Here is a 72,089-nt window from a genome sequence, read left to right as displayed (position 1 = left end):
ATCGGCCGCTCCTTCGACAACTCCAATGACCGCTCCTTCGGCCACTCCATCGGCCGCTCCTTCGGCCACCCCAATGACCGCTCCTTCGGCCACTCCATCGGCCGCTCCTTCGGCCACTCCAATGACCGCTCCTTCGGCCACTCCAATGACCGCTCCTTCGGCCGCTCCTTCGGCTGCTCCTTCGGCCGCTCCTTCGGCCACTCCATCGGCCGCTCCTTCGGCCACTCCAATGACCACTCCATCGGCCACTCCAATGACCGCTCCTTCGGCCACTCCAATGACCGCTCCATCTGCTGCTCCTTCGGCCTCTCCTTTGGCCACTCCAATGACCGCTTCATCGGTCACTCCTTCGGTCTCTCCTTCCGCCGCTCCATCGGCCACTCCATCGGCCACTCCAATGACCGCTCCTTTGGCCACTCCTTCGGCCGCTCCATCGGCCAATCCTTCGGCCACTCCTTCGGCACTCCAATGACCGCTCCATCGGCCACTCCATCGGCCGCTCCTTCGGCCACTCCAATGACCGCTCCTTCGGCCACTCCATCGGCCGCTCCTTCGGCCACTCCAATGAGCACTCCATCAGCCGCTCTTTCGGCCGCTCCATCGGCTACTCCATCGGCCACTCCTTCGGTCGCTCCTTCGGCCACTCCTTCGGCCGCTCCTTCGGCCGCTCCTTCGGCCAATCCTTCGGCCACTCCAATGACCACTCCATCGGCCGCTCCATCGGCCGCTCCATCGGCCACTCCTTCAGCCGCTCCTTCGGCCACTCCTTCGGCCGCTCCTTCGGCCACTCCTACGGCCACTCCTTCGGTCACTCCATCGGCCGCTCCTTCGGCCACTCCAATGACCGCTCCTTCGGCCACTCCAATGACCGCTCCATCAGCTGCTCCTTTGGCCACTCCAATGACCGCTCCTTCGGCCACTCCAATGACCGCTCCATCAGCTGCTCCTTCAGCCACTCCAATGACCTCTCCTTCGGCCACTCCAATGACCGCTCCATCAGCTGCTCCTTTGGCCACTCCAATGACCGCTCCTTCGGCCACTCCAATGACCGCTCCATCGGCCACTCCTTTGGCCACTCCAATGACCGCTCCATTGGCCACTCCTTCAGCCGCTCCATCGGCCGCTCCTTCAGCCACTCCTCCGGCCGCTCCATCGGCTGCTCCTCCGGCCGCTCCTTCGGCCGCTCCTTCGGCCTCTCCTTCGGCCACTCCAATGACCGCTCCTTCGGCCACTCCAATGACCGCTCCTTTGGCCGCTCCATCGGCCACTCCATCGGCCGCTCCATCGGCCGCTCCTCCGGCCACTCCTTCGGCCGCTCCTTCGGCCGCTCCATCGGCCGCTCCTTCGGCCACTCCTTCAGCCGCTCCATCAGCCGCTCTTTCGGCCGCTCCTTCGGCCGCTCCTTCGGCCGCTCCTTCGGCCACTCCATCGGCCGCTCCTTTGGACACTCCAATGACCGCTCCATCAGCCGCTCCTTCGGCCGCTCCAATTACCACTCCATCGGCCGCTCCTTCGGCCACTCCATCGGCCGCTCCTTCGGCCACTCCAATGACCGCTCCTTCGGCCACTCCATCGGCCGCTCCTTTGGCCACTCCAATGACCGCTCCTTTGGCCACTCCTTCGGCCGCTCCTTCGGCCACTCCTTCGGCCGCTCCTTCGGCCACTCCAATGACCGATCCATCTGCTGCTCCTTCGGCCACTCCAATGACCGCTCCATCGGCCACTCCTTTGGCCACTCCAATGACCGCTCCATCGGCCACTTCTTCGGCCGCTCCATCGGCCGCTCCATCGGCCGCTCCTTCGGCCACTCCTTCGGCATCTTCTTCGGCCGCTCCTTCGGCCGCTCCTTCGGCCACTCCTTCGGCCACTCCAATGACCGCTCCTTCGGCCGCTCCTTCGGCCACTCCATCGGCCGCTCCTTCGGCCACTCCAATGACCGCTCCTTCGGCCACTCCATCGGCCGCTCCTTCGACAACTCCAATGACCGCTCCTTCGGCCACTCCATCGGCCGCTCCTTCGGCCACCCCAATGACCGCTCCATCAGCCGCTCCTTCGGCCGCTCCTTCGGCCGCTCCTTCGGCCACTCCATCGGCCGCTCCTTCGGCCACTCCAATGACCGCTCCTTCGGCCACTCCATCGGCCGCTCCTTCGGCCACTCCAATGACCGCTCCTTCGGCCGCTCCTTCGGCCGCTCCTTCGGCCACTCCAATGACCACTCCATCGGCCACTCCAATGACCGCTCCTTCGGCCACTCCAATGACCGCTCCATCTGCTGCTCCTTCGGCCTCTCCTTTGGCCACTCCAATGACTGCTTCATCGGTCACTCCTTCGGCCACTCCTTCGGTCTCTCCTTCCGCCGCTCCATCGGCCACTCCATCGGCCACTCCATCGGCCACTCCAATGACCGCTCCTTCGGCCACTCCTTTGGCCGCTCCTTCGGCCAATCCTTCGGCCACTCCTTCGGCCACTCCAATGACCGCTCCATCGGCCACTCCATCGGCCGCTCCTTCGGCCACTCCAATGACCGCTCCTTCGGCCACTCCATCGGCCGCTCCTTCGGCCACTCCAATGAGCACTCCATCAGCCGCTCTTTCGGCCGCTCCATCGGCTAGTCCATCGGCCACTCCTTCGGCCGCTCCTTCGGCCACTCCTTCGGCCGCTCCTTCGGCCGCTCCTTCGGCGGCTCCTTCGGCCACTCCAATGACCGCTCCTTCGGCTACTCCATCGGCCGCTCCAATGACCACTCCTTCGGCCGCTCCTTTGGCCACTCCTTCGGTCGCTCCTTCCGCCGCTCCATCGGCCACTCCTTCAGCCGCTCCTTCGGCCGCTCCTTCGGCCGCTCCTTCGGCCACTCCTACGGCCACTCCTTCGACCACTCCTTCGGTCACTCCATCGGCCGCTCCTTCGGCCACTCCAATGACCGCTCCTTCGGCCACTCCAATGACCGCTCCATCAGCTGCTCCTTTGGCCACTCCAATGACCGCTCCTTCGGCCACTCCAATGACCGCTCCATCAGCTGCTCCTTCAGCCACTCCAATGACCTCTCCTTCGGCCACTCCAATGACCGCTCCATCAGCTGCTCCTTTGGCCACTCCAATGACCGCTCCTTCGGCCACTCCAATGACCGCTCCATCGGCCACTCCTTTGGCCACTCTTTCAGCCGCTCCATTGGCCACTCCTTCAGCCGCTCCATCGGCCGCTCCTTCGGCCACTCCTCCGGCCGCTCCATCGGCCGCTCCTTCGGCCACTCCTTCGGCCGCTCCTTCGGCCACTCCTTCGGCCACTCCAATGACCGCTCCTTCGGCCACTCCAATGACCGCTCCTTCGGCCGCTCCATCGGGCCGCTCCATCGGCCACTCCATCGGCCGCTCCTCCGGCCACTCCTTCGGCCGCTCCATCGGCCGCTCCTTCGGCCGCTCCTTCGGCCACTCCTTCGGCCGCTCCATCGGCCACTCTTTCGGCCGCTCTTTCGGCCGCTCCTTCGGCCGCTCCTTCGGCCACTCCATCGGCCGCTCCTTTGGACACTCCAATGACCGCTCCATCAGCCGCTCCTTCGGCCACTCCATCGGCCGCTCCTTCGGCCACTCCAATGACCGCTCCTTCGGCCACTCCATCGGCCGCTCCTTCGGCCACTCCAATGACCGCTCCTTCGGCCACTCCAATGACCGCTCCTTTGGCCACTCCTTCGGCCGCTCCTTCGGCCGCTCCTTCGGCCACTCCAATGACCACTCCATCTGCTGCTCCTTCGGCCACTCCAATGACCGCTCCATCGGCCACTCCTTTGACCGCTCCATCGGCCACTTCTTCGGCCGCTCCATCGGCTGCTCCTTCGGCCACTCATTCGGCCACTTCTTCGGCCACTCCTTCGGCCGCTCCATCGGCCGCTCCTTCGGCCGCTCCTTCGGCCACTCCTTCGGCCGCTCCATCGGCCACTCTTTCGGCCGCTCTTTCGGCCGCTCCTTCGGCCGCTCCTTCGGCCACTCCACCGGCCGCTCCTTTGGACACTCCAATGACCGCTCCATCAGCCGCTCCTTCGGCCACTCCATCGGCCGCTCCTTCGGCCACTCCAATGACCGCTCCTTTGGCCACTCCTTCGGCCGCTCCTTCGGCCGCTCCTTCGGCCACTCCAATGACCACTCCATCTGCTGCTCCTTCGGCCACTCCAATGACCGCTCCATCGGCCACTCCTTTGACCGCTCCATCGGCCACTTCTTCGGCCGCTCCATCGGCTGCTCCTTCGGCCACTTCTTCGGCCACTCCTTCGGCTGCTCCTTCGGCCGCTCCATCGGCCACTCCATCGGCCACTCCTTCAGCCGCTCCTTCGGCCACTCCTTCGGCTTCTCCTTCGGCCACTCATTCGGCCACTCCGGCCACTCAAATAACCGCTCCTTCGGCCACTCCAATGACCGCTCCTTCGGCCACTCCATTGGCCGCTCCTCCGGCCACTCCATCGGCCGCTCCTTCGGCCGCTCCTTCGGCTGCTCCTTCGGCCGCTCCTTCCGCCACTCCGGCCGCTCAAATTACCACTCCTTCGGCCGCTCCTTCGGCCACTCCAATGACCGCTCCCTCGGCCACACCATCGGCCGCGCCTTCGGCCACTCCAATGACCGCTCCTTCGGCCACTCCAATGACCGCTCCTTCGGCCACTCCAATGACCGCTCCTTTGGCCACTCCTTCGGCCGCTCCTTCGGCCGCTCCTTCGGCCACTCCAATGACCGCTCCATCTGCTGCTCCTTCGGCCACTCCAATGACCGCTCCATCGGCCACTCCTTTGGCCACTCCAATGACCGCTCCATCGGCCACTTCGGCCGCTCCATCGGCTGCTCCTTCGGCCACTCCTTCGGCCACTTCTTCGGCCACTCCTTCGGCCGCTCCTTCGGCCACTCCAATGACCACTCCATCTGCTGCTCCTTCGGCCACTCCAATGACCACTCCATCGGCCACTCCTTTGACCGCTCCATCGGCCACTTCTTCGGCCGCTCCATCGGCTGCTCCTTCGGCCACTCATTCGGCCACTTCTTCGGCCACTCCTTCGGCCGCTCCATCGGCCGCTCCTTCGGCCGCTCCTTCGGCCACTCCTTCGGCCGCTCCATCGGCCACTCTTTCGGCCGCTCTTTCGGCCGCTCCTTCGGCCGCTCCTTCGGCCACTGCATCGGCCGCTCCTTTGGACACTCCAATGACCGCTCCATCAGCCGCTCCTTCGGCCACTCCATCGGCCGCTCCTTCGGCCACTCCAATGACCGCTCCTTTGGCCACTCCTTCGGCCGCTCCTTCGGCCGCTCCTTCGGCCACTCCAATGACCACTCCATCTGCTGCTCCTTCGGCCACTCCAATGACCGCTCCATCGGCCACTCCTTTGACCGCTCCATCGGCCACTTCTTCGGCCGCTCCATCGGCTGCTCCTTCGGCCACTTCTTCGGCCACTCCTTCGGCTGCTCCTTCGGCCGCTCCATCGGCCACTCCATCGGCCACTCCTTCAGCCGCTCCTTCGGCCACTCCTTCGGCTTCTCCTTCGGCCACTCATTCGGCCACTCCGGCCACTCAAATAACCGCTCCTTCGGCCACTCCAATGACCGCTCCTTCGGCCACTCCATTGGCCGCTCCTCCGGCCACTCCATCGGCCGCTCCTTCGGCCGCTCCTTCGGCTGCTCCTTCGGCCGCTCCTTCCGCCACTCCGGCCGCTCAAATTACCACTCCTTCGGCCGCTCCTTCGGTCACTCCAATGACCGCTCCCTCGGCCACACCATCGGCCGCGCCTTCGGCCACTCCAATGACCGCTCCTTCGGCCACTCCAATGACCGCTCCTTCGGCCACTCCAATGACCGCTCCTTTGGCCACTCCTTCGGCCGCTCCTTCGGCCGCTCCTTCGGCCACTCCAATGACCGCTCCATCTGCTGCTCCTTCGGCCACTCCAATGACCGCTCCATCGGCCACTCCTTTGGCCACTCCAATGACCGCTCCATCGGCCACTTCGGCCGCTCCATCGGCTGCTCCTTCGGCCACTCCTTCGGCCACTTCTTCGGCCACTCCTTCGGCCGCTCCTTCGGCCGCTCCATCGGCCGCTCCTTCGGCCACTCCTTCAGCCGCTCCTTCGGCCACTCCTTCGGCTGCTCCTTCGGCCACTCCGGCCACTCAAATGACCGCTCCTTCGGCCACTCCAATGACCGCTCCTTCGGCCACTCCATTGGCCGCTCCTCCGGCCACTCCATCGGCTGCTCATTCGGCCGCTCCTTCGGACACTCCGGCCGCTCAAATGACCGCTCCTTCGGCCGCTCCAATTACCACTCCTTCGGCCGCTCCTTCGGCCACTCCAATGACTGCTCCTTCGGCAACACCATCGGCCGCGCCTTCGGCCACTCCAATGACCGCTCATTCCTCCGCTCCTTCGGCCGCTCCAATGAACACTCCTTCGGCCGCTCCTTCGGCCGCTCCTTCGGCCACTCCAATGACCGCTCCATTGGCCGCTCCAATTACCACTCCTTCGCCTGCTCCTTCGGCCACTCCATCGGCCGCTCCTTCGGCCACTCCAATGACCGCTCCTTCGGCCACTCCATCGGCCGCTCCTTCGGCCACTCCAATGACCACTCCATCTGCTGCTCCTTCGGCCACTCCAATGACCGCTCCATCGGCCACTCCTTTGACCGCTCCATCGGCCACTTCTTCGGCCGCTCCATCGGCTGCTCCTTCGGCCACTCATTCGGCCACTTCTTCGGCCACTCCTTCGGCTGCTCCTTCGGCCGCTCCATCGGCCACTCCATCGGCCACTCCTTCAGCCGCTCCTTCGGCCACTCCTTCGGCTTCTCCTTCGGCCACTCATTCGGCCACTCCGGCCACTCAAATAACCGCTCCTTCGGCCACTCCAATGACCGCTCCTTCGGCCACTCCATTGGCCGCTCCTCCGGCCACTCCATCGGCCGCTCCTTCGGCCGCTCCTTCGGCTGCTCCTTCGGCCGCTCCTTCCGCCACTCTGGCCGCTCAAATGACCGCTCCTTCGGCCGCTCCAATTACCACTCCTTCGGCCGCTCCTTCGGCCACTCCATCGGCCGCTCCTTCGGCCACTCCAATGACCGCTCCATCTGCTGCTCCTTCGGCCACTCCAATGACCGCTCCATCGGCCACTCCTTTGGCCACTCCAATGACCGCTCCATCGGCCACTTCTTCGGCCACTCCTTCGGCCACTTCTTCGGCCACTCCTTCGGCCGCTCCTTCGGCCGCTCCATCGGCCACTCCATCGGCCGCTCCTTCAGCCGCTCCTTCGGCCACTCCTTCGGCTGCTCCTTCAGCCACTCCTTCGGCCACTCCGGCCGCTCAAATGACCGCTCCTTCGGCCACTCCAATGACCGCTCCTTCGGCCACTCCATCGGCCGCTCCTCCGGCCACTCCATCGGCCGCTCCTTCGGCCGCTTCTTCGGCCGCTCCATCGGCCACTCCGGCCGCTCAAATGACCGCTCCTTCGGCCGCTCCAATTACCACTCCTTCGGCCGCTCCTTCGGCCACTCCATCGGCCGCTCCTTCGGCCACTCCAATGACCGCTCCTTCGGCCACACCATCGGCCGCGCCTTCGGCCACTCCAATGACCGCTCCTTCGGCCACTCCAATGACCACTCCTTCGGCCGCTCCTTCAGCCGCTCCTTCGGCCACTCCAATGACCGCTCCATTGGCCACTCCAATGACCGCTCCTTCAGCCGCTCCTTCGGCTGCTCCATCGGCCGTTCCTGCGGCCACTCCAATGACCGCTCCATTGGCCACTCCAATGACCGCTCCTTCGGCCGCTCCTTCGGCCACTCCAATGACCGCTCCATTGGCCACTCCAATGACCGCTCCTTCGGCCGCTCCAATGACCACTCCTTCGGCCGCTCCTTCAGCCGCTCCTTCGGCCACTCCAATGACCGCTCCATTGGCCACTCCAATGACCGCTCCTTCGGCCACTCCATCGGCCGCTCCTTCGGCCACTCCACTGACCGCTCCTTCGGCCACACCATCGGCCGCGCCTTCGGCCACTCCAATGACCGCTCCTTTGGCCGCTCCTTCGGCCGCTCCTTTGGCCACTCCAATGACCACTCCTTCGGCCGCTCCTTCGGCCACTCCAATGACCGCTCCATTGGCCACTCCAATGACCGCTCCTTCGGCCGCTCCAATGACCGCTCCATCAGCCACTCCTTCGGCCGCTCCTTCGGCCACTCCAATGACCGCTCTATTGGCCACTCCAATGACCGCTCCTTCGGCCACTCCAATGACCGCTCCTTCGGCCACTCCAATGACCGCTCCATCGGCTGCTCCTTCGGCCACTCCAATGACCGCTCCATCGGCTGCTCCTTCGGCCACTCCAATGACCGCTCCATCGGCTGCTCCTTCGGCCACTCACTGAACGGGAGCAGTCTCAGTGTCCTCCTGACAGCCCACATTCCCCACCCCACCCCACCCCACCCCCAACATCCCCCGGCTTTGCATCACCATCACATTACTCTCTGATAAAATAAATTACAAATAAATCTGCTCCAAAGGTCAGCTCTGACAAAAGCAACCTCATCTTCTCGGGTGTCTCCTCAGAGCTGAACCTCTGCCTCTGGGTATCATTCGATAACATTATCTCCACACCCAGGACTTGGAGCCTGGTGTCTGGGTCAGGGGTCGGTCTCTGGGTCAGGGGTCGGTCTCTGGGTCAGGGGTCGGTCTCTGGGTCGGGGGTCGGTCTCTGGGTCGGGGGTCGGTCTCTGGGTCAGGGGTCCGTCTCTGGGTCGGGGGTCGGTCTCTGGGTCAGGGGTCGGTCTCTGGGTCCGGGGTCGGTGTCTGGGTCAGGGGTCGGTGTCTGGGTCAGGTGTCGGTGTCTGGGACGGGGTCGGTCTGTGGGTCAGGGGTCGATCTGTGGGTCAGGGGTCGGTCTGTGGGTCAGGGGTCAGTGTCTGGGTCAGGAATCGTTGTCTGGGTCAGGAATCGTCTGGGTCAGGGGTCAGTGTCTGGGTCAGGGGTCAGTGTCTGGGTTAGGGGTCGGTGTCTGGGTCGGTGGTTCAGTGTCTGGGTCAGGGGTTGGTCTCTAGGTCAGTGGTCGGTCTCTGGGTCAGGGATCAATGTCTGGGTCAGGGGTCGGTGTCTGGGTCAGGGGTCGTTGTCTGGGTCAGGGGTCGTTGTCTGGGTCAGGGGTCGTTGTCTGGGACATGGGTCGGTGTCTGGGTCGGGGTCGACGTCAGGGACGGGGTCGACCTCTGGGTCAGGGGTCGGCCTCTGGGACAGGGGTCGGTCTCTGGGATGGGGTCTGTCTCTGGGTCATGGGTCGGTTTCTGAGACAGGGGGCGGTGTCTGGGTCGGGGGTCGGTGTCTGGGTAGGGGGTCGGTGTCTGGGACGGGAGGTCGATCTCTGGGACGGGGGTCGGTCTCTGGGACGGGGTCGGGGGTCGGTGTCTGGGACGGGGGTCGGTGTCTGGGACGGGGGTCGGTGTCTGGGACGGGGGTCGGTCTCTGGGACGGGGGTCGGTGTCTGGGACGGGGGTCGGTCTCTAGGACGGGGGTCGGTGTCTGGGACGGGGGGTCGGTGTCTGGGACGGGGGTCGGGGGTCGGTGTCTGGGACGGGGGTTCGGTGTCTGGGACGGGGGTCGGTGTCTGGGACGGGGGTCGGTCTCTAGGACGGGGGTCGGTGTCTGGGACGGGGGTCGGTGTCTGGGACGGGGGGTCGGTGTCTGGGACGGGGGTCGGTGTCTGGGACGGGGGGTCGGTGTCTGGGACGGGGGTCGGTGTCTGGGACGGGGGTCGGTGTCTGGGTCGGGGGTCGGTCTCTGGGACGGGGGTCGGGGGTCGGTCTCTGGGACGGGGGTCGGTGTCTGGGACGGGGGGTCTCACTAATACTGACACTCTTTGTTCCTATCACCAGTGATCTGGAAACATTTAATTGAGGAACACAGTGGAGTTATCAGCAGTGCCCTGGACCTGACCTCGTTGGCGAAGATCTCTGACGGGTACACCCCTGGGCATCTCGTTGAGGTGGTGAAGTCTGTACTCACTGAGCACCGGATCGAGCAACAGGCAAAGGTGCCCCTGACTGCCAACAACTTCATCAGAGCCCTCAGTAAAATCGAACCTGTCTACCAACAGGAAGAGACTGCTTTCATGGTAAGGAAATTGGAGAGGAGAGACAGACCGAGACAGAGCAGAGGGGGAGAGAAATGGAGAGAGAGAGAGAGTGAAGGACTGACCAAGAGTGAGATGGAGAGACAGAGGGACAGACAAAGTGATGGAAAGAAGGCAAGAAAGAGAGAGAGAGAGACAGTGACAGACAGAAAGATGGCGAAAAAGACACAGATGGAGAGAGAGAGGGTGAGAGATGGAGATGGAGAGAAAGAGAAATACAGAGAGCAAGAGACAGACCAAGAGAAAGCAAACAAGTCAGAGAGAGAGACACGCACACACACACTCTCTCACACACACCCACACACACTCTCTCTCTCTCACACACTCACCACACACGCACACACCACACACGTGCACACACACAGACACACACCCACACACCCACACCCACCCACACACTCACACCCACCCATACACTCACTCACACCCACACACACACACACCACACACACGTGCACACACACACACCACACACACAGACACACACCCACCCACACACACCCACCCACACCCACACACCCACCCACCCACACCCACACACCCACCCACACACCCACCCACACACCCACCCATCCACACACCCACCCACACACCCACCCACACTCACACACACACACTCACACACACACACTCACACACACACACAGACACACACACACCCACACACACACACACACACACACACACGCGCGCGCACACACACACCGACACACACCCACCCACACCCACACCCTCTCACACACTGACACACACGCCACACGGATGGAGAAAGGGAGGCAGACAGACAGAATCATACTGACAGGAAGAATGAATGATAGAAAGAGAGAAGCAGAGAGATTGACAGAGATATAATGAGTGAGGAAGAGAAAGAAAGGAAGAGAGATGTGGATTGGACAGAGAGAGCTATGGGTGAGGGAGGAATAAGAGTGAATGTAAGGGACTGGAATTCCCCATCTTTGTCCCTCACTCTCTAAATCAACGTTACAGAGCCTGTGTGTGAAAGCATGGAGTGTATTTCCTAAGGCAATTCTTGTGACCTGGGTCAAGGAAGGGCAGCACTGGATGCTAAATATTCTTGGTAACAAGTGTTAAGAAGAGATAGGAAATGAAAAAGAGGAGGAAAGGTGCTGTTTTTGATTAAGCAGAGGATTGCAGTACTGGAGAAAGAGAATGTTTGAGCAGGTTCAAGAACAGAATCAGTTTGTCTGGAGCTAAGGAATGAGAAGAGTACAGTTGAATTGCTCTGTGGATAATACAGACCAGCAGCTAGTGGGAAGGATGGAGAGCCATTGGGTTTTTACAGCACGAGAAAGGCCCTTCAGGCCATCCTGAGCACGGACAGCCATCTGTTTGAAACCCATTTCCCAGCTCTTGGCCTGTAGCCTCGTGTGCTCTGATGTTTCAAGTGCACATCTAAATACTTGTTCCATGTGGTGAGGGTTCCTCCATGTTCCCAGGCAGTGAGTGTCAGGTTCCTATCACCCTCTGAGTGAAATCCCTCTAAACCTCCCACCCCTTCCCTTAAACCTATGCCTCCTGGATATTGAACCCTGTACTAAAGGGAAACATATTTCCCAATCTACCCTGACAGTGCCAGGATGAGGGTAACGCTGTGGATGTGGCTTATATGGATTTCCAGAAGGTGTTTGAGACAGTGTCACACTGCAGACATAGAACATAGAAGAATACAGCGCAGTACAGGCCCTTTGGCCCTCGATGTTGCGCCGATCCAAGCCCACCTAACCTATACTAACCCACTATCTTCCATATACCTATCCAATGCCCGCTTAAATGCCCATAAAGAGGGAGAGTCCACCACTGCTACTGGCAGGGCATTCCATGAACTTACGACTCGCTGAGTGAAGAACCTACCCCTAACTTCAGTCCTATATCTACCCCCCCTTAATTTAAAGCTATGCCCCCTTGTAATACCCGACTCCATACGCGGGAAAAGGTTCACACTGTCAACCCTATCTAACCCCCTAATCATCTTGTACACCCCAATCAAGTCACCCCTAAACCTTCTTTTCTCTAATGAAAACAGCCCCAAGTGCTTCAGCCTTTCCTCATACGATCTTCCTTCCATACCAGGCAACATCCTGGTAAACCTCCTCTGCACCCGTTCCAGTGCCTCCACATCCTTCCTATAGTATGGCGACCAAAACTGCACACAATACTCCAGATGCGGCCGCACCAAGTTTTATACAACTGCATCATGATCTCAGGACTCCGGAACTCAATTCCTCTACCAATAAAAGCCAGTACGCCATATGCCTTCCTCACCGCACTATTTACCTGGGTGGCAATGAGAAAGGTTATGGGTCACAGTATAAAAGGGACAGCAGTGACATTGGCAACAATCCTACCACCTATACTAACATGTGCACTCAGGTGTCTATACTCCTGTACACTCTTCAGAATAGTATCCTTCTCTTTTATCCTGTCTCTCCATACTCTATCAGCCACCAACCTGCCCATTGCACCAACTACACTCTCCCTCTCCCAATTTACAACTTTGTCACTTTTTTTGCGTCACAGGTTTTGACAAATCTCATCAGAAGATCCATAAAGATCAGCAGCAGCAAGGGTCCTGGTGCCATCACTCCCCCTTCCCTTCCTCCGGTCTGAAAGCTATCTCTTAACCCTGACTCCCTGGTCCCCAGCACTGAGTCAGTGCTGGATCGACACTGCAGCTCTCCCTCTCCATACATGGTCTTTGCTCACAAGGGTTGCTGTGTGTCAGGTCAGTGTATCAAACAGCTGCTGAAATCCACAGACAGCACATCGACAGTGCAATCTTCACCAATCTTCTCTGAGAGCTCTTCCAAAAATACAAATCTGTCCCCTGGACTAATCTATATTTCTCCAAGTGATTGTTACGTCAGCCCTGAAGTTGTTGTATAAGTGTCACCATATTCCAGAGAGCACCGTGTGGTCCTGACAAACCTCCCAATCCGAGTGACAATGGATCAGCTGTTTGCTGGGGTTCTGCTCTGTATTGTACTGGAACGGTCAGCCTCATGTTAATCCCCCCAGCAGGTCCCAACCCTCTGGCCGGGATTACATGTGATAAAACAGAGCTGCACTGCCTTTTAGCCCACAATGTTGTGCTGAACGTGACACCAAATTAAACTAATCCTTTCTGCCTGCCCTTGGTCCATATCCCTCCATTCCTTGTACGTTGATGTGTTTGGCTTACAAGCCTCTATTATATTCACCAGCACCCCCCAGCAACACATTCCAGACTCCTCCCACTCTCTGTGTAAAATACTTATCCCTCACATCTACTTAGAACTTGCCCCTCTCACTTTAAATGCGCACACCCCTGTATTTGATTTCCATTTGTCTTCTTTCAATATCATTTAAGAGTTTGCTCATTCTTCCAGACACATTTAGTCCCCCGTTATTCATTGCTTTCTCCCCTTGGCTCCTTCTTAAGGCCCCCATGATTACCACGCATCCAAACTATTCGTTTCCGTCCTCTCTCCCAGTGCTCAAAGTTTCACATCTGTAACTCCAACCTGACCAGACACATTGTCATTGCCAGACCGAAAGCTGAAGACTTAGGTGGGCATTTCTTGCTAACTTTGGGAAATTTATTTTGGATTTTTGTTTGGATTTCTGCACCGCTTTTGACATTGGATGGGGCAGTGTTACTGAAATAGTTGAATTGTTTGGCCTAATTCAATCTGTTTCCAGTCACTGTCCTGTAATATTATTTTTATTTGACAATATTGTCGTGAAGGATTAATTTGACTGGGGCCATACACACCCCTTCCCTTCCCTTTACGACTGTATCAGTTCAGTTTTGCAAGTTAGTGTTTGTTGCTGTGAGTACTGCGTGATTGGCAGAATGATTGCTGTTGATGACTCTCTTTGTCTGTCTCTGAGCTTTTACACCATCATCCCATTAATCCTCAGAGGATGCACTCACTGTCGAGTAAATGAAGATCTCACACAAGGGTCTCAGCCTTGTCTAATCCTCTTTCTCAATTGCTTTCCAAGTTCATTCTCAGATCTGATCATCACTGTCTGATTCCAATAAGGATTCCTAATCAATCAGAGGCCCTTTCCCATTGGCAGTGATCTCTGACAGCGTTTTCACACGATGGTTGGATTTTTTAAGAATCAGATCTTTTGTTCTAATCAATACCAGAAAGTTGAAGCTGTTTTGTATTTGAATAGTTTGCTCTGACAAGGGCTTTTAAAGGCAAGATAGCATTTTGTGTTTCCTTAGCTTCCATAATACCACAGTGAGAACCTGAAACCTGTGATGTAATTTCTCTCAAACTCTAACTATTAGAATTCAAGCAGAAACAGCAGGGATAGGCTATTCGGCCCATTGAGTCTGCCCTGCTAATCGATGAGACCATAGCTGATCTGATCATCCTCAATTCCATCTTCTTGTCTTTTCCCCTTGATACCCCTTTCTGATTAAAAATCTACTCTCAGCCTTGAACTTACTCAACAGCTCAGCCTTCTGTGGGAAAGCATTCCACGGATTCACTCCTGTCAGTGACAAGGAATTCCACCTCATCTCTATCCTAACTGTGTGAGCCTTTCCTGTGAGATTATGCCTTCTCACAGGGAAGCAACATCTCCTCACCTACCCTGCCAAATCCACCAGGAATCTTGTATGTTTCAATAAGGATTGCAGTCTGACCAGAGCCTTATACAGCCTCAGCAGTACATCCCTGCTCTTGTCTTATGACCCTCTTGAAACGAATGCTAGCATTGCATTGCCTTCCTAACTGCCAACTGAATCTACATGCTGACCTTCAGAGAATCCTGAACCTGGACTCCCAAGTCACATTTTGCTTCAGATCTTTGAAGCCTTTCCCTGTTTAGAAAACAGGATGCAACGCTGTTTTTCCAAGCAAAGTGGGTTGGCAACCTGGGCGGCACGGTGGCATAGTAGTTAGCACTGCTGCCTCACAGCGCCTGAGACCCGGGTTCAATTCCCGCCTCAGGCGACTGACTGTGTGGAGTTTGCACGTTCTCCCCGTGTCTGCGTGGGTTTCCTCCGGGTGCTCCGGTTTCCTCCCACAGTCCAAAGATGTGCAGGGTCAGGTGAATTGGCCATGCTAAATTTCCCGTAGTGTTGGGTAAGGGGTAAATGTAGGGGAATGGTTCTGGGTGGGTTGCACTTCGGCGGGTCGGTGTGGACTTGTTGGGCCGAAGGGCCTGTTTCCACACTGTAGGGAATCTATCTATCTAACCTCACAGTTTCCCACACTGTATTCCATCTGCTGCTTCTTTGCTCACTCTCCCGGTCTGTCCATGTCCTTCTGCAGCTTCCCCACTTCTACCTGTCCCTCCGCCTGTCCTGATGTCACCTGCAGACTTAGGAACAATGTTCCTCCGTCCAGGTTGTTAATGTGAACAGTAGTGGTCCCAACACTGACCCCCTGCGGAACTCCACTAGTCATTGGCTGCCATCCTGACAAACAGCTAGCCTACTTGCTGGACTACAAGTCCGGATCCCATCCTTAACAGTGGAGTCTAAAATCTTACCAATGACCGAGGTCAGGCTAACTGGCCTATCGTTTCCGAGAGGAGAAATTTCAGTTATGAGGAGAAATTGGAAAGGAGTAGGATAAAAAGAAATAGAATTGAAGATTTCAAAATCATGAGGATCTGGACAGAGTAAATAAGGTGAAAAATATTCCAACTCATGAAAGGATCAAGAATAAGAAGGGACAGCTTTAAAGTAATTAGCAAAAAGGCAAAAGTGATCTGAGAAAAGACCTTGTACACAGTGAGTGATTAGGGTGTGGAATGAACTGTCTGACAGTGTGGTTTCCAAAAGGAGATTAGCTGATCACTTGAAGATGAAGCCTGTACAGGATTACAGTGAGATTATAACAGAATGACAGTTTAAGTGAAATACTAATTTCGAGAGTCATCACAACCTGATGGGCTGAACAGTCTCTTTCTCTGCTCTGGCTTCCTCCGTTTTTTGACGGCACTTGGATATTCACCACTTTGAAGAAGGCTGCCCATTGCTTCCAAACATTGATTCCACTTTATCAGAAACCAATTCTTTCCCACCCTATGGAAGGTTTCCCTCCCCCCTCCCAATAAAATGTTTCCCCTCAATTGTTTCTTGATCTTTACCAGAGCCACATGTGGTACAATGATCACTGTTCCCGAAATGTTCCCCACCTGACACTTGATCCCAACTCAATCTCCAGAACCAGATCCAGCAATCTCCCCATCCTTATTGGCCCAGACACATAAACTATTCCCCTCTTTGCCTGTTACTGTAGAATTATTCCGAATGGATGGAGATTGTGAAAACCCACCATGATATGAATTCTCCATTTTTGGAGCCTGACTGTAACTGACTTGCAAATGATTTCTTCAAACCTTCTGCTACCAATCTGTGCCTGTAATCTCCACCCCGTGATTAAAAGCAGAATCAACGTTCCTGAGCTTTAACCCAATAAGCCTCGTGGAATTCCTTGCCTTCTAGCAATCTAATTAACTCCTTCATCAACACTACTTCCCACCCCCTAACCGCCAAACCTTTTCCCAAACACCATGGATCCAGGAATATTTAGCACTGATTCCTGCCCTGTCTTAGAACATAGAACATAGAAGAATACAGCGCAGTACAGGCCCTTTGGCCCTCGATGTTGCGCCGATCCAAGCCCACCTAACCTACACTAGCCCACTATCCTCCATATGCCTATCCAATGCCCATTTAAATGCCCATAAAGAGGGAGAGTCCACCACTGCTACTGGCAGGGCATTCCATGAACTCACGACTTGCTGAGTAAAGAATCTACCCCTAACATCTGTCCTATACCTACCCCCCCCTTAATTTAAAGCTATGCCCCCTCGTAATAGCTGACTCCATACGTGGAAAAAGGTTCTCATGGTCAACCCTATCTAAACCCCTAATCATCTTGTACACCTCTATCAAGTCACCCCTAAACCTTCTTTTCTCCAATGAAAACAGCCCCAAGTGCCTCAGTCTTTCCTCATACGATCTTCCTACCATACCAGGCAACATCCTGGTAAACCTCCTCTGCACCCGTTCCAGTGCCTCCACATCCTTCCTATAGTATGGCGACCAAAACTGCACACAATACTCCAGATGCGGCCGCACCAGAGTCTTATACAACTGCAACATGATCTCAGGACTCCGGAACTCAATTCCTCTACCAATAAAAGCCAGTACGCCATATGCCTTCTTCACCGCACTATTTACCTGGGTGGCAACTTTCAAAGATTTGTGTACATGGACACCAAGATCCCTCTGCTCATCCACACTACCAAGTATCCGACCATTAGCCCAGTACCCCATCTTTTTATTACTCTTACCAAAATGAATCACCTCACACTTAGCTACATTGAACTCCATTTGCCACCTTTCTGCCCAGTTCTGCAGCTTATCTATATCCCGCTGTAACCTGCCACATCCTTCCTCACTGTCAACAACTCCTCTGACTTTCGTATCATCCGCAAACTTGCTCACCCAACCTTCTAGCCCCTCCTCCAGGTCATTTATAAAAATGACAAACAGCAATGTTCCCAAAACAGATCCTTGCGGAACACCGCTAGTAACTGCACTCCAAGATGAACCTTTACCATCAACTACTACCCTCTGTCTTCTTCCAGCCAGCCAACTCCTAATCCAAACCTCCAACTCACCCTCAATGCCATACCTCCGTATTTTTTGCAGTAGTCTACCATGGGGAACCTTATCAAACGCCTTACTAAAATCCATATACACCACATCTACCGCTTTCCCCTCGCCCACCTCCTTAGTCCACTTCTCAAAGAATTCAATAAGGTTTGTGAGGCACGACCTGCCCTTCACAAAACCATGCTGACTATCCTTGATCACATTATTCCTATCCAGATGTTCATAAATCCTATCCCTTACAATTCTCTCTAAGACTTTGCCCACAACAGAAGTGAGACTTCCCGGCCTATAGTTACTAGGGTTATCCCTACTCCCCTTCTTGAACAAGGGAACCACATTTGCTATCCTCCAATCTTCTGGCACTACTCCTGTAGACAAAGAGGACATAAAAATCAAGGCCAATGGCTCTGCAATCTCCTCCCTTGCTTCCCAGAGAATCCTAGGATAAATGCCATCAGGCCCAGGGGACTTATCTATTTTCACCCTTTCCAGGATTTCCAACACCTCTTCTCTACATACCTCAAAGCCATCCATTCTACTTAATTGTGACTCAGTACTCACATTGACAACAATGTCCTGTTCCTGATTGAATACTGACGAAAAGTATTCATTCAGTGTCTCCCCAATCTCTTCAGCCCCCACACGCAACTTCCCACTACTATCCTTGACTGGACCTATTCCTAGGAGAAAGTGAGGTCTGCAGATGCTGGAGATCAAAGTTGAAACTTTATTGCTGGAACAGCACAGCAGGTCAGGCAGCATCCAGGGAACAGGAGATTCGACGTTTCGGGCCCAGACCCTTCTTCAGGAATGAGCAGAGAGTGTTCAGCAGGAGAAGATAAAAGGTAGGGAGGAGGGACTTGGAGGAGGGGCGTTGGAAATGTGATAGGTGGAAAGAGGTCAAGGTGAGGGTGATAGGTCAGAGTAGGATGGAGGCGGAGAGGTCAAGAAGAAGACTGCAGGTCAGGAAGGCGGTGCCGGGCTGGAGGGATCCGGCTGAGACAAGGTGGGGGGAGGGGGGATGAAGAAACTGGTGAAGTCCAAGTTCATCCCCTGTGGTTGGAGGGTTCCCAGTCGGAAGATAAGACGCTCCTCCTCCGACCGTCGCGTTGTTGTGGTTTGGCGGTGGATGAGTCCAATGACCTGCATATCCTCGGTGGAGTGGGAGGGGGAGTTGAAATGTTGAGCTACAGGTTGGTTGGGTTGGTTCGTCCGGGTGGCCCAGAGGTGCTCTCTGAATCGCTCCGCAAGTAGGCGGCCTGTCTCCCCAATATAGAGGAGGCCACACCGGCTGCAGCGGATGCAGTAGATGATGTGGGTGGAGGTGCAGGTGAATCTGTGGCGGATATGGAAGTTTCCTTTGGGGCCTTGGAGAGAAGTGAGGGGGGAGGTGTGGGCGCAAGTGTTGCACCTCCTGCGGTTGCAAGGGAAGGTGCCGGGAGTGGAGGTTGGGTCGGTGGGGGGTGTGGATCTGACAAGGGAGTCGCGGAGGGAGTGGTCTCTACGGAAAGCTGATAGGGGAGGGGAGGGAAATATATCCCTGGTGGTGGGGTCCGTTTGGAGGTGGCGGAAGTGACGGCGGATGATGCGCTGTACATGGAGATTGGTGGGGTGGTAGGTGAGGACCAGTGGGGTTCTGTCCTGGTGGCGGTTGGAGGGGCAGGGCTCAAGGGCGGAGGAGCGGGAAGTGGAAGAGATGCGGTGGAGGGCACCGTCGACCACGTCGGGGGGGAAATTGCAGTCCTTGAAGAAGGAGGCCATCTGTGTTGTACGTATTTTGAACTGGTCCTCCTGGGAGCAGATGCGGCGGAGACGAAGGAATTGGGAGAATGGGATGGCGTTTTTACAGGGGGCAGGATGGGAGGAGGTGTAGTCCAGGTAGCTGTGGGAGTCGGTAGGTTTGTAGTAGATGTCCGTGTTGATTCGGTCGCCTGAGATAGAAACAGAAAGGTCTAGGAAGGGGAGGGAGGAGTCCGAGACTGTCCAGGTGAATTTGAGGTTGGGGTGGAAGGTGTTAGTGTAGTGGATGAACTGTTCAACCTCCTCGTGGTAGTGGATGAACTGTTCAACCTCCACGAGGAGGTTGAACAGTTCATCCACTACACTAACACCTTCCACCCCAACCTCAAATTCACCTGGACAGTCTCGGACTCCTCCCTCCCCTTCCTAGACCTTTCTGTTTCTATCTCAGGCGACCGAATCAACACGGACATCTACTACAAACCTACCGACTCCCACAGCTACCTGGACTACACCTCCTCCCACCCTGCCCCCTGTAAAAACGCCATCCCATTCTCCCAATTCCTTCGTCTTCGCCGCATCTGCTCCCAGGAGGACCAGTTCCAAAACTGTACAACCCAGATGGCCTCCTTCTTCAAGGACCGCAATTTCCCCCCCGACGTGGTCGACGATGCCCTCCACCGCATCTCTTCCACTTCCCGCTCCTCCGCCCTTGAGCCCCGCCCCTCCAACCGCCACCAGGACAGAACCCCACTGGTCCTCACCTACCACCCCACCAACCTCCATGTACAGCGCATCATCCGCCGTCACTTCCGCCACCTCCAAACAGACCCCAGCACCAAGGATATATTACCCTCCCCTCCCCTATCAGCATTCCGTAAAGACCACTCCCTCCATGACTCCCTCGTCAGATCCACACCCCCCACCGACCCAACCTCCACTCCCGGCACCTTCCCTTGCAACTGCGGGAGGTGCAACACTTGCGCCCACACCTCCCCCCTCACTTCTCTCCAAGGCCCCAAAGGAAACTTCCATATCCGCCACAGATTCACCTGCACCTCCACCCACATCATCTACTGCATCCGCTGCAGCCGGTGTGGCCTCCTCTATATTGGGGAGACAGGCCGCCTACTTGCGGAGCGATTCAGAGAGCACCTCTGGGCCACCCGGACGAACCAACCCAACCAACCTGTAGCACAGCATTTCAACTCCCCCTCCCACTCCACCGAGGATATGCAGGTCATTGGACTCATCCACCGCCAAACCACAACAACGCGACGGTCGGAGGAGGAGCGTCTTATCTTCCGACTGGGAACTCTCCAACCACAGGGGATGAACTTGGACTTCACCAGTTTCTTCATCCCCCCTCCCCCCACCTTGTCTCAGCCGGATCCCTCCAGCCCGGCACCGCCTTCCTGACCTGCAGTCTTCTTCTTGACCTCTCCGCCTCCATCCTACTCCGACCTATCACCCTCAACTTGACCTCTTTCCACCTATCACATTTCCAACGCCCCTCCTCCAAGTCCCTCCTCCCTACCTTTTATCTTCTCCTGCTGAACACTCTCTGCTCATTCCTGAAGAAGGGCCTGTGCCCGAAACGTCGAATCTCCTGTTCCCTGGATGCTGCTGGACCTATTCCTACCCTAGTCATTCTTTTATTCCTGACATACCTATAGAAAGCCTTAGGGTTTTCCCTAATCCTACCAACTAAGGACCTTTCATGTCCCCTCCTTGCTGCTCTTAGCTCTCTCTTCAGGTCCTTCCTGGCTACCTTATAACTCTCAATCGCCCCAATTGAACCTTCACGCCTCATCTTTACATAGGCCGCCCTCTTCCATTTAACAAGGGATTCCAATTCCTTATTAAACCACGGCTCCCTCACACGACCCTTTCCTCCCTGCCTGACAGGTACATACTTATCAAGGACACTCAATAGTTGCTCCTTGAACAAGCTCCACATATCAATTACACCCTTGCCTTGAAGCTTACTTTTCCAAGCCACGCATCCTAAGTCATGCCTCACCGCATCATAATTTCCCTGCCCCCAGCTATAACACTTGCCCTGCAGTGCACACTTATCCCTCTCCATCACTAGAGTAAAAGTCACCGAATTGTGGTCACTGTCCCCAAAGTGCTCACCTACCTCTAATTCTAACACCTGGCCTGGTTCGTTACCCAGAACCAAATCCAGTATGGCCTCACCTCTTGTTGGCCTATCTCTTGTTGGAAACCATCCTGCACACATTGGACAAACACTGACCCATCTAACGAACTAGAGCTATAGCTTTCCCAATCAATATCAGGAAAGTTAAAGTCCCCCATAACAACCACCCTATTACTTTCACTCTTCTCTTGAATCATCCTCGCAATCCTTTCTTCTACGTCTCTAGGACTATTAGGAGGCCTGTAAAAAACTCCTAACAGAGTGAGCTCACCTTTCCTATTCCTAACCTCAGCCCAAACTACCTCAGATGGCGAGTCTTCATCCATCGTCCTTTCCACCGCTGTAATACTATCTTTGACAAGCAATGCCACACCTCCCCCTCTTTTACCCCCACCTCTGACCCTACTAAAACATTTAAACCCTGGAACCTGCAACAGCCAATCCTGTCCCTGTTCTACCCATGTCTCCGTAATAGCCACAACATCGAAGTCCCAGGTCCCAACCCACGCTGCAAGTTTACCTAGATTACCTAGATTACCTACCGTGTGGAAACAGGCCCTTTGGCCCAACAAGTCCACACCGACCCGCCGAAGTGCAACCCACCCATACCCCCACATTTGTCCCTTACCTAACACTAGGGGCAATTTAGCATGGCCAATTCACCTGACCTGCACATCTTTGGACTGTGGGAGGAAACCGGAGCACCCGGAAACACGCAGACACTGGGAGAATGTGCAAACTCCACACAGTCAGTCGCCTGAGGTGGGAATTGAACCCGGGTCTCGGGCGCTGTGAGGCAGCAGTGCTAACCACTGTGCCACCGTGCCGCCCACAAGTTCACCTACCTTATTTCGTATACTTCTTGCATTGAAGTATACACACTTCAAGCCACTTTCCTGTTTACAGGCACCCTCCTTGGAAATTGATGCCATGTTCCTAACCTCCCTACACTCCAGGTCCTGCACCCTAAAGCTACAATCTGGGTTCCCATGCCCCTGCAGAGTTAGTTTAAACCCCCCCCCCAAGAGCACTAGCAAACCTCCCACCAAGGATACTGGTGCCCCTCAGGTTCAGGTGCAGACCATCCTGTTTATAGAGGTCCCACCTTCCCAAGAAAGAACCCCAGTTATCCAAAAACCGGAATCCCTCCCTCCTGCACCATCCCTGTAGCCACGCATTTAATTGTTCTCTCTCCCTGTTCCTCGAATCTCTATCACGTGGCACGGGTAACAAACCAGAGACAACAACTCTGTTCGTTCTAACTCTGAGCTTCCAACCTAGCTCCCTGAAAGCCTGTCTAACATCCTCGGCACTCCTCCTACCTATGTCGTTGGTGCCAATATGGACCACGACTTCGGGCTGCTCCCCCTCCCCCTTAAGGACCCGGAAAACACGATCAGAGACATCACGTACCCTTGCACCTGGGAGGCAACATACCAAACGTGAGTCTCTCTCGCCCCCACAAAACCTCCTATCTGTGCCCCTAACTATCGAGTCCCCAATTAGTATTGCTCTGCTCTTCTCCACCCTTCCCTTCTGAGCAACGGGGACAGGTTCTGTGCCAGAGGCCTGAGCCCCATTACTTCTCCTGCGCGCTTTTATAGGGAAGAATCCTACCCGGCTGCCCCTCTGGTCTTCGTCACTTCCCCCTGCTGCTCCCGCTCTTTCTGGGTGAAGAGAAAAAAAAACACCACTGCCCGCTCCCGGTAAGTAATTTTAAAACAAACGGTCTCACCTTCGCTGTAACCTTCCGGGTTCCTTTACACTCTGCTGCTGCTCGCACTCAAAACGCAGGCTCTGTGTCCTTGCTATCCCACTTGGCTGTCTGAAGCTGCAGTAGCCAGAACCTTACTGATCACAGTCAGTGGATTCATGGGAATTGCATATCTCCCAGTTCTAGAGTCTCCAGTAGAAATCGTTGATTTTTACCTACTCTGCCTTTTCCTATTAATATAAAACATAGAATAGTACAGCACAGTCCAGGCCCATCGAACCATGATGTTGTGCCGAGGCATTTATCTTAATCTAAGGCCAACCTAACCTACACACCCCTCAATTTACTGCCGTCCATGGGCTTGCCCAACAGTTGCTTAAATGTCCCTAATGTCTCTGACTACTACCACCACTGGCAGTGCATCCACGCACCCATCACTCTCTGCAGAAGAACCTACCTCCGACATCGCCCCGAAATCTTCCTCCAATCACCTTAAAATTATGGCACCTTGTGACAGCCACTTCTGCTCTGGGGAAAGGTCTCTGGCGATCCACTCATTACCTCATACACTTCTATCAAGTCACCTCCCTTCCTTCTTCTCTCCAGTGTGAACAGCCCTGGCTCCCTGAACCTCTCTTCATAAGACAAGCCCTCCAATCCAGGGCTCTTGCCCGAAACATTGATTCTTCTGCTTCTCAGATGCTGTCTACCTTGCTGTGCTTTTCCAGCACCACACTCTCTGAAGACCTCCAATCCAGGCAGCATCCTGGTAAATCTCCTCTGCATGCTCTCTAAAGCATCTACATCTTTCCTATGATGAGGTGACCAGAACTGGACACAATATTCCAAGTGTGGTCTACCCAGGATTTTATGGAGCTGCAGCAAAATCTCGCAGCTCTTAATCTCAATCCCCCTGTTAATGAAAGCCAAAACACCATCTGCCTTCTTAACAATCCGATTGACTTGAGTGGCAACTTTGAGGGATCCATATACATGGACCCCAAGGTCCCACTGTTCCTCCACACTGCCAAGAATCCGGTCTTAAACTCTGTATTTAGCATTCAAATTCAACCTTTCAAAATGAATCACTTTGCATTTATCCAGGTTGAACTCCATCTGCCACTCCTCAGTCCAGCTCTATATCCTGTCAATGTCTTGTTGTAGCCTGCAACAACCCTCAACATTGTCTACGACACCACCAACTTTTGTGTCATCGGCAAACTTACTAACCCAACCTTCCACTTCTTCACCCAAGTCATTATAAAAACTACAAAGAGCAGAGGCCCAAGAACAGATCCCTATGGGTCACCACTGGTCACCGACCTCCAGCGGAATGCTTTCCATCCACTACCACTTGCTGTCTTCTTTCAGCCAGCCAATTCTGTATCCAGATAGGCAAATGCCCCTGTATCCCATACTTCCTTACTTTCTGAATGAGCCTATCCTGGGGAACCTTATCAAATGCCTTACTGAAATCCATGTACACCACATCCACTGCTCAACCTTCGTCAATATGTCTCGTCACATCCTTAAAGAACTCATTAAGGCTTCTGAGGCATGACCTGCCCCCTCATAAAGCCATGCTGACTATCTTTAATCAAACTATATTTTTCCTAGTCATAAATCATATCTCTCGGAATCCTTTCCTGTACTTTGCTTTCCACAAATGGAAGGCTGACTGGTCTGCAATTCCCAGGGATTTCCTTATTCCCTTTCTTGAACAGAGGAACAATATTTGCTTACCTCCAATCAGCCGGTACTATTCTCATGAACAGCGAGGATGCAAAGATCGTCGCCAGAGGCGCAGCAATCTCATTTCTTGATTCCCATAGTAACCATGGATCTATCTAGTTCAGCCCTGGGGACTTATCTATCTTGATGCTTTCCAGAATTTTCAGCTCATCTACTTTCTTAATATCAATCTGTTCAAGCCTATTAATGTGGTCCACGGTGTTCTCACTATCAACAAAGTCCCTCTCTCTACTGAATACTGAAGCAAAAAACTCATTTAGGGCCTCCCTTACATCTTCAGACTCCAGGCACAAGTCCCCTCCACTATCTCTGATCGGCCCTATGCTCTCTTTGTTATTCCTCATCTAAGTGCCTTTGGTCTTTCCCTAATCCTTCTCTCCAAGGCTTTCTCGTGCACCCTAAGCTCTCCTCAGTCCATTTTTGAGTTCTTTCCCAGCTACCCTGTAATCCTATAAAGCTATGCCAGACTCTTGCTTCCTCAACCTTAAGTATGCTTCCTTCTTCCTCTACAGGAGAAATTCCTCTGCTCTTGTTGTCCAAGACTCCTTCCACCTTACCATTCCTTGCCTGTCTCAGTGGAACAAAGTTATCCAACGCTCACAAGTGCTCCTTAAATAGTCTCACATTTCTGTCATGCATTTCCCATCGAACAACTGTTCCCAATTTATACTCCACAGTTCTGTATGTCTAATAGCAATATAATTACCCTTCCCCAATTAAATACCTTCCTATACTGTCTGCTCTGATCCCTCTCCATGGCTATGGTAAAGATGAGGCAGTTGTGGTCACTGTCACCGAAATGCTCTCCCACTGAGAGATCTGACACCTGGCCTGGCTCGTTACCAAGCTCCAAATCCAATATGGCCTCCCCCTATCCTGAAGACTTCACTAGGCTGATGGGGAAAGATGGCCTAGTGGTATTATCATTGCACTGTTAATCCCAACACCCAGGTAATGTTCAGGGGACCTGGATTCGTATCCCACTATGGCAAATGGTGGAATCTGATGGGTTAGGGTTTAGAAACCTGGAAGTCTTGTTTCAACTGCACAGAATGCTGGGGAGGCCACACCTGGAACATTGTGCTCATTTTGGCTCTATTCCTGTCGACAATGACGACATAAAGGTCAAAGCCAAAGGCTCTGCAATCTCCTCCCTGGCTTCCCAGAGAATCCCAGGATAAATCTAATCTAAGCCCAGGGGATTTACCTATTTTCACACTTTCCAGAATTGCTAACACCTCTTCCTTGTGAACCTCAATCCCCTCTAGTCTAGTCGCCTGTATCTCAGTATTCTCCTCGACCACATTGTCATTTTCTAGAGTGAATACTGATGAAAAATATTCATTTAGTGCTCCCTTATCTCCTCAGACTCCAAGCACAACTTCCCACTACTGTCCTTTGATTGGCCCTAATCTTTCTCTCGTCATTCTTTTATTCCTGATATCCCTATAGAAAGCTTTAAGGCTTTCCTTGATCCTATCTGCCAACAACTTCTCATGTCCCCTCCTGGCTCTTAGCTCTCTCTTTAGGTCTTTCCTGTCTCCCTTGTAACTCTCAAGCGCCCTAATTGAGCCTTCACATCTCATCCTAACATAAGCCTTCTTCTTCCCCTTGACAAGACATTCAACTTGTTTAGTAAACCACGGCTCCCTCGCTTGTCCACTTCCTCCCTGCCTGGCCAGTACATATTTATCAAGGACCCGCAGTAGCTGTTCCTTTAACAAGCTCCACATTTCAAGTGTGCCCATCCCCTGCAGTTTCCTTCCTCATCCAATGCATCATAAATCTTGCCAAATTGCATCATAAGTGCCTTTCCCCCAGCTATAACCTTTGCCCTGCGGTATATACCTATCCCTTTCCATCGCTAAAGTAAACATTGCCAAATTGTGGTCACTATCACCAAAGTGCTCACCTACCTCCAAATCTAACACCTGGCCGGGTCCATTACCCAGGACCAAATCCAACGTGGCCTCACCCCTTGTTGGTCTGTCTCCATACTGTGTCAGGAAACCCTCCTGCACACATTGGACAAAAGCTTACCCATCTAAACTACTTGAACGATCATATTCCCAGTCAATGTTGGGGAAGTTAAAGTCCCCCATAACAACTACCCTGTCACTCTCGCTCCTGTCCAGAATGATCTTTGCTATCCTTTCCTCTACATCTCTGGAACTATTCAGAGGCCTATAGAAAACTCCCAACAGGATGACCTCTCCTTTCCTGTTTCTGATCTCAGCCCATACTACCTCAGTGGATCAGTCCTCAAACGTCCTTACTGCCTCCTTGACTAACAATGCCACACCTCCCCATCTTTTACCATCTTCTCTGTTCTTACTGAAACATCTAAACCCCGTAACCCACAACAACCATTCCTGTCCCTGCTCTATCCATGTCTCTGAAATGGCCACAACATCGAAATCCCAGGTACCAACCCATGCTGCAACCCACCTTATTCCAGATGGCCCTGGTGCTGAAGTAGACAGTGAACTCTTGCGACCTTGAACCCTTATTTCTGACCTCACTACTCTCAACCTCCCGTATACTGGAGCCACAATTAGAGTTCCCATCCCCCTGCTGAATTAGTTTAAACCCTCCTGAAGAGCACTAACAAATTTCCCCCTAGGATGTTGGTACCCCTCTGGTTCAGGTGAAGACCATCCTGTTTGTAGAGGTCCCCCCTAGCCCAGAATGAGCCCCAATTATCCAGGAATCTCTCTCTTTCTCTCTCCATATCCACTGAACTCTCTCCCCTCTCGCTCTTGCTTTCTGTCATACCCACTCTCTGTCCCTTCCCTACTCTCTCTCCCCCCCTACTTTTTCTCTCTCCTTACCCCCAACACTCTCTCTCACTCCCCACCCCCAACTCTCTCTCTCTCCATACCCCCAACTCTCTCTCTCCCTACCCTCAACTCTGTCTCTCTCTCTCTCTCTCCCTACCCCCAACTCTCTCTCTCTCTCTCTCCCTACCCCCAACTCTCTCTCTTTCTCCCTACCCCCAACTCTCTCTCTCTCTCTCCCTACCCACAACTCTCTCTCTTTCTCCCTACCCCCAACTCTCTCTCTCTCTCTCTCCCTACCCCCAACTCTCTCTCTTTCTCCCTACCCCCAACTCTCTCTCTCTCTCTCTCCCTACCCCCAACTCTCTCTCTTTCTCCCTACCCCCAACTCTCTCTCTCTCTCTCCCTACCCCCAACTCTCTCTCTCTCTCTCTCTCTCCCTCTTTCTCCCTCCATCCCCTCTCTCTGCCTGTCATTAATTCTCTCTCTCTGTTGCTGTCTCAGAATTGGGCGTCCAAGACACCGCTGGCAAGGAAAGCTCTGAAGGCCAAGAGGGAGAAGGAGGCTCTCGAAGCTGCAGCTCAGGAAGCAGCCAATAAGAAGAAGCGATGATGGGCCCAGGCCTTCGAGACGTTGCTCATCCCCGTGGGAATCTGAGTCTCCCACCAAACACTGGAATGTTCCAGAACAATTCCACTGAAGATTCAGAAATAAAGCGTTTGAAGAATATTTCAATCCAATAGATTTGCCTTCCCAGTTTCATCGCAGTCTCAATTCCACACTGCAGCGTCACTCAGACTCGGGACCCTCAGTCTGTGGGGGGGTTGGGATGCTGGCTGCAGACTGAAGGGTTTGTTATCAGTTGGAGTCAGTGTCTGACCTAGTTCTAGTTGTTTTGAGTCTAGTCTCTGAGCCTGAGGTTGATCGATAGTGGGACAGTGAGGATGATGGTGGGAACGTTTCTCTCTCGGTATCAGCCCTTGGGTTGTGGCATCGACAGCATGTCCTCACTATGGACCCATCATTATCTTCCTGAAGATAGAGGCTATTCTCCATATTTTTATCAGAATAGGTTGTTGTCTTGGTAACGAGTGTTCAGAAAAGGGCACTTACCTACATTCATCAACTAAGGGTGTTTAATCCAGTTTAATCCGGAGACGGAATGGAGTCTGTGGGCTCCCTGAGAAGTGAGCATTACAGTGACAGGGCCTGATGTGAGCAAGAGGCAGAGTGTGGGGGAGGGGGGGGATGGTGGACAGTGAGAGCTTTGAATGAACGAGGAGGAAGTGAGGACTGCAGATGCAGGAGATCAGAGTCGAGAGTGTAGTGCTGGAAAAGCACAGCAGGTCAGTCAGCATCCAAGGAGCAGGAGGATCAAAAACCCTTCATCAGGAATGAGGCTTGTGGGCCAGGGGAGCTGAGCGATTAATGGGGGAGGGGTGGGGCTGGGGGAAAGGTAGCTGGGAATGAGATAGGTAGATGAAGGTAGGGGAGAAGGTGATAGGTCGGAGGGGAGGTTGGGTGGATAGAGAGGGAGGAAGACAGACAAGTCAACAGAGCAGTGCTGAGTTGGAGGCTTGGGACAAGGATAAGATGGGAGGATGGGAAATGAGGAAACTGGTGAAATCCACATTGATGCCCTGGGGTTGAAGTGTTCCGAGGCAGAAGATGAGGCGTTCTTCCTCCAGGCGTCAGGTGGTGAGGGAGTGGCGGTGAAGGAGGCCCAGGACCTCCATGTCCTCGGCAGAGTGGGAGGGGGAGTTGAAATGTTGGGCCACAGGGCAGTGTGGTTGATTGGTGCGGGTGTCCCGGAGATGTTCCCTAAAGCGCTTTGCTAGGAGGCGTCCAGTCTCCCCAATGTAGAGGAGACCGCATCGGGAGCAACGGATACAATAAATGATATTGGTGGATGTGCAAGTAAAACTTTGATGGATGTGGAAGGCTCCTTTGGGGCCTTGGATGGAGGTGAGGGAGGAGGTGTGGGTGCAGGTTTTACAGTTCCTGCGGTGGCAGGGGAAAGTGCCAGGACTGGGGCGTGGACCTGACCAGGTAGTCACGGAGGGAACGGTCTTTGTGGAAATGGTGGGGAGGGAAATATATCCCTCATGGTGGGGTCCGTTTGGAGATGACGGAAATGGCAGAGCATGATGCGAGGTGAGAACCAGGGGGTTCTGTCCTTGTCGTGATTGGAGGAGTCGGGGTTTGAGGGCAGAAGCACGGGAAGTGGAGGAAATGGACTGCAGGGCATCGTCGACCATGTGGGAGGGGAAATTGCGGTCTTTGAAGAAGGAGATAATTTGGTGTATTTTGTGGTGAAATTGGTCCTCCTGGGAGCAGAGCAGTGGAGGCAGAAGGAATTGGGAAGAAGGGATAGTGTTTTTTACAGGAGGTAGGATGGGAAGAGGTGTCATCCAAGTAGCTGTGGGAGTCGGTGGGTTTGTAGAAGATGTCTGTGTTGAGTCAGTCATCGTTGATGGAGGTGGAGGGGTCCAGGAAGGGGAGGGAGGTGTCAGAGATGGTCCAGGTGAATTTGAGGTTGGGGTGGAATGTGTTTGTGAAGTTGATGAACTGCTCAACCTCCTCGTGGGAGCACAAAGTAATGCCGATACAGTCAGCGATGTAGCAGAGAGCTTTAGAACATAGAACATTCCAGCGCAGTACAGGCCCTTTGGCCCTCGACATTGTGCCAACCGTGGAACCAATCTGAAGCCCATCTAACCTACACTATTCCATCCTCATCCATATGCCTATCCAATGACCATTTAAATGCCCTTAAACTTGGCGAGTCTACTATTGCTGTAGGCTGTGTGTCCCACACCCCTACTACTCTCTGAGTAAAGAAACTACCTCAGACATCTGTCCTATATCAATCACCCCTCAGTTTAAAGCTATGTCCCCTCATGCTAGACATCACTATCCGAGGAAAAAGGCTCTCCCTGTCCACCCTATCTAACCCTCTGATTATCTTATATGTCTCTATTAAGTCACCTCTCAACCTTCTTCTCTCTAACAAAAACAGCCTCAAGTCCCTCAGCCTTTTCTTGTAAGACCTTCCCTCCATACCAGGCAACATCCTAGTAAATCTCCTCTGCACCCTTTCCAAAGCTTCCACATCCTTCTTATAATGCGGCAACCAGAACTGTACACAATACTCCAAATGTAGCCATACCACACTTTTGTACAGCTGCAGCATGATCTCATGACTCTGAAACTCAATCCCTTTACCAATAAAAGCTAACACACCATCTTCCTAATAATCCTATCAACCTGGGTGGCAACTTTCAGGGAGCTGTTACCTGGACACTGAGATCTCTCTGCTCATCTACACTACCAAAAATCTTATCATTAGCCCAGTACTCATTATTCCTGTTCCTTCCAAAGTGAATCACCTCACACTTTTCTGCATTAAACTCCATTTGCCACTTCCCAGCCCAGCTCTGCAGCTTATCTATGTCCCTCTGTAACCTACAACATCCTTCATCACTATCCACAACTCCACCGACCTTAGTGTCATCCACAAATTTACTTTCCCATCCTTCTATGCCCTCATCCAGGTCATTTATAAAAGTGACAAACAGCAGTGGCCCCAAAACAGATCCTTGCAGTACCCCACTAGTAACTGAACTCCAGGATGAACATTTCCCATCAACCACCACCCTCTGTCTTCTTTCAGCAAGCCAATGTCTGATCCAAACTGCTCAATCACCCTCAATCCCATGCCTCCATATTTTGTGCAATAGCCTCCCATGGGGAATCTTATCAAATGCCTTACTGAAATCCATATACACCACATCAACGGCTTTACCCTCATCTACCTGTTTGGTCACCTTCTCAAAGAACTCAATAAGGTTTGTGAGGCACGACCTACCCTTCACAAAACCGTGTTGACTAACCCTAATCAACTTATTCCTTTCTAGATGATTATAAATCCTATATTCTATAATCTTTTCAAACACCTTACCCACAACTGAAGTAAGACTCACTGGTCTATAATTACCAGGGTTGTCTTACTCCCCTTCTTGAACAGGGGAACCACATTTGCTATCCTCCAGTTTTCTGGCACTATTCCTGTAGACAATGACAACTTAAAGATCAATGTCAAAGGCTCGGCAATCTCCTCCCTGGCTTTTCAGAGGATCCTAGGATAAATCCCATCCGGCCCAGGGGACTTATCTATTTTTTACACTTTTCAGAATTACCAACACCACCTCCTTATGCACCTCAATCCCATCTCGTCTAGTAGCCTGTATCTTAATAATCTCCTTGATCACATTGTCTTTTTCTAGTGTGAATACTGATGAAAAGTATTCACATAGAGCTTCCCCTATCTCCTCTGACTGCACGCACAACTTCCCTCTACTATCTTTGATTGGCCCTAATCTGACTCTCGTCATTCTTTTATTCCTGATATACCTATAGAAAGCTTTAGGATTTACCCTGATCCTATCCACCAACAACTTCTCCTGTCCCCTCCTGGCTCTTCTTAACTCTCTCTTTAGGTTAACCTGTAACTCTCAAGCGCCCTAACTGAGCCTTCACGTCTCATCCTCACATAAGCCGCTGCCTTCCTCTTGACAAGAGATTCAACTTCTTTAGTAAACCACAGCTCCCTCACTCAACCACTTCCTCCCTGCCTGACCGGTATATACTTATCAAGGACCCACAGTAGCTGTTCCTTGAATAAGCTCCACGTTTCAATTGTTTCCATCTCCTGCAGTTTCCTTCCCCATCCTATGCATCCTAAATCTTGCCTAATCACATCATAATTGTCATTCCCCCAGCTATAATCCCTGCGGTATAGACCTATCCCTTTCCATCGCTAAAGTAAACATAACCGAATTGTGGTCACTATCACCAAAGTGCTCACCTACCTCCAAATCTGACACCTGGCCAGGCCCATTACCCAATATCAAATCCAATGTGGCCTCGCCCCTTGTTGGCCTGTCTACATTCTGTGTCAGCAAACATCCTGCACACACTGGACAAAAACTGCCCCATTTGAACTGTCGTATTCCCAGTCAATGTTGGGGAAGTTAAATCCCCCATAACAACTACCCTGTTACTCTCACTCATGTCCAGAATCATCTTTGCTATCCTTTCGTCTACATCTCTGGAACTATTCGGAGGCCTATAGAAAACTCCCAACAGGGTGACATCTCCTTTCCTGTTTCTAACTTCAGCCCATACTACCTCAGTTGACGAGTCCCCAAACATCCTTTCTGCAACTGCAATACTGTCCTTGACCAACAATGCCACACCTCTTCCTCTTTTGCCATCTTCTCTGTTCTTACTGAAACATCTAAACCCCGTAACCTGCAACAGCCATTCCTGTCCCTGCTCTATCCATGTCTCCGAAATGGCCACAACATCGAAATCCCAGGTACCAACCCATGCTGCAAGTTCACCCACCTTATTCCGTATGCTCCTGGCGTTGAAGTAGACACACTTCAAACCAACTTCTTGCTTGCTTCTTCCTCCCCCTGAATATACTCGAACTACAATTCAGTTTCCCACCCCTCTGCTGAATTAGTTTAAACCTACCCAAAGAGCATTAGCGAATTTCCCCCCCAGGATACTGGTACCCCTCTGGTTCAGATGAAGACCATCCTGCTTATAGAGGTCCCACCTACCCCAGAAAGAGCCCCAATTATCCAAGAATCCAAAACCCTCCCTCCTGCACCATCCCTGTAGCCACGTGTTCAACTGTTCTCTCTCCCTATTCCTCGCCTCACTAGCATGGGCAACAAACCAGAGACAACAACTCTGTTCGTCCTACCTCTAAGCTTCCATCCTAGTTCCCTGAATATCTGCCTTAAATCCCCATCTCTCTTCTGACCTATGTCGTTGGTGACTATGTGGACCACGACTTGGGGCTGCTCCCCCTCCCCCCGAAGGATCCCAAAAACACGATCAGAGACATCACGGACCCTGGCACCTGAGAGGCAACACACCAACCGTGAGTCTCTCTCATCCCCACAGAACCTCCTATCTGTCCCCCTAACTATGGAGTCCCCAATGACTACTGCTCTGCTCCTCTTCCCCCTTACCTTCTGAGCAGCAGGGACAGACTCTGTGCCAGAGCCCTGTGCCCCACTGCTTTCCCCTGGTTAAGTCGCTCCTCCCCAACAGTATCCAAAACGGTATACTTATTGTTGAGGGGAATGGCCACAGGAGATCCCTGCACTGCCTGCCGGTTCCCTTTCCGTCCCCTGACTGTAACCCATCTGCCTTTCTATTGTACCTGAAGTGTAACTACCTCCCTGTAAAGCCTCTCAATAACCCTCTCCGACTCCCGAATGATCCGAAGTTCATCCAGTTCCAGTTCCCCTAATGCAGTTTTCGAGGAGCTGGAGTTGGGTGCACTTGTGGTGACCCTTACTTCCCACATTCTGCAGGAGGAACATTCCACTGCCCTACCCTCCATTCCCCTTATTCTAAATTCCTAACGAGACTACTGAAAAACTCAAAAATAAAGAAACTAGTCACCTTGCCAATTGGCACACAGAACGATTTTTTTTGGTTCGAGGAGGAGGATGGGTGGGAGACACTACCTGAGGACGCCTGGCTCTCAGTAAGCGAGCTCAGGACGGTGGGGTTGGGTGGAGGGTAGCACAGTCTGTCCTGGTCACTGATGTTCCAGATAACACTGAGCTGTGAGGTGGTGGTGATGGGAATGTGACAACATCCACAGAAGTGGAGGAAAGTTCTGGGTAACACAGAGATCAGGATCTGAAGATCAAAGCTGGGGCTGAGGAAAGAGAAACTGAATGAAGATGAAAAGATTCTGGGTAAAGTGCGTAGGAATATAATCCGAACCAATTCAATCTCCACGCAGCGGTCCTGCCATCCCAGGAATCAGTTTTGAAAACCTTCTCTGCACTCCCTCCATAGCCAGAGTATCCTTCCTCAGAAAAGGAAACCCAAACTGAACACAACACTCCAGGTGTGCTCTCCCCAAGGCCCTAGATAATTGCAGCCTGACATCCCTACTCCTGTCCTCGAATCCTGTCTCTGTGAAGGCCTTCCCCACTGCCTGCTGCTCCTGCTCACTTACCTTCAGTACAACGACCCAGGTCTTGTCACATCTCCCTCTTTCCCGATCTATCACCGTGCAGATAATAATCTGTCTTCCTGTTTTGTTCCCAAAAGGATGAGGGAGAGACAGATTTCCATCTTGGTGAAGTGGTGTAGGCAGCAGAAAGATCAAAGAACAATCCAGCCCAGGAACAGGCCCTTCGGCCCTTCAAGCCTGTGCCGACACATTTAGCCCTTCCATCCTAAAACCGTCTTCACTTACAGGATCTGGATCCCTCTATTCCCTCCCTATTCCTGCATCCGTCCAGATGTTTCTCGAATGCTGCTAAAGTGCCTGCTTCCACCCCCTCCTCTGGCAGCACATTCCAGGCACTCACCACCCTCTGTGTGAAAACCTACCTCACACATCTCTTTTAAATATGCCCCCCCCCTTTCACACCTTAAACCTGTAACTGACCCCTCCACCCGGGAAAAAAGCCTCACACTTTCCACTCGATCCATGCCATTCACAATCTTATAAACTTCTATCAGGATATAGATCAGTTGGAGGCATGGGCAGAAAAATAGCAGATGGAGTTTAATCTGGACAAATGTGAGGTGATGCATTTTGGAAAGTCAAGTACAGGTGGAAATTATACAGTGAATGGCAGAACCCTCAGGAGTGTTGATATGCAGAGGGATCTGGGTGAGCAGGTTCACAGATCACTGAAGGGGGCAGTGCAGGTAGGTAACGTAGTAAAAAAGGCCAATGGTATGTTCGCCTTCATTGGAAAGGGCACTGAGTATAAGGATAGACAAGTTATGCTGCAGCATATAAAACTTTAGTGAGATCACACTTGGAATATTGTGTGCAGTTCTGACAATCCTCCTCACTATCTGCAACTCCCCCAATATTTGTATCGTCTGCAAACTTACTAATTAGACCAGCTACATTTTCCTCCAAATTGTTCATATAGATTAGGAACAGCGGAGGTCCCAGCACTGATCCCTGTGGAACACTGCTCCATTCCCCTGCTCCCCTCTGTCTCCTGTGACTAAGAATGTGACGACAGACGGTTTTCAGGAAGTGAATGGCTGTCATATGCTGCCTGTGAGGAGGTAAAAATAGAGGTAAATGATTTCAGAAGGAAATCAGAAAGGGACATGAAGGAAATGAACCTGCAGGTCTCCAGGGAGGTGAGTCTGACTAGATTTCTCTCCAGAGGGCCGATACTGACTTGATGGGCCGAATAACCTACTTCAGTACCATAATAATTCTGCTATCCTCAAGCACACTCCCCTCACATTTAATGTCACACTAATACACAGTCCACACCCACTCACACTCACACACCCACACCCACCCACATCCACACCCACACACCCATGTACACACACCCAACCCACATACATAGACACCCACACCCACACACACACACACACCCACACACACCCACCCCACACCCGCCCCCCACACACACATCCACACACATACCCCCACGCACACACCCACCCACAAACACACACCCATGTACACACACTCACCCCACACACATAGACACCCACACCCACACACACACCCATGTCCACACACCCACACACACCCACCCCACACACACACACCCACACACATACCCCCACGCACACACGCCCACCCACAAATACACACCCATGTACACACACCCACCCCACACACATAGACACCCACACCCACACCCACGTCCACATACTCACCCCACACCCACCCCACACACACACACACACACACACCCACACACATACCCCCACGCACACACACCCACCCACAAATACACACCCATGTACACACACCCACCCCACACACATTACACCCACACCCACGTCCACATACCCACCCCACACCCGCCCCCCCACACACACACGCCCACACACATACCCCCACGCACACACCCACCCACAAATACACACCCATGTACACACACCCACCCCACACACATTACACCCACACCCACGTCCACACACCCACCCCACACACGCCCCCCCACACACACACGCCCACACACATACCCCCACGCACACACACTCACCCACAAACACACACCCACCCCACACAGACACCCACACCCACACACACCCACATATACCCACCCCACACACACCACACACATACACCCACGCACCCACACCCCCACACATCCACTGCACATCCACCCCACACACATACACACGCACACACCCCACCCACACACACACCCACACACCCCCCACAAACATACACTCCCACACACACACCCACCCACAAAAACATACACTCTCACACACACACACACACACCCACACACAAAAACACACACCCACCCACACACACCCACCCACACACACACACACACACCCACACACACACCCACACACACATATACAATCATCCCATATAGTGAGCGTGAATATTCCCCCTTTGAGTGTTATTCCCATTAATCACTGTCCACCATACAGCATCAATCCACAGGAGTGAATGAGCAGTGAGACCTGGTTAATCCCTCTGCCTGAGTGTTACTGCCCTATCATGGAGCTCTCCGTATAGACCTCCAAGCTGTGTCACAGCCTCCAGAATGTCCCCTCCGTCAGAATGCTCCTTCTCCTCCTGTTGACTCAACAACTGGAATCCCCACTGGGTCACATCTGTCCAGTTGCTCATGTCTGCTCGTGGAAGTGATGATTTTGTCCATCAGGGGCCACATTACCCTGAAAACCAGTGTCCCTTACTTCAGGGTAAACTCCTCACTGAGTAATTAATTCATCCCTCACTATCAGTAAATGAACAAACAGAGGTGATCTCTCGAGCAGCCAGTATAAGGAGAATATAGAAAGGGCCAAACACAGGATAACCTGCTGAACAAACTGGCTCACAGACACTTTCAATCTGTTCACTGTCATTGCTATTGTTTGGCTTTCGGCTTATCTGAACGTCCTCATAAAACCCTTTGTGAACATTTACAGTTGTACCAGAGTCTGCACCTATACCTCGATGTTCAATAACCCCTGTTGGCCAAGAGTCACACGCTGACATCGACACAGACTGCCACACACAGCAACACTGTGTCAGCATCACTGGCTGGGCCCAGCCTTTACTGCCCGTCCCTAGTTGCCCCTTGAGAAGGTGGGGGTGAGCTGCCTTCTAGAATCGCTGCAGTCCATGTGCTGTAGGTAGACCCACAATGCCCTAAGGGGGGGGATTCCAGGATTCTGATCCAGCAACACTGAAGGAAAAGCAATACATTTCCAAGTCAGGATGGTGAGGGGCTTGCAGGGGAACTTCAAGGGGGTGGTGTTCCCGTGTATCTGCTGCCCTTGTTCTTCTAGATGGAAGTGGCCATGGGTTTGGAAGGTGCTGTCTGAGGAAATTTGGTGAATTTCTGCATCCTGTAGGTAGTGCACTCTGCTGCTATTGGTGGTGGAGGGATTGGATCAAGGAAGTTGCTATGTATTAGATGGTGTCAAATTTCTTGAGTTGAATTTTTGAAGTGAATAGTTTGACACAGTATTAGTATCAGTGTACACTACAATGGATTGACAGTGACCAGTAGCAGTTATCAAGTCACACGGCATGGAGACAGACACTTCAATCCAACTCATTCATGCTGATCAACTAAACTTGCTCCACTTTCCTGTGTTTGGTCCATATCCCCCTAAACCTTTCCTATTCATCTACCCATCCAAATGACTTTGAAATGTTGTAATTGAACTTGCATTTATCACTTCTTCTGGCAGTTCATTCCATACACAAACCATCTCTGTGTAAAAGGTTGCTGCGCAAGTCCCTTTTAAATCTTTCCTCTCTCACTAGAACAATATGCCCCCCTTGTTTTGAACTCCCCCAACTTGGGAAAAAAACCTTTGCTATTAACCTTATCTATTACCCTCATGATTTTATAAACCTTTACAAGGTCACCGCTCAACCTCCAACACTCCAAGGAAAAAAGCCCCAGCTTATCCAGCTTATTTTTAGAACTCAAATCCTCCATTCCCAGCAACATCCTGATAAATCTTTTATGAACCCTCTCCTATAGCAGAATGACCAGAACTGCACACAGTGCTCCAGAAGAGACCTCACCAACACCCTGTACAACCACAACTTGACGTCCCAACACCTACACTCAAAGGTCTGAGCAATGAAGGCAGGTGTGCTAATGCCTTCTTAACCCCCCTGTCTACCTGTGATGCAACTTTCAAAGAATTATGTACATGAATCCTGAGGTCTCTCTGTTGTATAACACTACCGAGGGCCATACCATGAACTGTATACCTCCTTCCCTGGTGTGTTTTACCAAAATGCAATACCTCACATTTATCCAAATTAAACTCCATCTGCCACTCCTCAGCCCATTGACCCATCTGATCAAGATCCCCTTGTAAACTTAGAAAACCTTCCTCACTGTTTACGATGTAATCAATGTTGGTGTCACCCACAAACTTACTAACCATGCCTTCTATATTTTCACCTCAATCATTTATATGAATGACAAGCAGAAGAGAACCCTGTGGAACACCGTTAGTTACAGGCATCCAGCAACCCTCCACCATCACCCTCTGTCTTCTAGCATCAAGCTAATTTTGTATCTAATTGACTATCTCTCCCTGGATCCCATGTAATCTAACCTTACTAATAAATCATATCACGAGGAACCTTGCTGAAGTCCTTACAGACAACACTGTTATGGACTAGGCCAGACCACTCAAAACATTCTTAAGCAGGCAGCCCAGACCGTAACTTTCAAGTTGTAAGTGTACAGTGGAAATTACCCAAAGTAAGTTAGCGAGGTTGACTAACAGGTCAAAAACAGACAAAAGTTTATTCACAAAATTACAGAATGAAAGAACAGGATATAGAATACCCACAGAATTCAGTCTATCCATACTAGACTGAATTAATTATGCTGTTCCAATAACACACAACAGTCTCAGTAAACAACCCCCCAAAACATAGCATAAAATTGGAACAGAGGCTAACAGGTCGAAGTTAGAAGGGCAGGAGCAGAGAGAGTCTAACAGCCTGTTTCAACACAGCTCCTAGATTAGAGTGTGCTGGAAAAGCACAGCAGGTCAGGCAACAGCCGAGAAGCAGGAAAATCAACGTTTCGGGCAAAAGCCCTTCATCAGGAATTTGCCCAAAACATCGATTTTCCTGCTCTTCGGATGCTGCCTGAGCTGTTGTGCTTTTCCAGCACCACTCTGATCTAGACTCTGATCTCCAATGTCTGCAGTCCTCACTTCTGCCTCAACACAGCTCCACAGCTGAACTGATTCAAACAAGATTTCAGCTTCCAGGACTGACCACCCCCCTTCCAGGACTGACCACCCCCCTTCCAGGACTGACCACTCCCCTTCCAGGACTGACCACCCCCCTTCCAGGACTGACCACTCCCCTTCCAGGACTGACCACCCCCCTTCCAGGACTGACCACTCCCCTTCCAGGACTGACCACCCCCCTTCCAGGACTGACCACCCCCCTTCCAGGACTGACCACTCCCCTTCCAGGACTGACCACCCCCCTTCCAGGACTGACCACCCCCCTTCCAGGACTGACCACTCCCCTTCCAGGACTGACCGCTCCCCTTCCAGGACTGACCACCCCCCTTTCATTAAACAGAATACTTTGAAAACATGAAAGCTGCAGCCAAAAGTCTCAGCTGTTTACATATGAACAAAAAGGCCTCCCATCTCTGTACCAACCCAGCTGATTCGGAGCCCGGATGGTTTTACGACCCCTCTGAGAAAAACCAAGGACACAGTGTCCTTGAGAAAAGAAACAGCTTTTAGAAAAAAGGGAGCAGCTTTGTGACAGCACCTACAGCTCTGCCTTCTCCTGTCATTTTGGTCACCTCTTCAAGGACCGCAATTTCCCCCCCGACGTGATCGACGATGCCCTCCACCGCATCTCTTCCACTTCCCGATCCTCCGCCCTTGAACCCCGCCCCTCCAACCGCCACCAGGACAGAACCCCACTGGTCCTCACCTACCACCCCACTAACCTCCATGTACAGCGCATCATCCGCCACCTCCAAACAGACCCCACCACCAAGGATATATTTCCCTCCCCTCCCCTATCAGCATTCCGTAAAGACCACTCCCTCCGTGACTCCCTCGTCAGATCCACACCCCCCACCAACCCAACCTCCACTCCCGGCACCTTCCCCTGCAACCGCAGGAGGTGCAAGACTTGCGCCCACACCTCCCCTCTCACCTCCCTCCAAGGCCCCAAAGGAAACTTCCATATCCGCCACAGATTCACCTGTACCTCCACACATATCATCTATTGCATCCTTTGCACCCGATGTGGCCTCCTCTATATTGGGGAGACAGGCCGCCTACTTGCGGAGCGTTTCAGAGTTCACCTCTGGGACACCCGGACCAACCAACCCAACCACCCCATGGCTCAACACTTCAACTCCCCCTCCCACTCCACCAAGGATATGCAGGTCTTTGGACTCCTCCATCGTCAGACCACAGCGAAACGACGGTTGGAGGAAGAATGCCTCATCTTCCGGCTAGGAACCCTCCAACCACAAGGGATGAACTCGGATTTCACCAGTTTCCTCATTTCCCCTCCCCCCAGCCTGTCTCAGTCAAATCCATCGAATTCAGCACCGCCTTCCTAACCTGCAATCTTCTTCCCGACCTCTCCGCCCCCACCCCAATCTGTCCTATCACCCTCACCTTGACCTTTTACCACCTATCACATTTCCGACGCCCCTCCCCCAAGTCCCTCCTCCCTACCTTTTATCTTAGCCTACTGGACAAACTTTCCCCATTCCTGAAGAAGGGCTTATGCCCGAAACGTCAATTCTCCTGTTCCCTGGATGCTGCCTGACCTGCTGCGCTTCTCCAGCAACACATTTCCATCTCTGATCTCCAGCATCTGCAGTCCTCACTTTCTCTTCAAAAAAAGACTCAATCATTAGTGAGAGAAGATTTCCCACGCACAAAGTCATGCTGACTATCCCAAATCAGTCCTTGCCTCTCCAAATACATGTAAATCCTATCCCTCAGAACCCTGTCCAACAACTTCCCCATCATTGATTTCTCTTGCTTCTCCAATGCTGCCTGACTGGCTGTGCTTTTCCAGCACCACACTTTTTGACTCTGACTCTGCAGTATATCTGCAGTCCTCACTTTCTCCCACTGACCACTGATGTCAGGCGGCTCTCGGGTCTGTCGTTCCCAGACATCTCCTCACCACCTTTCTTAAATAATGGCATCACATTAGCTCCCCTTCAGTCCCCTGGCACCTCATCTGGAGCACATTCGGAGCAATAAGGCTGTTGCTCACAGATGTGCCTGTGGTAATTTGGGGGTTAATTCAGTCTCTTGCTGTTGTAAACAAGGCTGGTGGTTTCCTGGTGAACAGCAGCTGGGAATGTGTGTGTGTATGTGCTGGCCACTGATCGACAGACACCAGCAGACAGTCAGAGAGCAGTGTGAGCAGGAGACAAGCAGTTCCCTATGTCCAGGCACAGTTTTGTGTTCAGCTCCCGGTCTCTCCGCTCTCTGGAGTTGGAGAGAGAGGCGCTGGAGAGGGACAGGCTCCGCAGGCGGTACCAGAGCATGTGTGTGGCCCGGGCTCAGAGCTTCAAACCCCAGGGGACGGGCACTCCGGGTCCGGAACCGGGCTTTCTGTGTGAAGACCCACTGGTTCACAACGCACTGTTCACAGGAGACAACCAGAGGGTGCGGCAACTATTCGGCAACAAGTGGCCTCAGAATCTGCTGCTGCTGGCCTCAGGACATGACCTGGAGTGGCACTCCGAGAAACCGGGTAAGAGTGGGAGGTTGCTGGAGAAACTCAGCAGGTCCTGTAGACAAAGGCAGAGGGAGAGCGGTTTAACGTTTCAGTTCTGAGGAAGGGTCACTGGACACAAAACATTAATTCTGTTTCTCTCTGCACAGATGCTGTCAGACCTGCTGAGTTTCTCCAGCAACTTCTGCTTTCCTTCAGAAAGGTAGTTACTTATTTCCAGCTGACAGACCAGAAGGGGCCTTGCGTTAAAGGCACAGCCTCGTGAACCTCCCACAGCATTGAACCTGACTGTTGTCTGACAATTTCCTGCACATTCTTCGTAGAAGAATCATAGAATCCTGACGGTATGGAAGAAGGCCACTCGGTCCATCAAGTCCATACCAACTCTCTGAAGAGTATCCCACCCAGATCTAAGCTAGCCCTGTAACCCTGTATTTCCCACGGCCAATCCACTTACCCTGCACATGTTAGGATACAGGAGCACCTGGGAGGAAACCCACACAGACAGTCACCTGAGGCTGGCATCGAACCCAGGTCCCTGGCGCTGTGAGGCTGCAGCGCTGACCACTGAGCCACCGTGCCACCCCAGCTTCAATCCACTCAACTAAGGTATTCAGGTTTAGGGGGGGTGAACATGGCCAAGAGACAGGAGACAGAGTCTCTTAGTGAATGGTTGTTGTTTTTTACAAACTCGAGGGAAGTTTAAATGGTTTGTGTGAAAGGCAAGTTGGGAAATTACTGCTGTCCCTGATCCCAGGATTTGGGTAAACTGCAGTAATTCAACCTGACTGTACCTTCTGAGTTTGGTATCGCTGCAAACTGACCAGGGAAGTGCTGGACTTCGGGAAGACAGTCTGGGCAAATCCAGACACAAGGCAAATAGTAGCAGAACCAGAAACAGTGCTGGAGAAACTCAGCAAGTCTGGCAATGTCTGCAGAAAGAAAAACAAAGTTAATGTTTTGAATACAGTGGGCCTTTATCAGAAATGAAAGGTGGGACAAGGTGGCATTTACACTGAGGGCAGGGTTAGGGGTGGGGGAGTGAATAGAGTACATGGAGATGGTGCTGGGGGGAATAGGAGGTGGGGAGAGAGAGAGAGAGAGAGAGAGAGATAGAGAGAGAGAGAGAGAGACAGAGGTGATCAAAAACACAGATTTTCAGCATCCAAAGTGTTTGTTTTTATTTCCATGACAGATAAGATTTGACATCCCTCTTCCTCCATGTTGACCAACTGGGACCCCAGCTATTCACAATATATATTAATGATTTGGATGTGGGAACAAAGTGTAACATCTCAAAGTTTGCAGGTGATACCACGTTGGGTGGGAGGGTGAACTGTGACGGAGATGCAGAGATCCTTCAGCATGATCTGGGCAGGGACGGTGAGTGCGCAAATTAATGGCAAATGCAGTATAATTTGGATAAATATGAGGTTATTCACTTTGGAAGCAAAAACAAGACGGCAGATTCCTACCTGAACGGCTGTAAATGGGGAGAGGGGAGTGTGCAGTGGGAGCTGGGTGTCCTTGTGCTGAAGGGAATCGTACAGGTGCAGCAGGCAAAGTAGGGCAATGGGATGTTGGCCTTCACTGCGAGAGGATTCGAGTACAGGACAGGAATGTGTTGTTGTAGTAATACAGAGCCTTGGGGAGGTCACACCTAGAATATTGTGTTGAGTCTTGGTCTCCTTTTCTGAGGAAGGATGCTCTTGCTCTTGAAGGAGTGCAGCGAAGGTTTCCCAGGCTGATTCCGGGGATGGCGGCACTGACGGATGAGGAGAGATTGACTCGGTTAGGATTGTTTTCACTGGAGTTCAGATAAATGAGGGGGATCTTAGAGAAATTTATAACAGGACTTGGCAGGGCATTGCAGTGGTGAGCGTGAGGAATTCATTACCACAGGAAGGAGCTGATGCCAAAACATTGAATGTATTCAAGAGGCAGCTAGATATAGCACTTGGGGGCGAATGGGGTTGAAGGTTATGGGGAGAAAGCAGGATTAGGCTGTTGAGTTGGAGGATCATCCATGATCATGGATGTGGAGATGCCGGTGTTGGACTGGGATGGACAAAGTTTAAAATCACACGACACCAAGTTAAAGTTCAACAGATTTATTTGGAAGTACTAGCTTTCAGAGTGCTGCCCCTTTGTCAGGTAGTTAGTGGAGTAGGATCATAGGACACAGAATTCATAGCAAAAGATCATTGTGAATAAAATGATGCAATATATTGAACAAACCTAGATTGCTGTTAAGTCTTTCTTCTTTTAGAATGAGCTGCAGGTTTCCGTTCACTAATATGTAAATCCCAGAACTTCCTTCAAGTCACATTCCTGAGATAACTTAAGGTTTTATATAAAAAAGTGACAGCTCAGCTCAGACAATGCATTAAAGGTGTGAGGTTAAAGTCTGTATGTATCCCAATCTTGAGTCAGACGGGTTCTATTTCTATTTGCAGCTGAGATGTCGTTTTTTTTTATAAAACTTTAAGTTAATTCAGGAATGTGACTTGAAGGAAGTTCTGGGATTTACATATTAATAAACCGAAACCTGCAGCCATTCTAAAAGATGAAAGTCTTAACAGCAATCTAGGTTTGTTCAATATATTGCATCATTTTATTCACTATGATCTTATGCTATAAATTCTGTGTCCTATGATCCTGCCCCGTTAGCTACCTGATGAAGGAGCAGTGCTCTGAATGCTAGTGCTTTCAAATAAACCTGTTAGATTATAACCTGGTGTTGTGTGATTTTTAACATAAACCTGTTAGATTATAACCTGGTGTTGTGTGATTTTTAACATAAACCTGTTAGATTATAACCTGGTGTTGTGTGATTTTTAACATAAACCTGTTAGATTATAACCTGGTGTTGTGTGATTTTTAACATAAACCTGTTAGATTATAACCTGGTGTTGTGTTATGATTGTGATGAATGGCACAGCAGGCTCGAAAGGGCTGAATGGACTCCTCATGCTCCTATCTTCTATGTTTCTCGGTTTAACATTTGGGGACAGTTCTGAGAGCAATACAGGCCGAGAATGTGCTTTGGGTGGGGAACCTCATGCTCATCTCTAAGTGCAGCACTGTCTGAGGGTCAAGTCCTTTTAGATCCTCAAACAAAGTCCATCAGAACCTGGGAGAATCTGTCAGCCACAATTCCAATAATATACTCAGGTTCATTTCCTTGGAGAATATCATTTCCTGATTTACACCTACTTCAGAGATGTTACTGTACCTTGTAGACAGGAGACCAGCACAAATTACCTATTCAATTCACTGCCTTTATTTTCTTTTATCAATTCTCACACTCACTTTGTTAACGCTTGTCTTAAAATATCTGTTAGAAACTCTTCTAACTGTTTTTATGTTTCTCTCCAGCTTCCTTTCCTGTTTTCATTTTCCTTGTTAATATATTTGTCATTCTTTGTTTTATTTAACTTAAAGGGCATAGATATAGGGTGAGAGGGGAAAGGTATAAAAGAGACCTAAGGGGCAACTTTTTCACATAGAGGGTGGTACGTGTATGGAATGAGCTGCCAGAGGAAGTGGTGGAAGCTGGTACAATTGCAACATTTAAGAGGCATTTGGATGGATATATGAATAGGAAGGGTTTGGAGAGATATGGGCCGGGTGCTGGCAGGTGGGATTAGATTGGGTTGGGATATCTGGTCAGCATGGACGTGTTGGACTGAAGGGTCTGTTTCCGTGCAGTACATCTCTATGACTCTATGTCTCTAAAAGTCAAAGCTAGTAAAGTTAAAGAAAATACACATAACGTTTTGAGAAATTATGTACAATTTTTTTAACTTGACTAACTTTGACTTTTTCAGTGAACCCAGATGGTGGCTCCTCACCTCAGTGGCCTTGTTTTCTCTCTCGTTGAAATGTATCTATTCTGTACATTCTGAAGCATATATTAAATATCTGCCAATGCATATCTCTTGACCTATCCCTTTAGCGAATTTGTCAAATCACTTTAGTTAGCTCTGTATTTGTACCTTGATAATTGTCTTTTATTTATTTTCAAACTACCAGTCTTGGGCCCACGCCTCACTCCCTCAAACCAAATGTAAAATTCAATTGCATTGTAGCCACTACAACATAGGGGCTCCCTCTCTCGGAGACTGTGACAAAGCTGCTCCTTTAACCAGGTTATGTTGTCCATGGTTTTCATTTCAGAGAGGTCATAAAAGACACAGGTTCTGAAAAGTCTAAGTTTGAAGGGTTTTAGGGGCAATTTGATAACACTAACAGATACTGCCTCAGGCAACAGGCTATCAAGTTTTTGAAAAACCCTCTTACAATGAAAGAGAGTGGCCCGTTCTCCCAGCTCAGCTTCTCTCTGGTTTGGTTTGGTTTTGGCAGTAGTGTGGGAAAAGCTGCTGGACCCACAGAAGCAGGTCCATGCTGGTACTCTCTCTCCCTCCCTCTCTCTCTCTCTCTCTGATATCTCTCCGTAAGTCCCTGTGTTTGATTTCACCTTTTGTGCCAGAGAGTGTTGATGGGGATTGTTGCAAATATTGGGAACAGCATCGTCAAGTTGGTATAATCTGTTGGGTTTTCAGATAAGTAAAGTTATTCAGTATTCTGTGCTCTTTTGTTTGTGTTTCATTCGGTAATCTTGCAAATAAATTCTGTTTTGTTTAAAACTACATGGTTTAACCAATTGCATCCTTCCTGGAATATCTGCGTTACACCTCCTTAAAACAACTAACAAAGTTAGGGTCTGGGCTACTTTCTTGAAATGTTTTGAGGGGGTCTGGCCTGGTCCATAACAGAGATCACTAATTATCTCATTGCACAATACCAGTCAATGTGTAGCCTGCTTTCTGGTTGGGTACACCATGCACTGTTCGAAGACGCTATCCCAAAAGCATTCTGTGAACCCCTATTCTAAGCTACTATGGCCCCTTACTTTTCCGGTCTATATGTATATCCAGTGATTTCCTGACCCTTTCTGAAAAGCTCCTATTATTCCTTCCTTTATAGTACATCCCACTGTGTGGTTACTGTTTGGGGTTCTGGAAAGCACACCCCCAGGTGACTTCTTGCCTTTATCAATTCTGATTTCTCCTCAAACTGTTTCCATGTTCTGGTTTCCTGAGCTCAGAACATCCGTCTGTGCTGGGCTAATGCCATCATTAACTAACAGACCCAACCATTCTGTCTTTTCCGAATTTTGTGTCATGCCTCATTGTCATGTACCCATCAAGAGTCAGGACCCAGACTATCTCCTGTGAGTGTTTCTCTGCCTCCATGTTCAATTCTGAGAAAGGGTCTTCAGATCTTGGAGAAAGTGTGTTGGAAATTCACGGTGTGTTTCCAGGGAGTGGGGGGGAGCTGCAGTAAATGTTGACAGACTAGGTAAGCTGCGACTGTTCTCTGCAGAGGAGAAGAAGAGAGAGATTTAATTGATCCTGAGGGGTTTTGGTAGAGTCAGTGAGGAGCAGCTGTTTGTGGTGGCAGGAGGAGGGTAACTGGAGGGAAATAGATGAAGGTGTTAGAGAAATGAACAAAGAGCAGGGAGTTGTGATCTGGAATGTGGTGACTGAAAGGGTAGGTGAATTGGAATTTTCAAAAGGGAATTAGCAAAAAACTTGAAAGGGAAATGTTTCCAGGACCATAGAGCAGGCAAGGGGAAAACTCCTTCCTAGAGCCAATACGCACACAATGGGCAGAATGGCCTACTGTTCTGATTCTGGGTTGATGTCAGATTACATCAGAGAGTGAGCAAGAGCAAATAAATTAATTGAAGACAATTTTAGAAGCATTGAATGGGAAGAGGTCCCTGTGAGAGTTGGTGAGTCTGACAGATGCCAGGCTGTAAACTGAAACTGCAGTCTGACACTGCGCCAGGAACAGTCATGAGACAGGCAGGAGCAGTAAATAGACCAGCCCAGACAGGCTCAAGAGCTGCATGAAACCTTGGGAGCAAGTTGGAAATATACTGGTGGGGTGGTCAGAGTGACCTGGTATTACCGCAGTGGGAGCTGAGTGAGGGTCTCTCTGGGTGGGGCACTGTGCAGTGTGACCCCAGGGTGAGGGTCTCTCTGGGTGGGGCACTGTGCAGTGTGACCCCAGGGTGAGGGTCTCTCTGGGTAGGGCATTACTGCAAGGTTTCATTATGTCAAATGTTATTGTCACCTCGAAAGCAGAGGGGCCAGCCTGGGAGTTGTGGCAGGCACTGTTGTTAGGTGATGAGGAGACACTGGTCCTTCTGATTTCTGACCCCGATCAAAGCAATCTTCACCCCAATGTGATCTTTGACACCAGCGACGTGGAGCAGTGGAAGAATTACAGATACAACCTCCGAGCTCTGAGTACGTGAGTGACCTGTGTGAGGGGACAGAGGGGGGGTCGCGGAGGACTCGAGGGGCGAACCAGTAATTAATGACATTAATACTTGGAAATGAATTACTGGTTCTGCTGGAGCTCTGACGAATATAAGACAGTGGGAGCAGGATGTATCATTGACAAGACTCACTGGGGTTCCCTTTTGGGTAAGGAAGGAATCAGGAATTTGGGATCTCTGGGTGCTGGGAATCTCTCTGAGAGATTTTGCTCAGAAAGTGAAATTGTGAGGTTTTAGAAACGAGGCAAGCCAGGGAGCTGGGAAATAGTGAGCGTCTGTCCACTTCAGAAAGGCTAAATAGCACAGACCCTGGAAATCCAGCACAAAGTAAGAGTGCCAGCAATGTTCAGCATGTCAGGCAGTATCTGTGAATAGAAACAGTTACAGTTTCAGATCAGGGACTCTCTCTCTCTCTCTCTCTCTCTCTCTTTCTGAGCTGAACCATTCCCGTGAAAGGTCACTGACCAGTTTGTCCCTGCCAGCTCCATCACTATCAGAGCACCTCCCGCAGTGTGTTGGTCATCGTTCTGTTTTGGTGAAAGTGTGTGCAGTTCCACGAAAAGACACTGCTCTGACCTTTCTGAGTGAGACAAGCTGCACATGTACTAAAGACCATGAGACATAGGAGCAAGTAGGCCATTCAGCCCACCAAGTGTGCTTCACAATTCACTGAGAACATGGCTGGTCTGATAATCCTCAACTCCACTTCGTTGTGTTTCCCCATAACCCCAAGATTCTCACACAAATTAAAACATCTGTCTGTCTCAAACATCCACATCTGCAGGAGACCCCAAAGGCTTTGACACACAAATATTTCTGAAGTGTTCCTGAACAACACACAGCAGCCGAAAGTTCCCACAAAGGTCAATGTGAGAACCCATTTCAACGGTCTACCTTCAGGGAGAAAGATTTACCACGAGACCCTGGAAGGAACGAGCCTGTACACCACCATCACACGGAATACAGGGAGAACTAGCCATTTGGATACAGAACTGGCTCAAAGGTAGAAGACAGAGGGTGGTGGTGGAGGGTTGTTTTTCAGACTGGAGGCCTGTGATCAGTGGAGTGCCACAAGGATCGGTGCTGGGTCCACTACTTTTTGTCATTTACATAAATGATTTGGATGCGAGCATAAGAGGTACAGTTAGTAAGTTTGCAGATGACACCAAAATTGGAGGTGTAGTGGACAGAGGGTTACCTCAGATTACAACAGGATCTGGACCAGATGGACTAATGGGCTGAGAAGTGGCAGATGGAGTTTAATTCAGATAAATGCGAGGTGCTGCATTTTGGGAAAGCAAATCTTAGCAGGACTTATACACTTAATGGTAAGGTCCTAAGGAGTGTTGCTGAACAAAGAGAGCTTGCAGGTTCATAGCTCCTTGAATGTGGAGTTGCAGGTAGATAGGATAGTGAAGAAGGCATTTGGTATGCTTTCCTTTATCGGTCAGAGCATTGAGTCTCAGAGTTGAGAGGTCATGTTGCAGCTGTACAGGGCATTAGTTAGGCAACTTTTGGAATACAGTGTGCAATTCTGATTTCCCTCTTATCAGAAGGATGTTGTGAAACTTGAAAGGGTTCAGAAAAGATTTACAAGGATGTTACCAGGGTTGGAGGATTTGAGCTATAGGGAGGAGCTGAATAGACTGGAGCTGTTTTCTCTGGAACGTTGGAAACTGAGAGGATGGAGAGGTTTATAAAATTGTGAGGGACACGGATACGGTAAATAGACGAGGTCTTTTCCCGTGGGTAGGGGAGTCCAGAACGAGAGGACAAAGGTTTAGGATGAGAGGGGAACGATATAAAAAAGACCTAAGGGGCAACTTTTTCACGCAGAGGGTGGTGCGTGTATGGAATGAGCTGCCAGAGGATGTGGTGGAGGCTGGTACAATTGCAACATTTAAGAGGCATTTGGATGGGTATATGAATAGGAAGGGTTTGGAGGGATATGGGCCGGGTGCTGGCAGGTGGGACTAGATTGGGTTGGGATATCTGGGATAGTTTGGACCATGTTGGATCATGTCAGACCATGGGTCTGTTTCCATGCTGTACATTTCTATGTCTCTGTAACAGAGAACTTGTATAGCCAAGGTCACATTCAGGTGTGTGTGTCTCTCACTCTCTCTCTCTCTCTCTCTCTCCCCTTCTCTCTCTGGCAGGAATTGTGGAAAATGTAAACCGGGCATGTTGACATTGATTGGTCCAGACTTTTCACTGAGAATATAGGGAAAGAGCACCACATAGTGAGCCCAACTGGCAATCTGAAATTCATTGTCACTGCAATTTTTCTTGCATTTCGGCTGATAAAACAAACATTACCCATAATTTTAGTATTTCTTGTGAACGGTCCAGAGTACTGACCCTCTGACAGTGCGGCGCTCCCTCAGCACTGACCCTCCGACAGTGCGGCGCTCCCTCAGCACTGACCCTCCGACAGTGCGGCGCTCCCTCAGCACTGACCCTCTGACAGTGCAGCGCTCCCTCAGCACTGACCCTCTGACAGTGCGGCGCTCCCTCAGCACTGACCCTCCGACAGTGCGGCGCTCCCTCAGCACTGACCCTCTGACAGTGCGGCGCTCCCTCAGCACTGACCCTCTGACAGTGCGGCGCTCCCTCAGCACTGACCCTCTGACAGTGCCCACTCCCTCAGCACTGACCCTCCGACAGTGCGGCGCTCCCTCAGCACTGACCCTCCCACAGTGCGGCAATCCCTCAGCACTGATCCTCTGACAGTGTGGCACTCCCTCAGCACTGACCCTCCCACAGTGTGGCACTCCCTCAGCACTGACCCTCCGACAGTGCGGCGCTCCCTCAGCACTGACCCTCCGACAGTGCAGCACTCCCTCAGCACTGACCTTCTGATAGTGCGGCACTCCCTCAGCACTGACCATCCGACAGTGTCCACTCCCTCAGCACTGACCCTCCGACAGTGCGGCACTCCCTCAGCACTGACCTTCTGACAGTGCAGCGCTCCCTCAGCACTGACCCTCCGACAGTGCGGCACTCCCTCAGCACTGACCCTCTGACAGTGTCCACTCCCTCAGCACTGACCCTCCGACAGTGCAGCACTCCCTCAGCACTGACCCTTCGACAGTGCGGCGCTCCCTCAGCACTGACCCTCCAACAGTGCAGCGCTCCCTCAGCACTGACCCTCCGACAGTGCCCACTCCCTCAGCACTGACCCTCCGACAGTGCCCACTCCCTCAGCACTGACCCTCTGACAGTGCGGCACTCCCTCAGCACTGACCCTCCGACAGTGCCCACTCCCTCAGCACTGAACCTCCGACAGTGCCCACTCCCTCAGCACTGACTCTCCGACAGTGCAGTGTTCTGGTTTTCTCCGGAGCTGCAACGGGGGAGATTTGGTGCTGAACTAATGGATACTGGGAGTATCCTGGAAATCTCTGTGAGTAATGGATGAGCACAGGTAAAGGATTCATCCAGCACCAGCTTCTTGAGGGGCAGTTATGGATGTGTGAGGAATGCCAGTGACCCCCTCAACCCAATGATGAAAGTAAAGCTGCAGGGATGTTGCTGCTGTCATTGTTGGTTCCAGTCTGAGGGATGAGACTGACCAGGACCTTGTTACTGCTTGTGTTCCCGTAGGGATCTGGTCGTTGTGTTACAAGCAGGAGTTTATTACCCCCTTGCAGATTACAGCCAGCCGGGGCTATGACAAGTGCCTCCAGCACCTGCTGACCTCTGGGGCAGATGTAGACTTTGCCCCAGGAGGGAAGACAGCTCTCCATGAGGCCTGTGAGAATTCCCAGAGTGAGTGTACCCGCCTGCTGCTGACATATGGAGCAAACCCCAACGCCATCTCCGAGGATGGCTACACCCCTCTCCACCTCTGCTCCGCACCAGAATCCCTCCGGTAGGTCAGCCATCTGCCACCTCCCTCCCCTCAGCGGGGGCGGGGGGCGCGGGGGTGCGGGGCGGGGGGGCAGGGGGCGCGGGGGAGGGAGGAATGGGGGGTAGGAGGAAAGATGGTTCCCTCTGGGATCACTGGAAATGAGGAAGGTTGTCCTTTCAACGAATCAAACCCCTGCCGCTGGGCTCACTGATCAACTGGATTGGTCACCAATGGACCAATCGAGGCCACTCTCTCCACAGAGTCCCCCTGGCCCACACCCCCCCCCCCCCCCCCCCCCCCCACCGGATTTCGGCCCCCTCACCCGCCCCTCCCCAACATACACATCCTCCATTGCTCTCCTTCTCTCCCCCCCACTTCCCCATTCCCATCCCTCTCTCCCTGCTCTCTCATCCTCCCCCCCATCCATACCCCACCCCCCACCAAGAATCTCTTCTCTCCCCCCCCCTCCCCCATCGTCCTTCCTGACCCACACTCTCCCCTACTATCCTTGATGGTCCCATCACCTTCCCCACCCCCAACAACCCCATTGTGAGCTCCCCCACCCCAGCCCACCTCCTGAAACCCCATTTCCCCCCCCCCCCCCGCCTTCGTGGGTCACACTCCCTACTGCCCCTCGGGTCCTGCCTCTGGGCTGAGGGTCCTGTGTGGGTGGGGGGGAGGTGAGGAGGGTGGGGCAGAGACATGATCAGAGAAAAGGGCAGCACACCCACCACCCAACCCCCATCACCGCCCCCACCCACTCCCCCACCCCCATCCACAATCTCCACACCCACCACCCAACCCCCATCACCGCCCCCACCCACTCCCCCACCCCCACCCACAATCCCCACACCCACCACCCAACCCCCATCACCGTCCCCACCCACTCCCCCACCCCCATCCACAATCTCCACACCCACCACCCAACCCCCATCACCGTCCCCACCCACTCCCCCACCCCCACCCACAATCCCCACACCCACCACCCAACCCCCATCACCGTCCCCACCCACTCCCCCACCCCCACCCACAATCCCCACACCCACCACCCAACCCCCATCACCGTCCCCACCCACTCCCCCACCCCCATCCACAATCCCCACACCCACCACCCAACCCCCATCACCGCCCCCACCCACTCCCCCACCCCCATCCACAATCTCCACACCCACCACCCAACCCCCATCACCGTCCCCACCCACTCCCCCACCCCCACCCACAATCCCCACACCCACCACCCAACCCCCATCACCGTCCCCACCCACTCCCCCACCCCCACCCACAATCCCCACACCCACCACCCAACCCCCATCACCGTCCCCACCCACTCCCCCACCGCCATCCACAATCCCCACACCCACCACCCAACCCCCATCACCGCCCCCACCCACTCCCCCACCCCCACCCACAATCCCCACACCCACCACCCAACCCCCATCACCGTCCCCACCCACTCCCCCACCCCCACCCACAATCCCCACACCCACCACCCAACCCCCATCACCGTCCCCACCCACTCCCCCACCCCCACACACGATCCCCACACACACCACCCAACCCCCATCACCGCTCCTACCCACTCCCCCACCCCCACACACGATCCCCACACCCACCACCCAACCCCCATCACCGTCCCCACCCACTCCCCCACCCCCACACACGATACCCACACCCACCACCCAACCCCCATCACCGCTCCTACCCACTCCCCCACCCCAACCCACACCCACAATCCCCACACCCACCACCCAACCCCCATCACCACCCTTCCCCAACTCCCCCACCCACAATCCCCAGCCACACCACCCAACCCCCATCACCGCCCCCACCCCCACCCACAATCCCCTATACCCACCACCCAACCCCCATCACCGCCCCCACCCACTACCCCACCCCCACCCACAATCCCCACACCCACCACCCAACCCGCATCACCGCCCCCACCCACTCCCCCACCCACGATCCCCACACCCACCACCCAACCCCCATCACCGTCCCCAACCACTCCCCCACCCCCACCCACAATCCCCACACACACCACCCAACCCCCATCACCGTCCCCACCCACTCCCCCACCCCCACCCACAATCCCCACACACACCACCCAACCCCCATCACCGTCCCCACCCACTCCCCCACCCCCACCCACAATCCCCACACCCACCACCCAACCCCCATCACCGTCCCCACCCACTCCCCCACCCCCACCCACAATCCCCACACCCACCACCCAACCCCCATCACCACCCTTCCCCACCTCCCCCACCCACAATCCCCAGCCACACCACCCAACCCCCATCACTGCCCTCACCCACTCCCTCACTCCCACCCACAATCCCCACACCCACCACCTAATCCCCATCACCACCCCATACCACCTCCCTCACCCCCACCCTCAATCTCCACACCCACCACCAACACCCATCACCGCCCCCACCCACTCCCTCACCCCCACCCCCACCCCCATCCACAATTCCCACACCCATTACCCGACACCCATCACCGCCACCACCCACTCCCTCACCCCACCCACAATCCCCACACTCACCACCCATCACCCATCATCGCCTCCACCCACTCCCCCACCCCCAACCACAATTCCCGCACCCATCACCCAACCCCCATCCCCGCAACCACCCACTCCCTCACCCCACCCACTCCCACCCCCACCATCCAACCCCCATCACCGCCCTCACCCACCTCAGCCACCCCCACCCACAATCCCCACACCCACCACCCAACCCTCATCACTGCCCCCACCCACTCCCCCACCCCCACCCACAATCCCCACACACACCACCCAACCACCATCACCGCCCCCACCCACTCCCCCACCCCCACCCACAATCCCCACACCCACCACCCAACCCCCATCACCGCCCCCGCCCACAATTCCCGCACCCATCACCCAACCCCCATCCCCGCAACCACCCACTCCCTCACCCCACCCACAATCCCCACACCCATCACCCAACCCCATCACCGCACCCCACCCACTCCCACACCCATCACCCAACCCCCATCACCGCCCTCACCCACCTCAGCCACCCCCACCCACAATCCCACACCCACCACCCATCATTGCCCCCATCCACCTCCCCCACCCCCACCCACAATCCCCAGCCCCACCACCCAACCGCATCACCGCCCTCACCCACCTCCCTCACCCACCTCCCTCACCCCCACCAACAATCCCCACCCCCACCATCCAACCCCCATCACCGCCCTCACCCACCTCCCTCACCCTCACCCACAATCACCACACCCACCACCCAACCCCCATCACCACCCCCACCCACTCCTTCACCCCCACCCACAATCCTCACACCCACCACCCAATCCCCATCACCACCCCCACCCACTCCTTCACCCCCACCCACAATCCCCACACCCACCACCCAACCCCTATCACCGCCCTCACTCACCTCCCTCATCCCCACCCACAATCACCACACCCACCACCCAACCCCATCACCGCCCCCACCAACTCCCTCACCCCCACCCACAATCCCCATCCCCACCACCCAACCCCCATCACCGCCCTCACCCACCTCCCTCACCCCCACCCACAATCCCCATCCCCACCAATCAACCCCCATCACCGCCCTCACCCACCTCCCTCACCCCCACCCACAATCCCCATCCCCACCACCCAACCTCCATCACCGCCCTCACCCACCTCCCCCACCCCCACCCACAATTCCCCCTCCCCCATGATTTGTTGCAGCCATCCCAATGGAACAATCCCTTTGTGGGACAGTCGCTGCTGTCTTTCCTGGGGGTGGTGATGGGAGGGTGGGGTTTGTGGGTGGGTGTGGGGGGTGGGGGAGTGGGGATTGTGGGTGGGAGTGGTGGGGTGGGGAGTTTGGATGGCTGTGGTGATGGGGAGTGGGGATTGTGGGTGGGGGTGGTGATTGGGGTGGGGATTGTGGGTGGAAGCGGGGGTGGGGTGTGGGGATTGTGGTTGGTGATAGTGATGGGGAGGTGGGGCTTGTGGGTGTGGGTGGTGATTGGGGTGGGGAGTGTGGGTGGAAGTGGGGGTGGAGTGTGGGGATTGTGGGTGGGGGCAGTGATGGTGGGTGGGGATTGTGGGTGGGTGTGGAGGTGGGGTGGTGAGGATTGAGGGTGGGTGGGGGGTGGGGGGGCGTGGGGATTGTAGTGAGTGTGGGGGTAGGGGTGGTGATGGGGGTTAGGGTGGGTGTGGGGGTGTGGGGTTGGGGGTTGTGGGTGGGGGTGGGGAGGTGGGGAGTGGGGATTGTGGGTGGGAGTGGTGATGGGGTTAGGGTGGGTGTGGGGGTGTGGGGTTGGGGGTTGTGGGTGGGGGTGGGGAGGCGGGGAGTGGGGATTGTGGGTGGGGGTGGTGATGGGGTTAGGGTGGGTGTGGGGGTGTGGGGTTGTGGGTGGGGGTGGGGAGGTGGGGAGTGGGGATTGTGGGTGGGAGTGGTGATGAGGGTTAGGGTGGATGTGGGGGGGTGTTGGTTAGGGCGTGTGGTGGGGATTGTGGGTGGGGTTGAGGGCTGGGTGGGGGTGTTGGGGGGGTTAGGATGGGGTTGGGTGGGGTGGGGGATGTTGGGAGCGGTGGGAATTGCGGGGTTGGAGCCGGATTTACCCGCGGGGCTGTCATCATGAGTGTGGTTGACAGGTGTGCGGAGCTGTTGCTGAGGTTTGGGTGTAACGTGAACAGTCGCACAGAGGACAAGGGCGATACAGCCCTGCACATTGCAGCCAGGTTCGCTTTGGAGGGTCATGTCCAGTTGTACCTTCATCACGGAGCATCTGTGAACAGGCTGAATGAGAGTGAGCAGAGCCCACTGCACTGTGTATGTGCCCAGTCCCACAGCAGCGAGGATGCTGACAGGTATTTCCGAGTCTGTCACTATCTGGTTGAGCATGGGGCCAGTGTGGAGGCACTGGATGAAGAGAAGCAATCAGCACTGCACTTGGCCTGTCGCACAGTCAACCACAGGATGGTGGATCTGCTCCTGAGCAAAGGAATCGATGTTAACCGCATGGATTACGGGGGAAATGCCCCAATGCACAAAGCCCTGCAGGCTGTCGCTTACAAGTTAGAACATGAACCCGAACGCACCGTCCGATCCCTCTTAAACTATGGATCCATCCGGATTTGGCCAGGTGCTATTCCAAAGGTGAGTTAATACTTTCACTGCCTCTTCTTTAATGGTCTGTTTAAGTGGGTGTAAGGTGTGGATGAACATCCCTTTCCCGGGAGACAGAATCAGAGATTCAGAACAGAGGGGGCAGCTTCAACCAATGGAGTCAATCGGGGTTTCCTCAACATGATCATAAGGTGCCCACCTGCTCCTTCCCTCTGCTTGGTGCTCTGTAACTCCCAAACTTAAAAGATAAGGCCTTCTATCTAAGGAGACCTCAAGCCATTGTCCAACCACCTGCTCCGAAAGCCTGCTCACATGTCAATTTCTAAACCCACATGATTATCACAAGGTCCCCATGTGAACGTTCTTTTTGTAGCTGCTGTTTTCACCCCTTGTTAGTTTATTTGTCTGTCCACAGTATATGGCCAAAAGTGATGGATAGGTTGCAATAACTCTCAGCAAACAGACAGGGTCTCAGGGAGAACGGATTAGATTTGATGATTTTTTTGAGACAATCCCCATAACACTCCAACAAGTCAATACAGTTCAAAACAAATAATCAGCAACATCTCTTTTAAAAAAAAACAAACAACTTCCCCTATCTCCCAAAAATCGTGGGTCCTTTAGAAAATTCCAGGATCCAGATCTACATCATCATCAAATCTAATCCGTTCTCCCTGAGACCCTGTCTGTTTGCTGAGAGTTATTGCAACCTATCCATCACTTTTGGCCATATACTGTGGACAGACAAATAAACTAACAAGGGGTGAAAACAGCAGCTACAAAAAGAACATTCACATGGGGACCTTGTGATAATCATGTGGGTTTAAAAATTACACAGGGCTCTGGGAAAGAGCAGGGGACTGGGGTGAATTGGGTAAAATAGGAATTGGGCACAGTGCCTCAGTGGTTAGCTCTGCTGCCTCACAGCACCGGGCACCTGCATTTGATTCCATCCTTGGGTGACTGGGTGGCGTTTGCACATTCTCCCCGTGTCTGCATGGGTTTGCTCCGGGTGCTCCAGTTCCCTGTCACAGTCCAAGGTTATTCAGGTGAGTTGGATTCAGCATGGGAAATGCAGCGTTACGGGGTAGGAGGGGAGAGTGAGTCCGAGTGGGATGTTCTTCAGAGGGTCAGTGTGAACCCGTCAGGCTGAATGGCCTGCTTCCACACTGTGGGGATTCAATGATTCTCGGACTCAGCAAGTGCACAGCCAGTTGAAAATTTCCCTGGTTCTGTATCATTCCCTGATTCGATTCAAACCCTGGTTCTCAGATTCATCTGTTTCCATCTCACCCACAGACCCTGACACCAACACCCACATATTTCGTCTCATTTCCCCATATCAGTCAAAGCAAAACAGTCAGAAACACAGTATGGTTTTACCTCCTTCATCTTTATTCTGGGCCCTGGACAGAGAGAGAACAATCACTCATGTGCACAGAGACATGAGTTCACGGTCTCCTCTCGAACAGCAGTTTCTTAATGAACTATATAGTCATGTTACAGGGAGGAGCATCCAGATACGGCAACATGCATATTGATTGGGTGACCGTTATAATTAGTGAGCGTCAATAGTAAAGATTAAGCCATCTGCTGTTACATAGTGAATAACTGACTTCACACAATGAATACTTTTCACCTTGTGAAACTAACCTCACATACTGAATGTTTCCAAATTGTTAAATGGCTCTACATAATGACTGCTTTTTCACCTTGTTAACCCATTACCCTTGCCTCCAGCACCCCATTGTTAACTGCAAGTTCTTATCTGATCTGAGTCATACTCAGCTGAACCTCTTGTTTCACAAAATTCAGAAATAAACTCCCTACCTGTTCTTTCCCGACACACATTCTCACACAGACCCTTACACCAACACACTCAGACCCTTACACCAACACCCACACACCCTTACACCAACACCCACACACCCTTACACCGACACACTCAGACCCTTACACCAACACCCTTACACCGACACACTCAGACCCTTACACCAATACCCACACACCCTTACACCAACACCCACACACCCTTACACCGACACACTCAGACCCTTACACCAACACCCTCACACCCTTACATCGACACACTCAGACCCTTACACCAACACCCTCACACCCTTACACCCATACACCCTTACACCGACACACTCAGACCCTTACACCAACACCCACACACCCTTACACTGATACACTCAGACCCTTACACCAACACCCTCACACCCTTATACTGACACACTCAGACCCTTACACCAACACCCACACACCCTTACACCAACACCAACACACCCTTACACAAACACATTCAGACCCTTACACTAACACCCACAGACCCTAACACCAACACTCACACACCCTTACACTGACACCCACACACCCTTACACCAACACATTCAGACCCTTACACTGACACCCACACACCCTTACACCCACACCCACAGACCCTTATACCAATACCCACACACCCTTACACCAACACCAACACACCCTTACACCAACATATTCAGACCCTTACACTGACACCCACACACCCTTACACCCACACCCACACCCACAGACCCTTATACCAATACCCACACACCCTTACACCAACACCAACACACCCTTACACCAACACATTCAGACCCTTACACTGACACCCACACACCCTTACTCCAACACATTCAGACCCTTACACTGACACCCACACACCCTTACACCTACACCCACACACACTTACACCCACACCCACAGACCCTTATACCAATATCCACAGACCCTTACACCAACACCCACAGATGCTTACACCAACACCCGCACACCCTTATACCAACACCCACACACCCTTACACCAACACCCACACACCCTTACACTAACACCCACACACCCTTACACCGACACACTCAGACCCTTACACCAACACCCTCAGACCCTTACACCAACACCCACACACCCTTACACCAACACCCACACACCCTTACACAGACATCCACAGATGCCTTCATCCTTCTCAAGCTGTAAGGACTCGAACTGGGTACAGTTTCCTTTCTGGGATCTAACTAGAGTTTCATGAAGGTAAAGTGTAACTCCCTTTTCCACTCATTGAAGCTCAAGACTGTGGCTGTCCCTTAATCCCAGTCTGGTTCCATAACCCTCTTTATCCCTTTCCTGAGGAAGCCTGTCCTGGAATTGGACGCAGCCCTGCGAAGGCTCACTCGGCTGTTCCCAGGGACGGAGGGACTGTCTTATAAGGAGAGGTTGACTAAGTTGGACCTTCAAACTTCAGAATGTGGAAGAATGATGGGCGATTTCCCAGGACCGTGACCGAGTGGCTGTGGAGAGGTTGTCCCTGTTGTGGGAGAGAGCTGAGGGTACTCTCTCAGAAAGAAGGGGTCTGTTTCAGACATTGATGAGGAGCAACCTGGTCATTCAGGATATTCCAGGCTGAGAGAGAGAAAGAGATTTTTTAAAAGGGAGGAAATCGAGGGTTATCAGGAAAAGGCAGGTATCAACCATGATCTTATTGAATCGTGGAGCCGTGATGATGGATGGGATGGCCTGGTTCTGCCATGCCTTATGGTCTCACTTGTTTCCTCATCCCCTTATGCTCATCTCCCTTCTCTCCCCTTCTCTCTGTGAACCCATGCCCCTGACTGCAGATACCACTCAAACCACGTCCCCCCAACCCCAGTTCCCCCATCCCATCCCATACCCCACTCCTCTCTCCTCATACCTAAGTCTCTCTTTTCTTGCACCCCCCCATGCCACATCACCCCACCCCCGCCCATGGCTCCTCTATCCCTGTCCCCCACCCCTCTGCACTCTCTGCTGGTTCCAGCAGCTCTGACCACACTCTGTGCTGGTTCCAGCAGCTCTGACCATACTCTCTGCTGGTTCCAGCAGCTCTGACCGCACTCTGTGCTGGTTCCAGCAGCTCTGACCACACTCTGTGCTGGTTCCAGCAGCTCTGACCGTACTCTCTGCTGGTTCCAGCAGGTCTGACCACACTCTGTGCTGGTTCCAGCAGATCTGACCGCACTCTCTGCTGGTTCCAGCAGCTCTGACCACACTCTCTGCTGGTTCCAGCAACTCTGACCGCACTCTGTGCTGGTTCCAGCAGCTCTGACCACACTCTGTGCTGGTTCCAGCAGCTCTGACCACACTCTTTGCTGGTTCCAGCAGCTCTGAACGCACTCTCTGCTGGTTCCAGCAGCTCTGACCACACTCTGTGCTGGTCCCAGCAGTTCTGACCGCACTCTGTGCTGGTTCCAGCAGCTCTGACCACACTCTCTGCTGGTTCCAGCAGCTCTGACCACACTCTGTGCTGGTTCCAGCAGCTCTGACCGTACTCTCTGCTGGTTCCAGCAGCTCTGACCGCACTCTGTGCTGGTTCCAGCAGCTCTGACCACACTCTGTGCTGGTTCCAGCAGCTCTGACCACACTCTGTGCTGGTTCCAGCAGCTCTGACCGTACTCTCTGCTGGTTCCAGCAGGTCTGACCACACTCTGTGCTGGTTCCAGCAGATCTGACCGCACTCTCTGCTGGTTCCAGCAGCTCTGACCACACTCTCTGCTGGTTCCAGCAACTCTGACCGCACTCTGTGCTGGTTCCAGCAGCTCTGACCACACTCTCTGCTGGTTCCAGCAACTCTGACCGCACTCTGTGCTGGTTCCAGCAGCTCTGACCACACTCTGTGCTGGTTCCAGCAGCTCTGACCGCACTCTGTGCTGGTTCCAGCAGCTCTGAACGCACTCTCTGCTGGTTCCAGCAGCTCTGACCACACTCTGTGCTGGTTCCAGCAGCTCTGACCGTACTCTCTGCTGGTTCCAGCACCTCTGACCGCACTCTGTGCTGGTTCCAGCAGCTCTGACCACACTCTCTGCTGGTTCCAGCAGCTCTGACCACACTCTCTGCTGGTTCCAGCAGCTCTGACCACACTCTGTGCTGGCTCCAGCAGCTCTGACCGCACTCTCTGCTGGTTCCAGCAGCTCTGACTGCACTCTCTGCTGGTTCCAGCAGCTCTGACCACACTCTCTGCTGGTTCCAGCAGCTCTGACCGCACTCTCTGCTGTTTCAGGTACTGAGGTACTGCTGCCAGTCTCCGCGAACGATCGAGGTTCTTGTGAATGTTTACGATCGGCTGAAGGTGACGGATGATTGGGTGGAGTCTGTGCCATTAAAGGTACTTCAGGTAGGAGCTGCAGCCCAGGGGTCAGTGAGGGATGGCTCAGGGACAGTGCCCAGCTCCAGCCTCTCTAACATTGCACCCAGTGAAGGTGCCTCATTCAGGAACCCTCTTTATAACCATGGGGCCCAGCCCAGGGGACACTGCATGATGACCACCAGCTCCCGATACAATAACGACCTTAGTCACTCAGATAGTGCCTTGAACACAATGCAGACAGAAACAGGGGACTATATTACGGGGAACAAAGAAATGGCAGAAGAATTGAATTGGTACTTCAGATCTGTGTTCACTGGGGAAGACACAAGCAATCTCCCTGAGGTAACAGTGGCTGAAGGACCTGAACTGAAGGGAATTTATATTTGCCAGGAATCGGTGTTGGAGAGACTGTTAGGTCTGAAGGTTAATAAGTCCCCGGGGCCTGATGGTCTACATCCCAGGGTACTGAAGGAGGTGGCTCGAGAAATCGTGGATACGTTGGTGATTATTTTCCAGAGTTCAATAGATTCGGGATCAGTTCCTGTGGATTGGAGGGTGGCTAATGTTATACCACTTTTTAAGAAAGGTGGGAGAGAGAAAGCAGGAAATTATAGACCAGTTAGTCTGACCTCAGTGGTGGGAAAGATGCTGGAGTCTATTATAAAGGATGAAATTATGACACATCTGGATAGTAGTAACAGGATAGGTCAGAGTCAACATGGATTTATGAAGGGGAAATCATGCTTGGCTAATCTTCTGGAATTTTTTGAGGATGTAACTCTGAAGATGGACGAGGGAGATCCAGTAGATGTAGTGTACCTGGACTTTCAGAAAGCTTTTGATAAAGTCCCACATAAGGGGTTAGTGAGCAAAATTAGGGCACATGGTATTGGTGGCAAAGTACTAACTTGGATTGAAAGTTGGTTGGCTGATAGGAAATAAAGAGTAGTGATAAATGACTCCATTTCGGAATGGCAGGCAGTGACCAGTGGGGTACCACAGGGATCAGTACTGGGACTTCAGCTTTTTACAATATATATTACTTATATAGAAGATGGTATTAGTAATATCATTAGCAAATTTGCTGATGATACTAAGCTGGGTGGCAGGGTGAAATGTGAGGAGGATGTTAGGAGATTACAGGGTGACCTGGACAGGTTAGGTGAGTGGTCAGATGCATGGCAGATGCAGTTTAATGTGGATAAATGTATGGTTATCCACTTTGGTGGCAAGAACAGGAAGGCAGATTACTACCTAAATGGAATCAATTTAGGTAAAGGGGCAGTACAGAGAGATCTGGGTGTTCTTGTACACCAGTCAATGAAGGTAAGCATGCAGGTACAGCAGGTAGTGAAGAAGGCTAATAATATGCTGGCCTTCATAACAAGAGGGATTGAGTATAGAAGCAAAAAGGTTGTTCTGCAGCTGTACAGGGCCCTGGTGAGACCACACCTGGAATACTGTGTGCAGTTCTGGTCTCCAAATTTGAGGAAAGACATTCTGGCTATTGAGGGAGTGCAGCGTAAGTTCACGAGGTCAATTCCTGGAATGGTGGGATTACCTTACGTTGAAAGACTGAAGCGACTGGGCTTGTATACCCTTGAGTTTCGAAGATTGAGAGGGGATCTGATTGAGACGTATAAGATTATGAAAGGATTGTACACTCTGGCAGCAGGAAACATGTTTCCGCTGATGGGTGAGTCCTGAACCAGAGGACACAGCTTAAAAATACGGGGTAGACCATTTCGGACAGAGATGAGGAGAAACTTCTTCACCCAGAGAGTGGTGGCTGTGTGGAATGCTCTGCCCCAGAGGGCAGTGGAGGCCCAGTCTCTGGGTTCATTTAAGAAAGAGTTGGACAGAGCTCTCAAGGATAGTGGGATCAAGGGTTATGGAGATAAGGCAGGAACAGGATACTGATTAAGGATGATCAGCCATGATCATAATGAATGGTGGTGCAGGCTCGAAGGGCAGAATGGCCTACTCCTGCACCTATTGTCTATTGTCTATTGAAATGTCTCAGCACCATCAGCGAAGGCTCCAGGCAGATCAGAAACTCCTTGACCAGCTGTCAACACCACGTTATTTGGGGATTTGTGCGACTGTGTAACTGGGCAAATCGGTTCCCTTGGCCAGATGTAGTAGAAGCAGCCGTTAATGGAATGGATTTGGAGGCCCACAATCCTTCAGGTATGAGAACAACCCTCCACACGTGGCATGCTGTGGGCTGGTCAACCTACTGAGCTCCCTCTGCAGCCTCCAATGGGCAAATCTCACAAAGCAGGCATGGGAGCTCAGTCCTGTCTTGACCATATGCCTGGCTTCTCCTAATCCAAGGTTTCGGGATTTGTTCACTGTCCATCTTCGGATCATTTGGCTGGGCCCAGAATTGGGAGCTAAAATTCGAGGATGGTCATGAAAGAAGTCAACTCTTCCTTTCCTATAACATCCTTCCCAATCTCATGACTCTGTGACTTGGCAAATCGTAAAATACTTCTCAAAAAAAGTGGCAATTGCTGCGAGGCAGGAAATGCAGTCACCAGTTGGCACACAGCAAGATCCCAGCCATGGTGAATGGCATGTTTTTATGCTATTGGCTGGAAGGGTGGGAATGTAGTTTGGGACTGATAGAATGGTTGGTGTGTGAGGGATTGTGTGAGCTGTAAATACAGGCGCAGCAGGCCAGCGTCCTGACATTGTGTGTCATTTGTCTTCCAGGAGCACCAGGATTTCTATGAGTCCCTGTTTGCACTTTCCCAGACCCCACGTTCACTGCAGCACCTGGCCCGATGTGCCATTCGCAGACACTTTGAAGGACATTGCCAGGAACAAATCCCTCAACTCCCACTGCCAACCTTCCTGAAGGACTATCTGTTGCTGCAGTTTCAGGGCTATATCAGTTAGTGTGCTCAAACAAGACACTGCAATTCCCCATCGACAACCGCCAGAGTCCAGTGAAAACAACCCAACCAGCCCAGCAATACAGACAATACAGGCCATTGTCCAGAGCTGACCCCACCACTCCACCAACTTCTAGATTCTAAATAATAAATGATAAACATCCCCTCCCTCCACCGCCAATGCTCATAACAGCAGTGTGTACTATCTACAAGATGCTCTGCGAAAATTCACCAAAGATCCTCAGGCAGCACCTTCCAAACCCATGACCACTTCCATCTAGAAGGACAAGGGCAGCAGATACATGGAAACACCACCCCCTGCAGGTTCCCCTCCAAGCCCCTCACCACCCTAACTCGGAAATATGCCACAATCTAACGGTATTGTGGGTCTACCTACAGCACATGGACTGCAGCGGTTCAAGAAGACAGCTCATCCCTACCTTCTCAAGGGGCAACTAGGGACGGGCAGTAAATGTTGACCGAGCCAGCGACCCCCACATCCCAGGAATGAACTGAAAATGTGACTGTAAAAGGAAAATGGGTAAATGTAACCTGAGTAGTGAATTCATGCAATGTTTTCAGGATAGATTTTCAGCATGTACCAGATCTCGAGGAACTTTATAATCTTAATGTGAAGGAGCCTCTAGATTGCAGTGATTAATACAGTTTTGAATTTTCTTTTCAGTTTGGGAGAGAATGGCATGGACCTGAGACTGTTTTCTTAAACATAAATGAGTGGATTTATGAGGATATAGGAGCAGAGCTGACAAATTGGAAAATTCAATTAAAGGATAAATCAAAGAAATCATAGAATACAGGAGGGGGTTATTTGATTAATCATGTCTGTACCAGTTCCTGAAAGAGCTACCCAGTTCGTCCCACGATCCCGCTCTATCTCCGTATCCCGCTAACTTCATCCTGTCCAAATGTTTGGAGAAAGTGAGGACTGCAGATGTTGGAGATCAGAATCGAGAGTGTGTGGTGCTGGAAAAGCACAGCAAGTCAGGCAGCAGAATCAACATTTCGCACAGGAATTCCTGATGAAGGGCTCCTGCCTGAAATATCAATTCTCCTGCTCCTCGGATGCTGCCTGACCTGCTGTGCTCCTTCCAAACATATATCCAGCTCTCTTTTGAGCACGGAATCAGCCTCCCCCACTCTCCCAGGCAGCACACTCCAAATCCTAACAACTGTCTGAGTAAAGAAGTTTCACCTCATCTCACTCCGAGCTCTCATGCTGATAGTCTTGACGTTGTGGCCCCCAGTTACTGACATACCGAGTAATGGAAACAGAATATCCTTCTTTACCTTGTCAAAATTGTTCATAATTTTAAACACTTCAATATGGTCACCTCTTAATCTTCTTTCAAGAAGAATAAACCCAATCTCTTTAATCTTTACTTACATCTCAAATCCCTCATTCCTGGTAGCATTTTAGTAAATCTCTTTGAACTCTCTCCAGGACTGTAGCTTTCCATAAATAAGGTGCTCAGAACTGAACACAATTCTCCAAATGTGGTCTGAGCAATGATATATTGAGGTGTAGCATCATTTCCTTGCCGTTATACTCTATGCCTTTATTTATAAATCCAATTACCCTTTAAGCCACCTTAACAATTGTTTCAACTTGCCTAGCTACCTTCAGGGAGTTATGAACATGAATCCTGAGATCCCACTGCTCCTGAACTCCCCTCAGTTGTACCATTGAGGCCTGTATTGTGTTTCTGTGTTTCTTCCACCAAAATGCATTCCCTCTCATTTCTCTGCATTGAAATTCATCAGCCAGGTGTTTGCTGATTTTGCCAACTTGTCGATATCCCTCTGAAGTCACTCAATGTCACCTTCATAATTCACTATTCTCCCTAGCTTAGTATCATCTGCAAATTTAGAGATTTTTCCCTCAGCACTGGGCTCCAAATTGTTTATATAAATTAGAAAAAGCAAGGGTCTCTGGGGAATACCACTTTCAACTCATCTCCAGTCTGAGAAATGTCCATCTACATACACACCAAACAATTCTAATTTGTTAAACAACCTGCCACGTAGCACCATAATTAATTTTAATCATTTTCCAACTTAACTTTGAACCCCATTTTGTTATGATCACTATTTCCCAAATGGTCTCCCACTCTGCTGGTCTCCACTTGCCCTACCCCATTTACATTCATAGAGTCATACAGCGTGGAAACAGACCCTTCAGTCCGACTAATCCATGCTGAACATGTTCCCAAATTAAAGTCATCCCACCTACCTGTATTTGGCCTATATCTCTCTAAACCTTTCCTATTCATGAACTTATCCCAATGTCTTTTAAACATACCTGCATCCACCACTTCCTCTGGCAGCTCATTCCACACACAAACCACTCTCTGTGTGAAACAGTTGTCCCTCATGGCCTTTTTAAAACTTTCTCCTCTCACCTTAAAAATATGTCCCTAGTTTTGAACTCATTCATCTTAAGGAAAAGACCTTATCTATGCTCCGTATGATATTATAAACCTCCATAAGACCACTCCTCACCCTCCTCTGCTCGAGTGGAAGAGGTCCCAGCTGAACCAGCTGAGTTTTTGAACTCAAACCCTCCAATCCCATCAACATCCTGGTAAACCTTTTCTGAATTGTCACCAATTTAATAATATTTTCCTATAACAGGGTGAGCAGAACTGCACACAGTAGTCCAGAAGAGTCTTCACCAATGTCTGTATCATCAATGTCTGTACAATTTCAACTTGACGTCCCAACTCCTATACTCAAAGGCCTGAGCAATGAAGGAAAGTGTGCTAAATGCCTTCTTAACCACCCTGAATATCCCTCTAAATCTTTTTGATTCAACCACTTGTCCAAATGTCTTTTAAGTGTTGCAACTGTCACTGTATCGACCACTTCCTGTGAAAGCTCATTCCATATGTGCACCCGCCTCAGTGTGAAAAGGTTGCCCCTCGGGTCCCTTTGTCCTCTCTCCTTAAAATTATGCACTCTAGTTCTGAACACTCAACCTTAGGAACTATTCATCTTATCTGTGCCCCTCATGATTTTATAAACTTCTATAAGGTCACCCCTCAACCTCCTACACTCCAGTAAAAAGCGTCACAGCTTATCCAGCCGAGCCTTATAGCTCAAACACTGCTCTCTGTTACCAACTCTGCTTGTTATATCCTCAATGCCAGCAAATTTATCCCTTTCACAAAACCATGTTGACTCTATTTGATGATATTAAACTTTTACAAATGTTTTGTGATTTCTTCCTTAATAATGGATTCTAGTATTTTTCCAATGACATGCATTAGACTGACTGGAGTAAAGATAATAAAGTAAGTTATGAAGAGGACATAAAGAAACCATAAAGGGATTTAGCTCGGTTCCATGAGTAGGCAAAGATCTGGCAATAGAGTATGCTGTATGAAAATGTGAAGTTGTCCATTTAGCAGGAAGAATGTTTTTAAAAACAGGTTATGTGAATGCTGAGATGACAGAGCTCTGGGATGCAGAGGGATCTGGGTATACTTGTGTGTGAAGGTTAGTCTGTGGGAACTTCGTGTGATTAGGAAAGATAATAGAAATTTGTTATGAGAGGAATTAAATGAGAAAGTAAGGAGATGGTAGTTCAGCTACGTGGGGTGAGACCACATCTAGAGTGTTGTTTACAGTTTTGGTCTCCTTAATACCTGAAACAGAAACTTAAAAGCCTGGACATTCTGAAGTTGTATCTTTAAGAATGGTCACTGGACTCTAAACATTAACTCTGCTTTCTCATTTTCTCCAGCAATCTCTGTTTTTGGTTCAGATTTCGAGCATCCACAGTTCTTTGCTTTGTATTCTAGACTTGCATCTATTAGTTTAAAAGGTGACTTATCTGAAACATACGAGATCCTGGCTGGTGCATGTGGAAAGGATGTTTCCTCCCGTGGAAGAATCCAGAACTAAGGCTCTCTATTCCAAAATAAGGGGTTGCCAAGTTTAGGCAGGGAAAAGGAGGATAGCTTTCCTACAAAGCATCATTAATCTTTTGAACTCTCTGTCTCAAGAGACAGTGCAGATAGAGGACAAGTACTTAAATGTTATTAAGGAATAACGAGATGGATTCCTCATTTGATTTGATTTATTATTGTCACATGTACCTAGGTACAGTGAAAGCTTTTGTTTTGTGAGCAGTACAGGCAGGTCAGTGCATTAGGGTAGTAGAACAGAGCGGGGAATACAGTGTTACAGCTGCAGAGGAGGTGCACAGAGAGAGGCCAACATTAAATAAGCAATATGGTAGAGGTTATCAAGAATAGGAAATGTGTAATAGTCAGATCAACGTGATCTAACTGAATACAGAGCAGGCTTCAGGGATTCCTTTATTTCCTCCTCCAATTACTTGGGCCATATTCACTCCTGACTGAAACCATCTGGTTGTTGGTGAGCTTCAGGCAACCTTCATGAGACAGCTGATTCGGGGTCTTAATTGTGAATCCAATGCCGTGAACATAGAACAAAGAACAATACAGTGCAGTGTTGCCATGGTCTGGCGATGGAGGAGCCCAAGGACCTGCATGTCCTTGGTGGAGTGGGAGGGGGAGTTGAAATGTTGAACCACAGGGTGGTTGGGTTGGTTGGTCCGGGTGTCCCAGAGGTGTTCTCTGAAACGTTCCGCAAGGAGGTGGCCTGTCTCCCCAATATAGAGGAGGCCACATTGGGTGCAGCGGATGCAATAAATGATGTGTGTGGAGGTGCAGGTGAATTTGTGGCGGATATGGAAGGATCCCTTGGGGCCTTGGAGGGAAGTAAGGGGGGAGGTGTGGGCGCAAGTTTTGCATTTCTTGCGGTTGCAAGGGAAGGTGCCGGGAATGGAGGTTGGGTTGGTGGGGGGTGTGGACCTGACGAGGGAGTCACGGAGGGAGTGGTCTTTTCGGAACGCTGATAGGGGAGGGGAGGGAAATATATCCCTGGTGGTGGGGTCCGTTTGGAGGTGGCAGAAATGACGACGGATTATACGATGTATCCGGAGGTTGGTGGGGTGGTAGGTGAGGACCAGTGGGGTTCTGTCCTGGTGGCGGTTGGAGGGGCGGGGTTCAAGGGCGGAGGAGCGGGAAGTGGAGGAGATGCGGTGGAGGGCATCGTCGACCACGTCGGGGAGGAAATTGCGGTCCTTGAAGAAGGAGGCCATCTGGGTTGTACAGTTTTGGAACTGGTCCTCCTGGGAGCAGATGCGGCGGAGACGAAGGAATTGGGAGAATGGGATGGCGTTTTTACATGGGGCAGGATGGGAGGAGGTGTAGTCCAGGTAGCTGTGGGAGTCGGTCGGTTTGTAGTGAATGTCTGTGTTGAGTTGGTCGCCCGAGATAGAAATGGAGAGGTCTAGGAAGGGGAGGGAGGAGTCTGAGACGGTCCAGGTGAATTTGAGGTCGGGGTGGAAGGTGTTAGTAAAGTGGATGAACTGTTCAACCTACTCGTGGGAGCACGAGGTAGTAGAGATGACCCAGGTAATTATTGACCAGTGAGCCTTACTTCTGTTGTAGGAAAGGTTTTGGAAAGGATTATGAGAGATAAGATTTATAATCATCTAGCAAGCAACAATTTGATTTCAGATAGTCAACATGGTTTCGTCAAGGGCAGGTCATGTCTCACAAACCTCATTGAGTTTTTTGAGAAGATGGCCAAGCATATAGATGAGGGTAGGGCAGTTGACGTGGTGTACATGGACTTCAGTAAAACCTTTGATAAGGTTCCACATGGTGGGCTGTTGGAGAAAATGCAGAGGCATGGGATTGAGGGGGATTTAGCAGTTTGGATTAGAAACTGGCTTTCTGAAAGAAGGCAGCGAGTGGTGGTTGATGGAAAATATTCAGCCTGGAGTCCAGTTACTAGTGGTGAGACACAAGGATCTGTTTTGGGACCACTGCTGTTTGTCATTTTTATAAATGACTTAGATGCAGGCATAGGTGGATGGATTAGTAAGTATGCAGATGACACTAAAGTCGGTGGAGTAGTGGACAGTGTGGAAGAATGTTACAGGTTGCAGGGGGACT

General features: G+C 51.8%; 2 protein-coding genes across 8 annotated transcripts in view; both read left to right on the top strand.

Moving 5' to 3' along the window:
* The window catches only part of LOC122547798 (dynein regulatory complex subunit 11-like), a 347,516-nt gene extending 318,832 nt beyond the window's left edge, over positions 1-28,684 (top strand). Inside the window, exons 14-15 of the mRNA XM_087985887.1 lie at positions 9,867-10,105; positions 28,429-28,684. Of these exons, the coding sequence (XP_087842013.1) occupies positions 9,867-10,105; positions 28,429-28,536 (347 nt within the window). The 3' untranslated portion in view covers positions 28,537-28,684. The remainder of the gene's footprint in view (positions 1-9,866; positions 10,106-28,428) is intronic.
* Positions 28,685-42,417: 13,733 nt separating this feature from the next.
* asb10 (ankyrin repeat and SOCS box containing 10) lies at positions 42,418-70,801 on the top strand. Of its 7 annotated transcripts, XM_087986791.1 has the most exons (6): positions 42,444-42,730; positions 48,868-49,032; positions 52,671-52,938; positions 57,560-58,064; positions 63,092-63,205; positions 65,897-70,801. In XM_087986791.1, the coding sequence occupies exons 1-6, from the start codon at positions 42,520-42,522 to the stop codon at positions 66,080-66,082; spliced, it is 1,449 nt and encodes a 482-aa protein (XP_087842917.1). In that variant the 5' UTR covers positions 42,444-42,519; the 3' UTR covers positions 66,083-70,801. The 7 variants fall into 7 exon arrangements, with proteins under 7 accessions (XP_087842912.1, XP_087842915.1, XP_087842911.1 ...); XM_087986786.1 differs by lacking the exon at positions 48,868-49,032 and having other exon boundaries at positions 42,418-42,730; positions 57,602-58,064; XM_087986789.1 differs by lacking the exon at positions 48,868-49,032 and having other exon boundaries at positions 42,418-42,730; positions 66,478-70,801.
* The last annotated feature ends 1,288 nt before the right edge of the window (positions 70,802-72,089 follow it).

This window comes from Chiloscyllium plagiosum, unplaced genomic scaffold (genome assembly GCF_037043375.1).
Source record: "Chiloscyllium plagiosum isolate Xiang-an unplaced genomic scaffold, Cpla_swu_hap1 HiC_scaffold_4, whole genome shotgun sequence".
In the NCBI taxonomy this organism is placed as follows: domain Eukaryota; kingdom Metazoa; phylum Chordata; class Chondrichthyes; order Orectolobiformes; family Hemiscylliidae; genus Chiloscyllium; species Chiloscyllium plagiosum.
This window is presented reverse-complemented; position numbering and strand designations above follow the sequence as displayed.

What these genes read in the sequence shown, in the direction of transcription:
- asb10 (XM_087986791.1), top strand. Translation starts at nt 42,520, where the DNA reads ATGTGTGTGGCCCGGGCTCAGAGCTTCAAACCCCAGGGGACGGGCACT. An exon ending in GGCCAGGTGCTATTCCAAAG is followed by an intron (nt 58,065 to 63,091) that starts GTGAGTTAATAC and finishes CTGCTGTTTCAG; the next exon opens with GTACTGAGGTACTGCTGCCA. An exon ending in TGCCATTAAAGGTACTTCAG is followed by an intron (nt 63,206 to 65,896) that starts GTAGGAGCTGCA and finishes TTTGTCTTCCAG; the next exon opens with GAGCACCAGGATTTCTATGA.